Source organism: Coptis chinensis, chromosome 3, assembly GCF_015680905.1.
Source record: "Coptis chinensis isolate HL-2020 chromosome 3, ASM1568090v1, whole genome shotgun sequence".
Lineage (NCBI taxonomy): Eukaryota > Viridiplantae > Streptophyta > Magnoliopsida > Ranunculales > Ranunculaceae > Coptis > Coptis chinensis.
Genome location: NC_141458.1, coordinates 123,364,923 through 123,427,423, shown reverse-complemented (window position 1 = coordinate 123,427,423; position 62,501 = coordinate 123,364,923). Strand labels below are relative to the sequence as shown.

The 62,501-nt window shown below is 38.5% G+C and overlaps 2 protein-coding genes, 1 long non-coding RNA gene and 1 pseudogene across 3 annotated transcripts; 2 read left to right on the top strand and 2 right to left on the bottom strand.

Annotated features, from left to right (window-relative positions):
• Positions 1–5,755: 5,755 nt before the first annotated feature.
• Positions 5,756–9,119, bottom strand: LOC147514072 (pentatricopeptide repeat-containing protein At4g22760 pseudogene; annotated as a pseudogene).
• A 278-nt stretch (positions 9,120–9,397) lies between these two features.
• On the bottom strand, positions 9,398–12,175 carry LOC147514071 (uncharacterized). The gene is made up of 2 exons (XM_086597478.1): positions 9,833–12,175; positions 9,398–9,801 (listed from the first exon to the last, which is right to left on the bottom strand). The coding sequence occupies exons 1-2, from the start codon at positions 10,482–10,484 to the stop codon at positions 9,551–9,553; spliced, it is 903 nt and encodes a 300-aa protein (XP_086453604.1). The 5' UTR covers positions 10,485–12,175; the 3' UTR covers positions 9,398–9,550.
• Positions 12,176–15,183: 3,008 nt separating this feature from the next.
• LOC147514070 (uncharacterized) lies at positions 15,184–18,483 on the top strand. The gene is made up of 3 exons (XR_015215891.1): positions 15,184–15,368; positions 15,551–15,647; positions 18,181–18,483. It is a non-coding gene; the product is annotated as an uncharacterized LOC147514070 (long non-coding RNA).
• A 6,198-nt stretch (positions 18,484–24,681) lies between these two features.
• On the top strand, positions 24,682–25,609 carry LOC147514069 (uncharacterized). The gene has a single exon (XM_086597474.1). It carries the CDS (start codon positions 24,758–24,760, stop codon positions 25,439–25,441), a length of 684 nt encoding a protein of 227 aa, XP_086453600.1. The 5' UTR covers positions 24,682–24,757; the 3' UTR covers positions 25,442–25,609.
• Positions 25,610–62,501: the final 36,892 nt, after the last annotated feature.

The window sequence follows — 62,501 nt, the reverse complement described above, 5'->3', positions numbered from 1 at the left end:
TCAACTCAGTATGCCATTAATGTAGGCAATGTCATGTCTCACAAATATAATCCATCAAGTACAATAGGCTACCAATGATATTAACATATTTAGTATGAGAAAACACAAGTAGATTATTTTTCATAAGATGGATATCTGCCACAAGAAGTGTTGACACAGTCTTACTAACGTAATACCCATACTTTTCAATGAAAATATTTCTACTAAGTGTGAAAACAACATAATGAGACCAACATGAGTTATAATTTCTATATTCACCAATCATTCAATTATGTAGTGCCCGAAATTCCCCTATACTATCCGGCCGGTCTGGTTTAAGGTATTGTGGCTTTCAACCATATTCAAACGTCAACATCTTGACAATTGAATATAGCAATTACAGAAATGAGTTTAACAACATAATGAACTATCTTTTCCAATGACGGTATATTATGTGTTTCAAATAGGAATTTCTCTAATTCATATACATTCTCAATGCTAGCACTCATGATATGAAATCATCTAAACAAAGAGAGATTAACACATATGTCTTGCTTTACTCTAAAGAAAGGACATATCTTTATCAACAACGATAGTTTGACATCCATACGACACCAATATGTTGTTGAATTGCTCATGCCATTTATAGGCACTTGAATCAACTCATACAAATATTTAATTAAATTGTATACCTTTAGCTCATCACCTGATACTACTTGGTATTGTAGTTCCGCACAACTACTCAATTAGAGTCTTTAGAATTCTATAGAAGAAATTCTAGTTACATGAGCAAGATTTCAAAGTAGTATAAATCTTGTCTCTGATTAAAACCCCTTGACTATTATTATTAGCCTTGTATTTTGCAATACAACTATCACGTTTTAGTTTTCTCTTGAAGATCCAATTCAACCTATAGATCCCCTAATAAAACAAGAGTCCAATTTAGAAGAGTTGTATCCTTAAAAAAAGGACACTTCTCATAGACAGACAACTTCCTTATAGGTTAATGAATCTTCCTCATGAAACATATAAACATCATCACCTTGAATGGTGGATATACTCACTGATAGTCTTCCAAATTTCTTGTTCAGAAATTATGGGATCCTCTTATGTAGTTCATTATGAACATCCAACCACTCTATGACAATTTTATAGAAAGCGCATCCTCAAAATAAAATTAGCATATAAGACATTCAATAATAGTGTGGTATCTACAAGATTGTTATCATGCATGACAACTAAAACAAACACCACTATTATGAGTTTCACCAATGAACATCTAATAGATAGTTCTAGGTCTCAAAAATATTTCTTTTAGATTCATTCACAATAGCCTTGTCAAGACACCCCCCACATTTTGAAATATTTTTGGATAGGCCCAAGACCTTTCCATACTTTGTAGTTCAGTGTCTTTCTAATTATCTTGTGAGATGAACTATGGTAAAATAGTGTTATGCATATGGGTAAGGGGTGCAGATGGATAGTTTCGGATTCGGATATGCCTGCATCCAAATCCAAAATTTGTCACTCACATCCGAATCCGTATCCGAATCCGACGGCTGTATGAAATAGTATTCGGAATCCGAATCCGATATCCGATTCGGATATCGGATAAATATCCGATCGATCACTAAATTGTAAAAACATATTTGTTTTCTCTGTTGCATGTTGCTTCAACTGAAGAAATTGATTCAATTGCAGTTGTTGTTGAGCAAATGCTTGATTTGAGTGATTTGGGTATAAAACCCAACATTAGTCGTAGAGTTCTTTGGAGTTGGGTTTGAGGAACAACAAGAATTCCTCTCCCAAACTTGGACCCTTCTTCATTCAACCTCATCCTTACAACTTCAGCAGCAACAACAACATATCAAGAACATATTCATCAATAGAAGAAGAAAATGAGCCAATCTCAATCTCATCACAAGATTACAATTTCAGTTTCCCAAACTCATCACAAGATTCATATGATGATTTATCAATGTTTGATCCTTCTTCTTCACAACCATCTTCACATTCTTCATTACATCTTCTTCCTCCTTTGCCCTAATTCAAAGAATGGGGTTTCCAAGTTGAAGAAAATGAGGAATTTGAAATAGGTTTGAAGGAAATTAGGTATAGGAAAGCTCAGGGTTCTTTGATTTCTACGTCGACTTTGATGGAAGAGGAGTTGTGGTGGTGGCGTTGGTCTCTGGCTCTGGAGAAAGGAGAAAAGAAAAAAGCCCTTCCACGTTTTTCTTTTTATAGTTCATTAATGATGTTTTTTTATATTTAATTGATTATTTAATAATATCCTTATAATAATTAAATCGGATTCGGATATTATCCGACGGATAGTACCAGCATCCGTATCCGTATCCGAAACCTGTTCGGATGTGAAAATTTATCCGAATCCGATATCCGAAATTTTCGGATAATATCCGATTTTTCGAATACAAATTCGAATCGGATTCGAATATTTGGATATCCACTTGCACCCCTACATATGGGTCACCCACAGTTCAATGGTTACTCAACCTAATCAAAATTACATGCAAAACACATTATACCGCTACAAACACTAAAAGAAACACCAACAATAATATGCACTTTTATGACAAGAATATACTTTACTCAAGTATATGATTATGGATCATATTAAACATAGTTATATCATGTTCATGCTATCTATATAAAAGGAAATCCACAAGTGATTCAAATAAATTTTAAAGAATAGAAGAATTAGATGAAAAGAGTTTTGCCCAAAATAATATCATTATCATTCTTCTTTTCATCATTCAACATTCCAACTTACATAGTAAGATAATCCACGTACTTGTACATCACCTTGACTATTTATTCATAGTCATAGGAGAATAATGCATAATAAGACAATCTACAAGCGTTATATCTCCTTGTCTAAAATAGTCACTAGAGGATATTGTCTAAGAAGACAATCCATAATCTTACATCTCTTTGACTAAATTAAGTTTAGGAGGATATTGATTGTTTACTATATTGTTTCCTCTCGTAGACAACGATGCTCATTATTTAATAATATATGACATGGTTAAACTTCATGCCAATGTTAAATAATGCATTCATGCCAAACATGGTTAATATCATATCATAGGTTTAGGAAAAGTAAATTTTAACTGTACCCCTCACAACAAAAAATATACAATATTTAAGCAAATCTAGCCACTGAATATGCAAAACAACTGAGGACTCCACCTTCTCTTTTTCCATGAGCTCAACTAAGATAGAATACCCAATCAACAAGACCTCAAGTACTACCACAACATCTAATGGCTCAACCCATTAATGTCTTCAACTAGAAAAATTTATCAATAAACTATCATCAAGTTCAAAGTAAATCCACGATGATTAATATCCAAAACTAGTTACTTCATCTACACAACTTTAACATATGCTATATTGGATATAAGCTACAAGTTACTTCATCTAACATGTATTTTCACAACAGTACAGTTATAACCATTGTCTAACAACACGTACACTCAATAGAGGTAAACAATTATGCATTGAATACATTATAATTACTATCCAAGATTTGAGTGTGGTTGATATTAACTATCTTAAGGTCTCTCTTAGACCATCTACATACATCTACATATGTACAAAAAAAATTAATATCAAACTACTTCTAGTCCAACCAATTAATATCTTAGTGATAAACACATATAATTTGTTGACTAGGTTATTAAAGAAGTTTAAGCTTAGGGATTTCCCTCATAAGAAAAACTAGCATGCAACTCAAGGCAAGAATATCACCATATAATCAAACCAAAAGAATTGCAAAGAGTGAAAGAATACGATACCTAACCGATTGAAAACCCGGATTACTATATTTTCTTCCTTCTAGAAAAATAGTTCAAAAGAACTGTAATTCTGAACCATCTTAGGACGAATTGGGTATCAAGCCTTGTACCACTGGAAAGCTCTTTGAATCAGATATCCAACACAAAAAATGGATTGCAAAACCGAGCTTTGAGATTAAAGTTACAACAGTTTCGTAACGAGCGATGCAGCTGTCAAAAAGACGAACTTTGACGTTTTTCTTGATAGAAATCTCATAACTCCCACAAACGTAGGAGAAAGGTCTACAACCATATAGGGTTAACCACAAAAGATCAATAAATATTCAATCTTTAATTGGTTTCCCTAACAAAAACGAACTTATCAGAAAATTTCTAAAGTCATAACCCAATAACACAAACAATAACTCAAAGTAAAAGACTTATCTTTTGATTGCCGTATTAAATCACTCTCCTTTGTTCTACTAGAATTCTTTCCTTAAGATTGTTAGAATAGTTGTATGTAAACAACAACTAGAATAGAACAGAAGGAACAGTAGACAAGGACATCAATAACAGGGAACAACCAAGACGCGTATTAGGTTGTCCTTAAGGAAAGATTTCTCCCCTTCTAGTGGTGCAGAAAGGCAGCAGTGGCGTTTTCCTCACAGGATTCAATGGTTTACAGTAGCTTGACTTTGCACTAGAACAAACTACTATTTAAAACAGCAATATAACTCTCTCTGGCGGCTACAGGAAGAAGAGAAGAAGAATAGGGCAAGTCCAAGTTTCTGTTTCTTTGAGATTGGTTTTGTTGAAGTCCATTCCCTCTATGGACTCACAGTCCTATTTATAGAGGTTAGGTCGGTCTCCTAAACAGATAAGGAAGAGAGACCAACTCCTAATAGAACACCGAAACTTGCTGCTCAAGAAAAAAACAAAACAAGTTTAGGCAATTGGTCAAACCACTACCCACAACAGTAAGTCCAAGCCCAAGCCCGAACCCTACCCGATGTGGTGGATAACCAATGTGGGACTATCTACTATACACTAAAGTGGAGAGAACACCTTTTGTTCATCTCTTCCACTTTGCATACACACACTAGTATTTAGAAATATACAAGAGATTCCAACACTTAGTACATACACACTAATATCAATTGTTAATACACACTAATATCAATTGTTAAAGCTTGGGAGTTCATCGGCACGCGTGATGCATCTGTTTCTTTCACACCTTTTTGTTGCTCATTGGAAGTTTCCAATACTAATTTATCACGTTTCACTTATCAAATTAACACAATTCAACTACACATTGATATAGAATGTTAAAGGTTTGGAGCACTACCCGTCCAAGCTTTGTCATCCAGTATTCTGTATTATTTTGGTGGAGTGAAGCCATTTGCACTTTGTGTTGTCTTGGTTGTTAAAAAACACAAAAGAGGCTGTTGATATTTCATGTATGTAAAAACAATTAGCTTTGCTTACACAAAAAGGCTGTTGATATTTCTGTAAAAAAACAACCTAGTTGATAAGACACTCAGCTTCCACAGTGCCTTACAGGTTTTAAATATATATGATTTCTAACCTAGTTGGATAAGAGCATTTACACTGATTTCTTGAAGACATTTCACATCTGAAGTTCTGAACTCCTTTTTGCCCAACAAATATTTATTCCTAATAGCTCAAAAAAAAAAAAAACTAATCTAATTGCTAAAGACAATTCACATCTGAGCTCCTTCTCCCGACAAAATATTTTTCATAGCGCAAAACACTCTTTTTATGTTAATGGGAACTGGGACCAGTGGAATTGCAACAAATATTTATTCCTAATAGCTCAAAAAAAACAACTAATCTAATTGCTAAAGGCAATTCACATCTGAGCTCCTTCTCCCCACAAAATATTTTTCATAGCGCAAAACACTCTTTTTATGTTATTGGGAACTGGGACCAGTGGAATTGTGAATTGGGATGGCAGCACGTGAATAAACTGTATATTTATTTCGAGAACCACAGATTATTGGCACATCGAGATAAATTGATATCAGGTGGAATCATCAGAGTACGGACTACAGACTCCATCTACAGTACAACTAGAAGGAAGAGGGAAAACAATAAAATCCTTGCATTGTTAAAACCTGTTCAGCATGGGAATAACACTCTGGATACAAATAAGTTGTACAAAGTAGCTTTACAAATGCTATTTTCAAAGGGGAATCACGGACTCCAGCTGACTAGGATTTCCGCCACTTCTTTTCAAACTCCGAATAAGGAAGTTCAGTAACAAACTGGGTATCATTGGATAATCCAATGATGCTCGGACCATCACTTGATGGGGCCAACTTATTTCAGATCAAACAAATGAGTTCCAGGTTATAGCTTCTGCATCAGTTTGAATGTTTGATTTAGACGTTCTGATCGTATGCAAATAATAATCAGAAATCCCCCACTCGTCCAGCTTTTAATCATAGCTGCCCTCCCGTTTGGGAAAGGCTAAGAGACTTCCCGAATGAAGGTTGGGTTACGGAAGTATATCTTCAAACAGATAGAAGTAATCTGAAACTCTGTATCCACATGTTCAAGTTGATTCCATCCAGCTACAACCAGGTGTCTTGGTCAACTTCGTTTCCTCCATCATTTTTCTCAATCTTTTTGCATCGTCCCATCTTTCAGCAGAAGCATAGATATTAGCTAGAAGAGAGCAGTACCCACTTGAGTCTGGCTCCATCTCAATGCAATGTTGAGCAGCAATTTCACCCAGCTCAACATTACTGTGTAACTGACAAGTAAGAAGCAAGGCTCCCCAAACACCTACATTAGGTCGCATTGGCATACTCTTTATCAATCCATGTGCCTTGTCCAACCGTCCAGCCCGACCAAGAAGATAAACCATGATGCCATAGTGATCCGCTGAGGGCATGAGTCCATGCTCAGTCATCAAAGAAAAGCATTTCTACCCTTCTTCAACCAGTCCAGCATGGTTGTAAGCAGTTAAAATTCCGGAATAAGTAATTGAATTTGGCCTAATTTGAGCAGTTGTCATCTCTCTGAAAAGCCTAATTGCTTCAAAAGCTTTACCATTTATGCCACATCCGAATATCAATGCACTATATGCAACCACATCTTTCTTTTTCAAGCCATGAAATAGCTCATATGCCTTCTCAATGTTACCACATTTAGCATACAAGTCGACTAGAGCAGTAGCCAGGTGATCATCCAATTCAACCCCAATTTTACTCCTATAAGTCTCTATCCATAACCCGAATTCCAAGTCTCCCAACTGAGAACACGCAGATATAGCACAGGCAAATGTCATTTCATCAGGCTGCACATTTACATTGTGTTTCCTCATTTCATTAAAAAGCTGAAGAGCTTCCTTCAGTCTACTATTCTGAGCATATCATGCAATCATAGCATTCCACGACAACAAATCCTTTTCACTCATCTGATCAAAGAACTCAGAAGCCGAATCAACGTCACCACTCCTTGAATACCCAGATATCATTGCAATCTAAGAAACATTGCTTCTCTCCGGCATCTCATTAAACAAACAACTTCCTTGCCTCTTCCATGTTTCCACAATCAGCATACCCACTAATCATTGAATTCCAAGAAGCAGAATTCCTGTCTGGCATCTGCGCAAACAAATGATTCGCCCTTTCAAAATCCCCCGCTTTTGCATACCCCAAAATCATCGAATTCCAAGAAACGACGTCCTTAATCGGAATCTTATCAAAAATTCCACGAGCCTTACATAACTCCCCAGCTTTCAAAAACCCAAAAAGAATCGAGTTCCATGAAATTACATTCTTCTCTGGCATATCATTAAACACTTTTTCAGCAGTTTCCATATCATCCAACTTTGAGTAAAAATCAAGAAGAGACGTTTGAACATAAACATCTGAACAATACCCATACTTAACAACCTGACAATGTATTGATACACCAAATACCTTGTCATACATTCAAGCACACGCCTTAAGAACACCCGATACAACGAATGTACTCAGACGGGGTTCTCCCACACGATGCATTCAAACGTAAAGCGCAATGGCATCTTTGAACCGACCATGTTGCGAGAAGTAACGAATGGATGCTTGTACGTTCTCACAGTTTGTTTGGCAGTTACTTCTTGTGCATGCTGGCTACAGAATACCGAGAGGAACAACATGGCAGTCAGAAATCGAATGGGTGATTCAAACAACAAGGGGAAAGGGGTACAAGCAAGATGCATTGAAACTCATATTCAATGGGTTCATTTACATTGTATGGTAGGAGAGAAACAGAAGATTTTTCCAAAGCACAAAAGCCACAGGCCAACAGATCATTCAAGACGTTCGATGCAAGTTACAATCGCTTCAAGTTAAAATGGAGGAAGGGCCCGAGAGAAACAGATTCATCCAACTGTGGAATATAAGTGTGGATGCAAAACAGAAACAGGTGAAACACTGCCAATGGGTGAGAGCGGGAGCAGACAACCACAACCTAAACACTGATGGAACACTTCAAGGCAACCAAGGACTCAGGTTAGCAGTGCGGAAAGGAATCAGAAGAATCAATGCACAAACAGATTCGACTACTGTGGTCACGTAACTAAAGAGAAGAGAATAGCAACCATGAAGGGCATATCATATAATGGACGAAATACAATGACTGATAGGGCAATTAGATGGGTTTTAAATCAGCCATGCTTATAGAGAGTCAAATAGACTAGCTGATGCACTAGCAGCTACTATTCCAAAGTTAGTTATTTAGATCTTTTTCTGAGGATGTAAAAAAGATTATTTATGAAGATGCCACGGACAAACAGTATGTAAGAATGTAACCAAGACTCATTTATTTCTAATAAAATAGGGTAAGGGACCTCTCAAAAAAAAAAAAAAGTACCGAATGGCAGTAGCCCATGTGAATTCATCTGGTGTTGGCAATTGATCAAACACTTGGTGGGTGTACTGAAAGCTAGCTGAAGAAGATTGGAGAAGATCGTGTAGAAAAATGGGATGCAGCTCGTTCAAACCGTTGGTGAGGATTTGAGCGTGGATTTGTTTAATTTGGTTGAAAGTTTTGGATTTATTGAACAGTGTTTTCAGTTCTGAGACCAGCATTTTAAGTTTGGAGGGAAAAAATATGTCCGTTATAATCGTTTTTTAAAGGAGTTTTGGGCCTTATGTTTGTCTATTGGGCCTCGGCCCATGGTTTTTTAAAACAAACAAGTGGCCCATTAGACCCAATAACCGTGTCGGGGACAGTGAGGATTTGGAAAATATCTTGGCGACAACTGATGTCCGTGTCCGGAATCTTCAGTTCACGACGTTCTTTCTTTGTAATCATGCATGTCGATACCATTTTGAGTATCTGGCTGTTAATAAGCAGATATGATTCGAATTTTTATTTGAAGGCAATTTTGTTTTTTAACAAAATAGAAAGAAAAAAAAGGAAAGCTGAAAAAGGAAAAGTCAGTTGAATCTTTCAAATGTAGGAGCATCACCTATTTCCCAGCTCAATCCATGGGCAATTGACACTAGCACAACGATTCTACTTACAATAATTAAATCTTCCACCAAATTCAATGAAATTACACTCCTTGCATGCCTATAAATACTCACCATTCACAAGTACATTTCATCACCCACAGCCTCTAATCACTAGAACCACTAAAAGAGTACTACAAACAGTTAATAAGAAATGGGCTCCAAGAGCTATTCATCAGTAGCTCTTTTCCTTGCACTCAACCTCCTCTTCTTTTCCCTTGTCACTGCAACAAGCTGCTCTTATTGTCATCCTAAACCAAAGCCAACTTCATTTCCTCCCAAGTCAAAGCCTACTCCAGCACCTAACCCAACATCAGCGCCTCTAATTCGCCCAATGGCTCTAACTCTAACTCTAACTCTACCACTACCAACGCCTCCGATTCGTCCAACAATTCCAACTCCACCAACGCCTCCGATTCGTCCAACAATTCCAACTCCACCAACGCCTCCAACTCCACCAACTCCTCCAACTCCACCAACGCCTCTAACTCCACCAACTCCTCCATTCTCCAACAATTCCAACTCCACCAACGCCTCCGATTCGTCCAACAATTCCAACTCCACCAACGCCTCCAACTCCACCAACTCCTCCAACTCCACCAACGCCTCCAATTCGCCCAATGACTCTAACTCTACCAACGCCTCCGATTCGTCCAACAATTCCAACTCCACCAACGCCTCCAACTCCACCAACTCCTCCAACTCCACCAACGCCTCCAATTCGTCGAATGACTCTAACTACACCAACAGTACCTCCAACTCCACCAACGCCTCCAACTCCACCAACGCCTCCAACTTGTCCAACGACTCCAACTCCACTAGCACCTAAGCTAACATCAGCGTTTCCAACTCCACCAACGCCTCCAACTCCACCAACTCCACCAACGCCTCCACCTTGTCTAAGGCCTCGAACTCCACCAACTGCACCAACGCCTCCAGCTACAACAACAACGCCTGCAACTACACCAACTCCACCAACACCAGTGCCAATGCCAAAGCCTCCTACTCCCACACGTACCATGGGTAGGTGCCCAAGAGATACTCTAAAGCTAGGTGTTTGTGCCAACTTGCTTGGTGTTGTAAAAGGTACTCCTGCTAACAACCCTTGCTGCACTCTCATCCACGGGTTTGCTGACCATGACTGGGCTCTCTGCTTGTGCACTGCTATCAAAGCCAACATATTGGGTAGCAACCTTAATGTCCCAATATCTCTTAGGTTGATTCTCACCGCCTGTGGAAAGAAGGTCCCATCTGGCTTCCAATGTGCCTAAGCAATCGTACCTTTTATTTCTATTAAGCCTTGTTAGCAATTCTCCGAATAATTAATGAATAATACAGGAATTGAATTTTTGAAGGCCTAAACGTTTAATACTTCCGCACATACTTTTCAATAATTCAGAATAATTCACGTTTTTTTCACTATAAAACGTATAAAACAGGAATTCTTGAATAATTCACGTTTTTTTCACTGCAACAAGCTGCTCTTACTGTCAGCCTGAACCAAAGCCAAAGCCAACTCCAAGTCCTCCCAAGTCAAAGCCTACCCCAGCACCTAAGCCAACATTTACGCCACCAACGCCTAAGGCAACATCAACGGCTCCAACTCCACCAATGCCTCCAACTCCTCCTACTCCACCAACACCTCCAACTACACCAACGCCTCCAGCTACTCCAACTCCACCAACACCTCCAATTCCAACAATGCCTCCAACTCCAACTCCACCAACGCCTCCAACTCCACCAACACCAGTGCCAAAGCCAACACCTCCTACTCCCACACCTAGCCCACCAGTGCCAAAGCCAACACCTCCTACTCCCACACCTTGCCCACCAGTGCCAAAGCCTAGGGCAATAGACAAAAAGATGTAGTTGCAATTCCCTGGCATCGCAAAAGGTACAAGTATCCTGCACTTGAAGCTTGAAGCTCATGAGAATATCAGTGGTTGGAATAACTTGGTTCAGTCCCTGCCAAATGAAGAACTTGATTTTTTGAGGTAGTTGGAGTTTCCACAATTTTTTGTAAATAGGTATGTTGTTGGCACCACCTCAACATACATGTGTATGCTGATTTAACTGTGTAAATGCCGAATTTATTTGCTCCCCACTTCAGTTCATCGCTTCCAGGCTCTAAAGGCAGAGTGGCATAGAAAGAATTTTAGTAGCATAATCTGGTGGCCACCAAGTACTGACTAACTCCACATTCCAAGATCTGGATACGTACATGATCAATGAAATCTGCAACTCTATCAAGATTACAATGTTGAGGTTGATTCAAGAGCGGTAAGATTTCTGGAGCATCGGTGATCCATGCATCCCTCCAAGCTCTAGTTGTCAACCCATTACCAATCTGCCATCTCATGCCAAGAATCAACAAAGACTTAAGATAGTGCATAGTTCTCCAAACTCTAGAAGCAGTAGTAGGGGACCTTGAATTCATGAATGTTATATTCGGAAAATATTTGGCTTTAGTCACACTCGCCCACAGTGAACTGGGTTTGATCAAATTCCAAGCCTGTTTTCCAAGAAGCGCCAGGTTTTGTATTTGTAAATCATTGATACCAAGTCCACCAGCTTGAGTTGGGGAACAAACCTCATCCCAAGAAAAATAATGGAGTTTCCGACTTTCATCTCGATGCCCCCAGAAGAAATTCCTTCTCAAAAGAGGCTATTGAAATTTCATGTTATGTAAAAACAATTAGTTGTGCTTACACAAAACATAGCTAGCCTAGTTGGATGAGGGACTTAGCTCTCACAAGAGAGACCTGGGCTAGAGTGGGAGCTGTGATGAAGCTGAAATAGGTAGAACTGGGTTTGTCTACCAATGTCTGATTTCTTGAATACAATAATTCACATCTGAGCTTTTTTGCCTAACAAAACATTTTCTCCTAATAGCTCAAAAAGCAACTAATCTCTATTAGTTTTGGATTCTCATAAAGGCACCACCTATTTTACCAATGCGCTGCCAACACAAAAACAAAACCAAACATACTTAAAATTCCAAACAGGCACTACTTGAAAATTAAATAGGCACCACTTGAGATTTATAACTTTACATAAAAGAAATTGTTGATAGGTTTTGATTTTTATGTTACGTTGAATTAAATATATGAGCCTTTCCAAACGTTAATAAGTTTATAATTTTAACCATAGGATTTGGACTAAACCGGACAAGTGTTCCTGATTTGCTAACTTGGGTTATCTATTATTCTATTTTAATCCACCGACTAATTTGTCTTGATACTGTATTATTTTGGTCAAGCGAAGCCATTTATACTTTATGCTCTCTTGGTCCGTAAAAAAACACACAAGAGGACAGTTGATATTTCAACGTTACGTTGTTTGTTTTTTTTTTTTTTTTTTTTTTTTTTTCCTATTAAATTAAAACATGCCTAATGTGTTCTGCTTGATACAAACAAAAGCTACTGGGCCATGAAGAACCGCCCAGGAGTTGGCAGATACATGGCATAACATAAACTTTGGGAAATTAAAAGATTCAAATGCAACAATGAAGCTATTAACTATTGGTCTCCAACTCTAGTTATAGCTCAAATCAAAACAATTAGCTTTGGTTACACAAACAAATAGCTAGCCTAGTTGGATAAGGGGTTTAGCTTTCACAAGAGAGGCCTGGGTTCGAGTTAGAGCTGTGATGAAACTGAAATTGTTAGAATTGGGTTTGTCAACCCAAAGTCTGATTTCTTGAAGACAATTCACATCTGAGCTCCTTTTTGCCCAACAAAACATTTTTCCTAATACCTAAAAAAAAAAAACTAATCTCTTTTAACTTTCACTAGTATTTTGGTTTCATATATTTTTGTTGCTCATTGGAAGTCAAATTTTCCGAGATTGGTTTATCAGTTACACTTACCAAATTTACACAATTCGACTACATACACACTAATATAGAAGGTTAAAGCTTGGGAGTTCATCGGCAAGCGTGATGTGCCTATTTCTTTCACACCATTTTGTTGCTTATTGGAAGTTTCCAAGAGTATGTACTAGTTAGTTTATCATGTTTCACTTATCAAATTAACACAATTCAACTACGCGCTAATATAGAATGTTAAAGGTATGGAGTATTTGATCACTACCCTACCCTGTCCAAGTTTCGCCATCCAATATTTTATATTATTTTGGTGTAGTGAAGCCATTTGCATTTTATGCTTTCTTGGTCGTTAAAAAACACAAAAGAGGCCATTGATATTATTTCATGTTATGTAAAAACAAATAGTTTTGCTTACACAAAAAATAGCTAGTTTAGTTGGATAAGGGACTTAGCTTTTCACAAGAGAGACTTGGCAGAATTGAGTTTGTCTATTGTAGTCTGATTTCTTGAAGACATTTCACATTTGAGCTCATTTTTGCCCAACAAAACACTTTTCCTAATATCTCAAAAAACAACTAGTCTCTTTTAATTTTCAATAGTATTTTGGTTTCATACATTTTTGTTGCTCATTGGAAGTCAATTTTTCCGAAATTGGTTTATCCGAAACTTATCAAATTTACACAATTCAACTACTTATATACACACTAATATAGAATGTTAAAGCTTGGGAGCTCATCGGCACGCGTGATGCACCTGTTTCTTTCACACCTTTTTGTTGCTCATTGGAAGTTTCCAATACTAGTTTATCACGTTTCACTTATCAAATTAACACAATTCAACTACACATTAATATAGAATGTTAAAGTTTTGGAGCACTACCCTGTCCAAGCTTTGCCATCCAATATTATGTATTATTTTGGTGGAGTGAAGCCATTTGCACTTTGTGCTGTCTTGGTTACGGTGTTAAAAAACACAAAAGCGGCTGTTGATATTGCATGTTATGTAAAAACAATTAGCTTTGCTTACACAAAAAATAACTAGCCTAGTTGTATAAGGCACTTAGGGCATCTCCAATGGAGGGTGTAAAACGTATAATGTGTGAAATTTACACCCCCACTTTGAAAAAACCCCTTCCAATAGAGGTGCAAATTAAAGCGTATAATGTGTGAAATTTACACCCCCACTTTGAAAAAACCTCTTCCAATAGAGGTGCAAATTAAAGAGTACAATGTGTGAAGTTTACACCCCCACTTTGAAAAAACCCCTTCCAATGGATGGTGTAAACCGTATACAATAGGTAGTAGTTGTTAACACTTGGTGGAAATTCCCCTCTTATGTTAATAGTTAATAAGAAACAAGGACATAGCTTTAAATGTCGTTGGTGGGTTTTTAAAGTTCGGACGTCACTTCAACAAACGTGGTAGTTAAAATATTTCATTTGCGACGGCCAATGACCGTTGCTACGTTTGTTTCCAGATTTTTAAAATACAGACGAGAGTTAAAATATTTCATTTGCGACGGCCCAACAATTTTTTTTTCCTACCAGCTTGAAAAACAACTAATCTAATTGCTAAAGACAATTCACATTTGAGTTCCTTCTCTCGACAAAATATTTTTCATAGCGCAAAACACTCTTTTTATGTTATTGGGAACTGGGACTAGTGGAATTGTGAATTGGGATGGCAAAGACATGCACGTGAATAAACTGTAAATTTATTTCGAGAACCAAAGATTATTGGCACATCGAGATAAATTGATATCAGGTGGAATCACCCTCGTAGAATCTATCTAATAAGATAGGGATTTTTTTTAGTACTACAGGACAAAATAACACACAAAGGAAGGTCCATATCATTTTGAGCAAGATCTAACGGTCAAGATGTGCGATTTAAATTTTGAAATGTGACATCGTCGGAAATGGCTCCCGCTTGGTTATTTTGGCTTTTTTTCCATCGGGTCGCAGGTTCGACTCACTGAATCACGAACTTTTTTTTTGGGCTGGATCTCTTCCGATTTCATAAACAAGTGAAATTACAGAAGTGAAACTGAATTTCCTCTCTCATCATTTCACCTCTCACAACCTCACACAACACTCAAGCAAAGCGCTTAGGTAATTTCAATTACAAATTAAGCTCAAATTGATTTGAATACAAGTGAAATTACGGAAGGGAAACTGAATTTCCTCTCTCATCATTTCACCTCTCACAACCTCATGCAGCACTCAAGCAAAGCGCCTAGGTAATTTCAATTACAAATTAAGCTCAAATTGATTCGAATTTCATTCAAATGGATATGGTGAAGTAAAATATTTGAAATTTGGGTTCAATTTGATCTTTTTGAATCAAACTTTTTATTGGTTATGTTTGGTATAGGAAGGACAAACTTTCATTACTGAATTTTTGAAAAATTAATAATTGCAGGAACTTAAATTGTTTAATCGACGACGAAAATTGACTGGGGGAGGATCTTTCAGGAAGAACTTAACTCTGATCAAAGAAGGATGATCACTTAAGCAAGGTATGAACCTTTCTGGATTTGTCAGGTATCAATATTGTATGCGGATTGCAAATTCTATCAACCAATTCTACGCGGATTGCAATGACATGGTTTCTGCTCATGTTTTATTTGATAAAATGTATGAACCAAATGTGTTTGCATGGATAGCGGTTATCGAGTATTATTCTAGGATTGGGATGTATAAAGAGTGTTTAAGAATCAACGATGATCAATATGCAAACAAAGTGTGTTGAACCAGATAGGTATATTTTTCCTAAGGTGTTAAGAGCTTGCACGCAAGCCTTATCATTAAAGGATGGTATTCATGTTCATAATGATGTAGTACAATTTGGTGGTGGGAATATTCCACAAGTGTGTAATTCATTAACTGACACGTATTTGAAATGTGAAGATATTAAAATGGCTAGAAGGGTATTTAATGGAATGAGACAAGGATTTGTTGTCGTGGAATTCGATGATTTATGGTATGGTTTCGAATGGGTATCTTGATTTGGTTATTGAGTTTATTAATGCTAACATCGTCGAACGCTCGAGGTATCTACTTAATTCCTTAATTTTTCATTTTTTCTCCATTTTGGTTTAAAGAGGTAGCATTATTTTAATTTTGGTTTTAATGTTGGTTAGATTCTTCAATTGGTCTGAGTTTTGATTCTATAAAATTTCCTTCCTGTTGATTCGTACAAAAATTATGTAAAAATAGAGGTGAGTTTCACTAAGTTTACGTCGGTGCTTATATAATTAGTAATGCAACCTTCTTGTTAGACAAAACTTGAGTAGCCATGACAAATAGTACTTTACAATTGTTTCAGGTTCCCAATGCCCCCATCTATGTACAAATAATTGGTCAATACGACTATTTCCTCTTTTTCTCCATTTCTTCAATTGGATTCAATAAGTTTTCTTTGGTCGACTATTTATTTTGAGTATGTTTTCCTTAAATTCGACTGAGTGGAAAATTTTATTTCATTCCATTTACAGTGAATGTAAAAAATATATTCTATTCTATTTAGTATTTACAATGATTAGCAGAAAATTCTCGACTGTATCAATTCGATTTTTTTTTTCTATTTCTGTTTAAATTCCAATTGTTGTATATGTTGGTTTGATTTTGATTTAGATACAATTTTCTTTGCTTAGATTCTTTAAGTGGGCTGAATTTTGGTTCAATTCCTTTAGTTTTTTATTTGCTTTAGCGTATTGATTTCAGTTATAACTATTTCGTCTCATCTTTCTTCATACAGATAGTTATTCCAGTCTATTGAGTTTGAATTTAAGCTCCCAATCTAATGTGCATCTAAACTTCCAATCTAATGTGCATCTAATTATTTAATTATATCATGGCGCTTTCCAATTAGACTTTCTAATGTGTTTTACCATTTTCTGCTTTGAGTCTCCATTGTGCTATTTAATTGGGAACTCCCTTCAAACCAAAACCAATATTTAAGGTGTAACATTTCACTCGCTTTTGTTCTTAGAGCTCTCTTTATTAAACCATCATTTCAGTTATGACATTATTTATGTTCTAAGGTTTAGACATTACACTTTCTATTACACAACTTTGACACATTTAACACCGTGCAATGACAAAGTCCTGTACTCATCCCAAGAATAGCTTTGACTCCCTCAATTTTGGAGTTGCCTTTCAAATTATCAAAGCGACAATTCCCTATTCGACTAACTTATGCCATTACAATTAATAAGTCGCAGGGTTAGTTAGTGAAGTATGTTGACATTGATTTGAGAACATCACTTCTTAGTCATGGACAATTCTATATGGCCATCTTCAGATGTATTTCTTCAAAAAGAATATTTGTATTTCTTTCGCCAAATGCAAGAAATTGTACCACAAGTTCTACTCTAAGGACATCGATACCAATGAGAAAAGGTGAGTGGGAAATTAAAGAACCTTAACCTACTTTTATTCTTAAATATAATAGCTATAGCATGATACCTATTATGTTGTATCTATGTAAGTTTTTATGATAGTTTTTTTTTTGGGGACTAAACAGTTCCATATGCTCAGGCTATTTTTATTGCAGTCCACTGGTAAATGATATCCCTATAAACTTATTATTATTATTATCTTTTTGTCCCTAGAACATGCTACTTGGAAGATTCTGGTACTTGGTTGAATTCACATTTGTAGGTTGATATATTACCATAAGAAGGAAGAAAAAAATGGAAGGTAGTTCCAAGTGGCGCATCACAAGTAAAGGTCTTCAGCTCCCTTATTTTAATCAAGTTTCACCCATGCTTACATAAATGTACTTATATTGGCGAATGAACATTACTTATGAGTATTTTTATTAGGATAAACTTTTGTTTTTCAATTTATTTCATGTAGGCACTAATGGTTGCCATGATAAAAAGTTTGCTACATCCAATTATCTCCTTGATCTGATAAAATATATTGCTGTCAAATATCAAAAGTAAGAATATGGATGTTTTCCTTTTTGAGAACCATCCCCTTTGTAAACAAAATGTTAAAGGTACCAAGTTTAGGAGAAATCATATTTATGTGGTTTGCTTGCAGGTACCAAGTTAAATTATTAAGTTTTTAGCAACACATTAGGAAGTTTGTACAGTCATTGGTCCATGGCGGATTAATCTATAGGGGAGGACAATAGTCTGCAACCATCTGAAGTTGATACAGGACCTCCAAATCAATTTCAAGTTAGTACCAACTACCAAGTAAGATACATACGGGAGGAGGAGATAAATGATGAGCTCAGTGAACCAAGAGTATATATATATTTTTTCCTTTCGTTACAAGAATTAATCCAAGGTGAAATGTTACGTGAAGTCCTCTTTAATGTTTAATGAGTTGTCTTTTAGTTTTAGAATTAATTTGTGTTATGTATAAATGTAAAATTATTAATCTTGGCAGGGTTGACCTATGAGAATTGTATTGTTTTAATTTTCAAGTTATGACAGAATTTAGGTGTTTAAAATGTTGAAAATACAAAAGAGATTTTTCCAAATTATATATATATATATATATATATATATATATATATATATATATATATATATATATATATATATATATATTTAAAATGATGATGATTTTAATTCAAGCCTCTTTCCCCTTATTTGTTCCTCATTATGATATGTGTTGAATTATCAAAGTGTAAGGGGTATGTGTAATGAGTTGGTTTGTGAGAAATGAAATGCATAGGATTGCCATAACCTCATTTTAGTGTATGCATGAAATGATTATGAAATATAAAACTGCTAGAAATAGTTATAACATCGATCCAGTGCTACCATGGAGATGGTCTTTTGGGGATTTATTTAAACGCAATGTGTTTTGAGTGCCGACTAGCACGAGCATTAACTAGTCAATCAATAGGGTACGGACTACAGATTCCATCTACAATACAACTAGAAGGAAGAGAGAAAACACTAAAATCCTTCCATTGTTAGAACCTGTTTATTGAACAGTGTTTTCAGTTCTAAGACCAGCATTTTAACTTTGGCGTTGAAAAAAATATGTCATTCTAAACGTTTTTTAGAGCATTCCCAATGCATGTCAATGTTATTCACCTCCACGTAGACAGTATTTCCCCTCTTTTCCACCGTTTTGATGAAAAACAAGGTGAGGCTAGTGAATATTAATCTCGGGCGGGATGTTGGATTCCGTCTGAATGTGAAAATCGAAAAAACGCGCAGGAAGAATGAAACATCCCGTCTGAAGTTAAAAAAAACCGAAAAAACACGCGAGACGTAATGAAACATTCCGTTCGAAAAAAAAACTGATTTTTTTTAAAAAAAACACACGAGATGGAATCCAACATCCCGTCCGAAGTTCACAACTCAGCCACTATCTCGGTTGAATGCTATGTTTGTTTTTGAAAATATTGCTAAAACAGGGCTACATAAAGGCAGCAACAATCTTCTGGCATTAATTTTTTAAATGAATGATTTTTTTGTATCTAAGTGTAACCATAAAATACATCTTTTTCCTGTTAGCAATATTCTAGGGTTTAAAATCTTGATGAAGCCTTCGAGTATCACAATCTTAGATGGAAGCAGGAGTAGAAGTTATGGTTGATATCTATATAAATATTCATATGTTCCAAATTTATCTTGGAATAGATGTAATTCTCCTAATCTAACATTATTTACTTTTCATTTTAAGAGGTAAGTTTCAAATATACAATGGACTCACTAAATGAAACCTGTAAGGCTCTCACCAACTCCAACTTACTCTTGAATATAAGCTGCTACTTCACTTCAGTCGGACTTCATCATAGTAAACCCATGCTCGCCTCAATTGTATACTTACTGTATGGACTGATGTTGTCCTTTCCTTGCACTACTCAAGCTCCAGTAACTTCTTAGTGTAGGGGTATGGTAATCCTAGACACAAAAACATATAAGAGTATTCAAATATAGCTCCTTCAATTAATGAATATATATGGAACGTCATATTGGCTGACCTTTTCCTTTTGGTGGGTCTTTGACTTGCATCCAACCAAAAATCTATACAAAATGTTCTCATACAATACATATGTACATAGCAATATGAAACAAAGATAAATATATATAAGGTTTCGACACACCTAATTCGAAGAGATTACGCGAAAGAGGTTTAATAGGTCTTTCTTTCTTCCTTTCTTTCTGCACACAGGGCAATTAAAACATGATCATTGAAATCAAATACATAGTATGCAAAGTGAAATCAACATGCCCATTAAAAGTTATTTAGCAACAACGTTGAAACTGTGTTCCACCAAATCACATCATGTTACCCCATTCCCACTACTTGAAGAGCATGCACAAAGAGTACTACAAATCGAAAATGAGGTACAACTAATATTGAATTAAATTTAAAGGAAGACCAAACTAAAAGAATTCATCAGTAGACCAAACATGCCACTAATAATGGAAGAAGAGGACCAATCTGAAATGAAGAAAGAGGGATTTCATAAAGAGGTATTTAGCCATTAGAGACTAATTAAATGACTCATAATCCAAAAAATGATGTCTTACTTGCTCTATTCTAGGGTGTAAGCACTTGAGCTAAAAGTCCTAAAGTGGGAGATCAGAACAAACTTACTAAAGAGCATGACTCACGATTTGTCTACTTTTCCCAGGGTTTAGCAATACTTTACGATCCATATACTCTCGCGCCGATGCCGAATATTGAAAGGATGATGCTGTTGAATCTGGAATTTGACTCCACCCAACTGTATGCAAGTGAGCGGAGGTTTGCTGGACACCTGCAGCTTTTGATGTCAATGCTCTTTAATTTGCTCATTGTTAATACCTGAAAAATGATTAGAGACGATGAGAGATACCACAACGACAACGAAGCAAGTCCAAAACCATTGTTCCTATTTCTTGAAAAAACAAAAGAAAAATGTAAAAGATTCATACCTGATTTGAATAGGCTGGGTTTGAAGAAGGAAAAAGAAGGAAAACCAAAGAGGGAGATGGAGAACAAAGAGTTTTGTTGTTTAAATTGGTGGGAAGTTTGTGGGGGTTTTAACGTTGGGACGGTTGGGCTTTTTTTTCAAAGCATCTAATTAACTGGCCTCTATTTTTTTAATCTAAAGGGGGGAGACGTAAAGTGGAGAATTGAGAGGGAGACGGAAGTTCGGAGAAACGAAGGGATTTTTTTGTTTAATTTCACAATTAATAATCTAATTAATTTCCAATCCAACTAACATGATGTCATCGTGGCAGTCGTCCCGACCCTCAATTTATACCCCTGAAACTGAATCACGTTAGAAGAGATGAAAACTATGAAGCAATAGCCCATCCAATGAAAACCGTGCAACCGCAAGTTGAGCTATAAAAAACAAATGAATCAGTGGTTGCACAATTTCAAGTAAACAGTTTCATAGTTATGTGAGACCCAAAACAAAAACTATTTAAAATTTGGGAATAAAGAACGACCAAAGCAAAAGAAGAAAATAGGATAGAAACTTTACCTTGTAAATGCATCAATTGGCTTTGGTGAAGAAGACAACGACATTGGTAATAGCCGGGAGAGAGATCTGTAGAAGTTTGGTGAATTGGAGAAGAGAGAATGACTATTCGGTCAAACTGCTAATTATGTTGAGAATTGAGCGAATGTAAAGAGTTTTGTCAAAGAAGGTAAACACGTAATTCTTTTCTAATTTTAAGAACCAGAAGGGTTGATTGGAATCAAGAAAGGGCAGGTTTACTCATCAATTCTTTTCTAATTTTACACGTGTCTTCGGTTTTGACCCTTGATTCATAATTAACTAAAGACCAATGCCCTCAAAACATTATTTAAGCAAGGCACTCCAACAATGTAAGCAGAGCAATAAAAGAAATGTAGATAGAGAAACATACATGACAAATTACCTGGTCAAAGGGATCTGACTTTTCAATTGTGGCAAGCTGGAAGCAAGGAGACATGTGCAATGACCTACTTAAGGAAAAATGAACAAATGACCCAATCAAGTTGCAACTCAAGATAGAAATCATAAACTTGGTTTATAAAATGTGGCTAATGACTTCAAGAACTATGCATGTCTTACTAAATAACAAAATTTTAAAATGAAAATCAAAAGTCTCATATGGAATCCATCGGTTCTCTTTTATAGATAGTCGATAAACCCCTTTGCAAAAAAAAAAAGGATGCCGAAAAGGCGAAAAGAGTCAAAGAATTATCAAAGTATTAGTTATATTTAAAGAGAGTAAACTGGTAGGGAATATATATAGGAAGCTCTGAACTTGGACAGAGTTTATCGAATTGCAACCTCTTTGGAACCTTTTTTTTTAAAGAACAAATAGTATACGATTGTTCATTTTACCTTATGGATTTTATGTTATCAAATCAACTAAGTAGTCATATATGAAAAATATATTAAAACTTGGAACTGCAATTTCAGAGTAAGTGCAAATGGAAAAAATCAAATAGATAAACCTTGAAAGATATGAAAGCAAAAAATGATCAAAATGAAAACCATTATATATAGTAACAATTACTGATTATCACATCAAGAAACAAATCAACTCAAATAAAAATAGCAAATTTAAGTCAGTATAAAATACAAAATAGATCTGACTTATTTACAGTTGATATCTTTGAAAGACTAATCTCCGTGCACGAAAATAATCCTGCAAAACATAATTAATAAAAATGAAGAATTAGAGAAACCATATAATGAGAACATTCTCAAATAAATAAATAAATTAACACGGAAATATTAAAGAAAACATTCTTCAATTCCAAGAGAGAGAGAGAGAGAGAGAGAGAAGAAAGAGAACTTTCATGAAATTCAAAAAGAGAAAAAGAGTGCCGAAAGAATTTTTTGTGATAGCCTAGATGGAGGGAGAAAGATTACTAACACCTAGATTTTTTAGAGGAGAATGGGAATTGGCAGTTGGCGTGATAAAGATTAGAAGTGGAATGGAGCAGAAGTGGAATTTTTCTAGGCTTGTGTGAGTGAAGAGAGGAAGAAAATGAAAATAGAGGGGAGTGGTTTGAAAATTGATAAATCATGAATTACAGTTATCATATATCATTACAAAAACTCGAATAAAGCCTATCAATAATAAAAAAAATTGAACAAATTCTTCCTATGAATAGATGGAATTTGTTCTAATGAGAGAACTCAATTTGGAGAGAGAGAGAGAACGATGGCTGATTTTTTTTTAGGAGGAGACTTAAAGTGGAGAATTGAAAGGGCGAAGGAAGTTTGGAAAACCGAAAAGAGTTTTTTTGTTTAATTTCATAATTAATACTCTAATTAATTTCTAATCCACCTCACGCTGTCATTGTGTAACTCGTTCCGAATTTCGATTTATACCCCTTGAAATCGAATCCCAGCCGCGAGTCAGAAAACAGCCTTGTTTTGTTAAGTTAATTATTTCAGAAATAAGAGTATAAAATCCTAGTGGTGCCTACAGGAGCCTGTGGAGGTGTAGATTTACAGACCCTATTGGTTCGAGTTGGAGCTGTGATGAAGTTGAAATAGGTAGAACCGGGTTTGTCCACCGAAGTCTGATTTCATGAAGACATTTCACATCTAAGCTCCTTTTTGCCCAACAAATTTTTTTTTCCTAATACCTCAAAAAACAACTAATCTAATTGCTAAAGAAAATTCACATCTGAGCTCCTCCTCCCGACAAAATATTTTTCATAGGGCAAAACACTCTTTTTATGTTTTTGGGAACTGGGACCAGAGGAATTGTGAATTGGGATGGCAGCACGTGAATAAACTGTATATTTATTTCGAGAACCAAAGATTATTGGCACATGGAGATAAATTGATATCAGGTGGAATCACCCTCGTAGAATCAATCAATAGGGTACGGACTACAGACTCCATCTACAGTACAACTAGAAGGAAGAGGGAAAACACTAAAATCCTTGCATTGTTAGAACCTGTTTATTGAACAGCGTTTCCAGTTCTGAGACCAGCATTTTAAGTTTGGCGTGGAAAAAAAATGTCGTTCTAAACGTTTTTTAAAGGAGTTTTGGGCCATATTTTTGTCTATTGGGCCTCGGGCCATGCATTTATAAAACAAACAAGAGGCCCACTAGACCCAATAATCTTGCCTTCATTCTTCCGAAAACCGTGATGGGGATGTGCGGACTTGGAAAATATCAGTTCACCAACGCCTTTGTAATCATGCATGTCGGTACCATTTTGAGTTTCTGGGCTGTCAATAAGCAGAGATATTCATGAACTTGACTGATATATTCATGAACTTGACGCGTCCAAGTGTACTTGATATGCAAATTAAAGTCTAACAAGTGATTCGATGAGACAACAAATTTTGGAACTATCATTAAGATGACCAAGAATTTAACTAAAAATTTATTAAACCATAATAGTCTCACATATCTAAATCCTGAGACGAGAAAATTTGCAGCTAGCTTGTCGATGATCCCCGTATACATCCAAATGTATCACCTACTTCCCAGCTCAATCCATGGGCAATTCACACTAGCAAAACGATTCTATTTACATTAATTAAATCTTTCATCAAATTCAGTGAAATCACACTCCGATCCTAATTGCATCCCTATAAATACTCACCATTCACTAATACATTTCATCACCCACACACCCTCCTCTAATCACTAGTACCACTAAAAGAGTACTACAAACAGTTAATAAGAAATGGGTTCCAAGAGCCATGCATCAGTAGCTCTTTTCCTTGCACTCAACCTCCTCTTCTTTTCCCTTGTCACTGCAACAAGCTGCTCTTACTGTCATCCTAACCCAAAGCCAAAGCCAACTCCAAGTCCTCCCGAGTCAAAGCCTATCCCAGCACCTAAGCCCACGTTTACGCCACCAACGCCTAAGCCAACATTGCCGGCTCCAACTCCACCAACGCCTCCTACTCCCCCAACGCCTCCAACTCCACCAACACCTCCAACTCCACCAACGCCTCCAACTACTCCAACTCCACCAACACCAGTGCCAAAGCCAACACCTCCTACTCCCACACCTAGCCCACCAGTGCCAAAGCCAACACCTCCTACTCCCACACCTAGCCCACCAGTGCCAAAGCCAACACCTCCTACTCCCACACCTACCATGGGTAGGTGCCCAAGAGATACTCTAAAGCTAGGTGTTTGTGCCAACTTGCTTGGTGGATTGGTTAGTGTTGTAATAGGTACTCCTGCTAAGAGCCCTTGCTGCACTCTCATCCACGGGTTTGCTGACCTTGACGCGGCTCTCTGTTTGTGCACTGCTATCAAAGCCAACATATTGGGTACCAACCTTAATGTCCCAATATCCCTCAGCTTGATTCTCACCGCCTGTGGAAAGGATGTCCCATCTGGTTTCAAATGTGCCTAAGCAATCGTACTTTTAGTTGTATTAAGCCTCTACAATATCGTAGTATTAGTAGAATTTCTGATTTCAAGTTTTGGCATTGATCATCCTGCTTTTCTTCTCAATAAGTTCTCCTTTGTAACATTGAGAAAGGATTGAATAAAAAAAAAATTATGTGCACAATTACCTAAATATATGCTCACACAGTGAACGACGCCAGTGAATGACATTAAAGCATGTTCCAATCAGTTCTTATATAAAGACCAGGCTGATATCTTTCAAAATTGTACACTTACCAATCCACAGACTCCCTTGGAGCATACATGTTCAAATTCAGAGGTTGAAAATCATAAAGAACCACTTTTGAGGGTTTGAAGGATGGCTACCGAGGAAAAGCGCTGCATTTTTTTTGGTGGATTCCCTAAATATATAGGATTATATTCACATTCTCTTTGGTGGACTAAATGTGTAGGAATCCCATTATTTTTATTGGATTAAATATGTAGGAATCACATTCTTTTGGGTGGATTAAATATGTAGGGGCGTACATTTTTGTGTATGTGAATCTTAACTGGCCTTCTTGTGTACTGAAGATGCAGTTCACTAGTTTATTTGATATGGCACTTTTTAAGTTACTATCAGATTTTTTTTCTTAAATGCATTAGACTCTAAACAGGTGTGCAGCACACAATTGGGTATGCAAACACCATTTATATGCAAAGAACTCTAAGCAGGTGTGTGGTTTCAAATTTATTTGTGAGTAAATACCAAGTCTACTACACAAGAGCTTCTAGCTCAATTGGTTGTGTATTAGGAGAGGTTGCAAGTTCGAATCTCACAAAGTGTTGGTTGGGATTTATTTCTTGTGTAATTATGTGATGGGCCTTTGGGCCAAGCGAATCTCACCAAGTGTTGGTTGAGATTTATTTCTTATGTAATTATGTGATGGGCCAAGCGAGCCTTCGGGCTAGAGGCAAAGTGCTGCTACGATGGGTGGACCAAGGAGCAAAAGCAAGTCTTCATAGACAAGGTGGAGGCGGTTGGGTCTACTCAAAATGGCGCATCGGTGAGACCCTTCGGAGTTGATGAGCCTTCTGGCTAGGGTCCTTCAATGTAACTGGTGTTGGTCTACCTTAACTCTCTAAAAGAGTTACTGATCTCATTTAAAACAGGCTTGCCAAAAAAAAAAAAAAAAAAATAAATACGGGTTATTAGGGGACCTGCTATTCCTCGGGTTTTCCTTGTCGTCGTATTTCTGGTCCTATCCTGAATCCATTATATATACTGCGTTCAAGTCTACTATCAATTGTATGCTTTTGTATTCTCATACTAGACAGTAGAAAATCTATACAATTCAGGCTAACTGCTTTCTTGTTATAATATACGGCGTGCAAGTCTACTATCAATTGTATGCTTTTGTATTCTCATACTAGACAGTGGAAAACCTATACAATTCAGGTTAACTGCTTTCTTGTTATAATTGTAGTTGCTATCTAATTTCAGGAATTTTGTTTCACTTCTTTGTATGGACAAGCAAAAATTGTACAAGACATCATAGAAAAAGCATTCAAAACTTTATTGTTTTAATCCAACATGATATTGTAACACAATATCAACTCAAAACAAATCAAAACTTAGTTTCCAGCAAAAACAAATCAACTCTCTCGTATTCTGTTTTGAGATGAGAATAGTGAAACCTAAAACCGGGTTCAATTCATTTGTTGAACTGATTTTAAAACAAAAAGAACAATCTAAAAACAACTTGTTCAATTCTTTCCCGGCCGTTAGATCTAAAGTGATCAAAAGGCTGACAACTTAAGTGACTTTGTATGTCAATTTTATATGTCCCTTGAACGCCTCCCTTTACAATAACTAGTAAACTAGCACGTGGCATTCACCACGTGTGCGGTCAGATTTTCTTTATTTCTTTTCTTTTTTTCGAGCAGCAAAATACAATTTTCAGTCAGCTTTTTGGTCCGGGCAGCACAAAAGTATAAAACTCGGGCAGTGGTAATTTTGCAAATATTTGCAAAACTAATGATAGGTCAGTTGTTTTGGGCAGTGACAAAACATTGTAATTTTTTGCAAAACGGATGGCAATGTGCTAAAATTGAGAAGACTCGTCTGAAATTGACTGGTCAACTGCCCATTTTACCCTTCACTCAAACATGTTATTACGAACCTAACCTCTAACACACAACCGTAATTATCGAAACTTTATAGGGACAGTATCGGGAAAAGCTACTATTCACCGAACCATTCTCTTTAAAGTAGTAAGATATTTAATACTTTTCTTAACAAATAACCGATACTTTAATACAATAATATTTAGTTGAACCAGTGGTTTTGAACCGGGACTGGCCTGTCCCAATCCGATTCTGAAAACCAGGATTAACACGGTTTTTAGAATATATCTATCTAATAAAAAGGGTTGGAATAGGGTTTGCAGGGCCCCATCCGACAGCTAACATTGCATTTCACAAATTATGACATGACACTTTCAAGTGAGCTCAAGTAGTGTAATGGTTAGCTAAAGGTTGCTGGGTGACACTAGACCAGACTTACAAATTAGGTTTAGGCCTATGGAGAAAAATTAGTTGGGTTGATTGTTCATCGTTGGGCTGTAGGCACGGGCAACCCCTAATATTATAACCAACTAGTAGAAGAAAAATGAGAGAGCTTTTCATCAATACTATTCTTGATTAGAAAATTGATTCCTCCATATGAAAATAGAGGACGTCTAGTATGCCTAGGGTGCACCTATACACAGACATGAGAGACATTGATTACAGTACTTTTTGGTGCAATACACTCTCACTCCTGCCTGATGAGTGGCCTAGATTCTCTACCACACTCTCTCTCCTGCGCACACTAGCTTTACTAATGAAAATACTATCAATGTTATACTAAAATAAGAGTGATACATTTGAAAGTTTATGTTATAATTAGGTGTTATGAAAACTTAAAGCCGAAATAAACAAACAAGAAGTCATCGAACTTACAAATACCAATCAATTTTTTCTTTTTTTCGTTTTGGACTAGGTTTCATTGACACTCCGTATCGGACACATATAAGAATTGTCGGGCGCGGCAAAATATCAAAATTCGAGATAAATTACATACAATATGTGTCAGACACAGCCACACGTGGATACGTATCCGACACGAATTTTTCTCAAAATATGGCGTGTCCATATAACCTAGGTTTTGGTGGAACATGGTGAATTAATAATTTCCTAGTTAACACGCCCTCAAGAAATTGATAACGTATGATTCTTATTGAGGCTTGCATATTCAAGTTAACAATCCATATTAATGAACGAGATACTCTTGATCAGAAAAATATATGAAAGAAATGAAAGAGACATCAAAGAATGTTCACAACAATACCTCCACTTTTAGGCCTTGTAAATGGAAGCATCTCAAAATCATCATCAACATCATCAATGAAGTCATCATCATTCGCATCATCCATGTCGTAATTAGTGGATTCTTCACTCTCACTCTCACTCTCACTAACACCTTCTCCGATCCATATGAATCACTACAGTGAAAACAAAACAAAAATAAGACTCTCCTACATATATATAATATAATACAAGAAGCCAAAAATAATTACAATCACACACTACAATTTCATACTACTCGCAACATATACCTTTCATCATCATCTTCATCAAATTGGCAGCTTTATCAAGATAATAACCCACAAGGTGAACGCTTCTTGGACCAATAACAGAGAAAGTCACAACATCCTTCGAGAATTCAAAATTCAACGGAGAAGTGTAAAAACGTTTGATTTTAAACTCTGACGTCACTTCAAGTGTCGTCTAAGTTTAAAATTTTCAAATTGTGACTTTAGAAATAGATGAGAACGTTTATTTTGTTCAGATGTGTGTTCAAGTGTTGCCCGGGCTATTTATCAACTGATAGCGAGATGGGGAATTCCCCACTGTAGGGGGTTTTCTGAGTATCCCATGATCCTCTTCTGTGATTTGTGATTCAGAACCTTTTTCTTGATCGAGAATGGATGAGATGATTTAGTATTCAGGGTTGAATCGCCGGGGCGGCTGCCTACGTATCTCCTTGTTTATTCAGAAGAATCAAACCCTATTTTGCGTAGTTCCTAAGAGCAAATTCCTATGGTTTATATAGGAAGAGCCTTGGGAGTCCTAGGGTTAGGGTTAACCTCACCGTTTGTGAGTTCTCTTCCATCTTTGGACTCTGCCTTCCTATTAGGAATCCTCTTCTTATGGAAGTTTGAATCTGAACCATATCTTATTAGAGGTAGGTTTTCTTGTTGGTCATAATATCCCATCGCATATGAGAAGATTAGATCTAAAAGGTAACTTTTAAAGATATGTTATTCTTATTCCTTCTTTATCATCAAAGATCGCCCTCTCCAGTTTCCTTCTATTCAGGAACTGCCTCTATCAGTTCTTAACGACTTGGAGAACTGGTATATTCAGAGGTGAATCGTCACGTGACTAGCACATGCTTACGACACACTCGTGATAAACACGAGATGACTTATTTCCATAACTAATCCGATGGTTCTCGTCTTATTCCAGATATCCATAGTCCTAGGTCATTTCCCATACACGTGTTATCTAATCAATGACGGGAAATCCCCCTTACAGATGCCCCCTCTCATGCCATCTAGCATGTGGGGGCTTGAAGCAACACTTTTTTTGGGCTCGAGAATCTTTTTCATAAACAGTTGTTGGAATTGCTTACGGACTCACCTAATTAAGCCTATGAAAAGACGGCTCAAGCAGACACGCCGTTTCCCGAAAAAGGTAATGATGGTAGTTCCATCCCGAAAAGGTGCAAGGCTTAGGTTAATCGTAACCGTCCATCCCATCTGTATATAAGGGGCTTGGAGAGAGAATCTTCCTTATCTTTTCTGCTATCTTTCTCTGTATACAAACTTTTTGCTCTCCCGCTAGGGTTTAACTAAAAATTCAAGCTTTCTACTCTTTCTGACTATGACGAACCCAAATTGGTCACTTATCAACTTCGGGGATCTCTTCTCCCTGGAACTGATTAGAGAGAAATTTTGCATCCCTGCCAACATTGGGCTTGAGTGGGGGAGATTATCTGACGAGTTGGCCTACAAGGAGGTTGCGCTTGTCACAATTGGTCAACTCAGGGTTGGTCTCACTCTTCCTCTCCACCCATTGTTGAGGGAGTGTCTGATCCACTTCAATCTTGCCTTGGTCAAGCGGCGCCCATGTTCTACAGAAAGTTCATGTACTCTGCCATACTGGCCGGCAAAGAGACATGGATTTGTCTTGAACAGATGGGTGTTTGGGTATTTTTATGAGGTCCGTCGCATTTGGGACCAGTCTTACTACTATCTCATGACTAGGGACAAGAATGCTCCGATCGTCTTCTTTGAGGGAAAGCATAGTGATGAGGGTTGGGTTGATCACCACATCCGGGTGTTGGGCGATGAGTGGGACCTTCGTCCTTAAGATGCTCATGGTGAACTAGTGGGGATTCCTATTCCCAGAAAACATACTCATGCACCGACCAGTAAGCATACTTTCTCATGAATTTACAAATCCTCCATAAGTGCTTTCAACTGATTTCTCTTGTTATTATCCTTTAGATGACTCTTCCCCATGGAACCAACTTACCGCAACTGATGCGGCTACTGTGGATTTCATCAACAAGATCTCCAAAGATCAGAGGATGCCCTGGGTGGTAGTTCCTGATCCCATCAGCTTCCTTGAGTATTTTAACATGTCTGCTGAAGAACTGCTGGCACTTGCCCCCGAATTTTCTTTGTTTGGGGTTAACACTGTGAACACTAGGCCCACAGTACTCCCTCCTCCTGTAGATCAAGATGCTGGTCTTCTTCCTCCTCCAAGTCAGTCAGGATGAATCTTCTCTTAACAATAGAAGAAAGGGGAATCTTAAAGAGAAGAGTTCTATTGTGACTTCCAGTGATGCTGCCACATCGGGTACAATTTAGGAGGCTGATGTCAGTGATGATTGTATAATCACTAGTGGGAGGGGCCCTGAACTGCCGCACGAATTTTTGGAAGCTAGCAATTTTAAGAGGGAAGTATGCGCGTCCAACCGCTCAAAGTCCAAGAGAACTGATTCTTCTCTTACTCTTGGTGCTGCACCCTCAAGTAAGAGAACCAAATTTCGTCTTTTATCTATGGATGAAGAAACTCTTTTCAAAGCTCCTGTGAATGTTCCAAGTTCTGGTAAGTTTTATGAGGAAGTTACCGCACCACTTCCAGTTCCAGACCCTCTCTTAGGTTCTGAACAGCCTGGTGGCCATGTACCATTGACTATTAATCCTTCCCTCCCTGTTGACCGAAGAGGAAAAGGCGTCATTGAGATGGCCGCCGCAACTGTTGCTCTCCTTCCTCCTCGAGCTGATAGGAGGAGGAGGGCAGATGATATGCCCTTCTCGCCAGAATCCCCAGACTCTCTTGAAAGGGAGATGATCGTGGAGATAAGGCGTTGGGGCCGACCTGATGAGCTTCCCGTTACCAATAAACACTCAGTTAATGATGTAGACATTGCGTTTAGAGTTCTGGAAGCTGCGCGACTTCCTGTTGATAGAGCTGAAGCCAGTATGGCTGGTAGTCTGGATCTGTCATATCACAGATCTGCCATTTATCTTGCCAAGGTAAAACTTCCTTCTCTGTACAATGTTATGTTTTTTTCATTGTGTTGCTTACACACCCTATATTCTTTTTCAGTTAGTGAATAACTTCTTGGCCATGAAAGAACCAATCTTTGCAACCTCAGCCAGTATAGCTGCCGATGACATGGCCACTGGCGAGCTGAACTGGGCAAGAGAGGCTGCTGAGAAAAGGGCTGAGGAACTGCAAACCCATGCAGACCAACTTTTGGCCAGAGAGAAGAAATCAGATGCTGGTTTTAGGAACATGAGAGAGACGATTGCCAATCTCTAAAACTATCTAGACAAGGCCCAAAAGGGAGCTGCCGAGGTTGCTTCTTGTAAAGTGAAATTCTTGGAACTGCGTTCCCAATTCACCATACTGCAAGCAAAGCATGACCAAGTCCAGGGGAGTTTCACTGTAGGAATACCGAGATGAGAACCCTTGGCCAAGCCATTACTCATGCAAATGAAGTCATGACAGGCTATGAGAGGGCTCTCAAAGAGAAGCGTTTGCATTCTGAAAAGAAGGCTGGTGATCTCTTGGTGGAGACCTCTGAGTTATATTCCAAGGTGGTGCAGGAGGTAAAGAAGAGGTTAGCTAAAAATGCTATTTGTTTTGCTCTAAGAGTACTTGATGTTTCTGAAGACTTCTTCAATGCAGCCAAACAAGTTAAGTTTGAGGAGGCTATTGAGGTTACTGGGTATGTTTCTCAGGTGGATGATCAGGGGCGAGTGACCAACCCTTTCATCTTATTTCCTGACCTGAATACCAGTATCTTAGTGATTTAGAATGAACTTATGCCTGATGCTTCCTTATCTTCTGAAGAAGACACCGATGATGACATGTCTTCCTTTTTTTGGTCGTGCCCATTTTGTGTGAATGTTCTCGTTTCAGCCTTCACCGCCCCACCAATTCAATCAAGACGCTTAGTTCCCCGAGAGTGGCCCAGGAACTCTTAATGCTGGTGCAGTAGCAAGTACTGATGCTGAACCGAAATTCGATTCTGCCCCTGCTCAACAGGCTAAGTAAAGACTTAGCTATTCAATTCATTATTTAGAAACCATTTATTTTGAAACAATATTTCTATGGGTCTGTAATATTGAGCTATGTTGCTTACATACTATTTACTTACTGAGCTCTGCAACTCTTCTAGTTTATGCATGCATTTAAAACATTAAATGTTATTTAGCATATTATGACATTAACTACTATGCATATTCCACCCCTGATGCCCCCAAAGTTCATTTGGAACAACAATAGGTGACCCTAATAGGCTAAACAGGTTAAATTGATGTGTAACCAGAATCTGATCAGGATATCATGGGAGCCATCCAAGTTTAACCATAAATGAAAGTTCGATCGTAATAGAGAAAGAAGCGTCACAGAGGAGCCATATGTCTATGCGAAGGTAACTTGGTGCCTTGAGCACATCACTGTGTTTAATAACGATAGGCCCAATTTATTTAAAAAATAAATAGGTTATCGCTAGAATAATAGTGGGGGAGTCTTCCTTAGCGCAATCATGCCGATATAATTCTAGGCTAATGATTGTGTGCTAGGATCTGGATCCAACCCAAATCTTCCCAGCAACCCCCCATTAGTGATGTTATGAGAATGCAAGGAACTGACATACAATTTGGGATCTCAAGAACACTATCTCTGGTTTCAAGTCAAGCTGGCATACATTTTACTGAACAGTTAGTGTGGTTAGATTCCCTAAAGGCTTAACCCATCGAGGATAATCTCAGTTTTAAAGAATTGGCGTACAGTTCATGCTGCATGGGGACGAGAAAGGAACTGCCATACAGTTTGGCATCCCTGAACTCAGTATCTCTGGTTCCAAAGCAAATTGGCATACAACATTCTTGAACAGATAGTGAGAAGCTAATTCCCTAAAGGCTTAGTCCATTGTGGATAATAAATAAAGAGCTGACGCAAGGAAGATATTTAATTGCAAGGTTATGAACTTTATTGATAACTGGAGAGAATAAATAATGCATAAAGAACCATGAAATAACAATTTACTGATAGTAGTTGCGGAGGTGCTCTGCGTTCCATGGTTTGACCAGAACGTCCCCTTCAACAGTACATAAGTAGTAAAAACCAATTTGGCCGACCTTGTCGATGATGTAGGGTCCTTCCCAGTTGGGCCCAAGCTTGCCGTTATGCTCTGGGATCTCACGCATAACCAGGTCGCCAGATTTGAAAGCTTGAATTAGGACTCTCTTGTCGTATGATCTTTTCAGAATCTGCTAGTTAGCAGCTAGGCGCAATGCAGCTCTCTCTCATTTTTCATCTAGGAGATCCATTTCTCTGCATAACAATTCCTCATTATCTAGTGTGTGCACAACATCCGACTTCTGAGTGGGGGCTACCAGTTCGGGAGGTATGACAACTTCAGTTTCGTAGATCAGTGAAAATAGAGACTCACCAATCGATCGTCTAGGTGTAGTTCGGTACGCCCATAGGACTTTAGGTAGTTCCTCGACCCACAAACCCTTTACATCATCTAGTTTGCACTTTATGTTATCCAAAATAACCCTATTGGAGGCCTCAGCCTGGCCATTGCCTTGTGGATACCTTGGGCTTGAGAAAAGATGGGTGATGAGCAACTTTTCACAGAGTTCGGCCACCGATCCGCCAGCGAACTGTTGTCCATTATCTGAGATGATGACCTTGGGTATGCCAAACAAACAGACAATGTTGTTCCAAATGAACTTTCTGACGTCCAGTTCTTGAATGAAGACAAGGGGAACTACCTCTATCCACTTGGTGAAGTAATCCGTCACGGCAAATAAGAATTTGACATTGTCAGGGGCGGGTGGCAAGGGGTCCTACAATGTTAGTTCCTCACTGCGTAAATGGCCAAGGGCTGGCCAATGGATGCAGCTCTATCGCGGGAGCATGGATAAATGGAGCATGTCGCTGGCACTTTTCACATTTACGGACAAAAACTTGTGTATCCTTTTGTATGTAGGGGCAAAAGTACCCTTGGCTTAGGATCTTGAGAGCGAGTGTTCTACCCCCAGTGTGGTTACCACAAATTCCTTTGTGAACCTATCGCATCACCTGTTCAGTGAGGTCTGGGGAGAGACATCATAGGTGAGGTCCCAAGAATGACTTATTGTAAAGATCATCCCTAATGAGGGTGAATCTTAGTACCTTTGCAAGCAGGTGTCTAGCCATGTTCCTATCCTCTGGAAGTGTCTCGTCCTTGAGGTAAGACTTGTATGGATCCATCTAGCTTGGTGTGGTGACTGGAATAACACAAACTGTTGTAACAGTGGGTGCATGGATGCATGCTAGGTTTGTCTTGGAACTCTATAGGGATGGAGCGAGACTCGTTGTTGCCCAACATTGAGGCAATATATGCCAGTGCATCTGCGTGTCGATTTTCTGATCGAGGCAACTGATAAAATTGAATATTCTCAAACTTACTCTGGAGACCCCTTACTAGTTCCAGGTATTTAGCCATTCGTTCATCTCTGGCCTCGTAACCTCCATCAACTTGAAACACAATCAGCTGTGAGTCACTAAAAACTGTGAGGTGTGTTAAACCCAGGTCTAGAGCCATTGTGAGGCCAGCAAGAGTCGCCTCATACTCTGCTTCATTGTTAGAGGCATTCCAACCTAACCGAATGGATTTCTCCAGTCGCATGTTGTCATGAGTAACTAACACAGCTCCAACTCCTGCACCTCTGTCATTTAAAGATCCATCCACAAATAGTCGCCACCCGGAGCGTGGCTCCCAAAATTCTGGATGCATACTTGGGGATTCTGGTAGGATACCATCATCTGAACTGAGGATTGTTGAGTCGTACCCAGTGTAGGTCATTGGGAAATCTCCCAAGAATTCTGCTAGTGCCTGGCCCTTCTCTGAGATTCGTGGGACGTAGGTTATATCATACTCTGATAGTTGCATGGACCACTCAGCTAACCTTCCTGATTTGTTCGGTCGTTCCAGAACTGATCGTAACTGGTATTTTGAGATTACTCTGATTGTGTGGGATTGGAAATATGGTCGTAATTTCTCTGCCGCAAAAACGGGGCTAAAGCGACTCGTTCGAGTTTAGGGTACCTTGTTTCTGCTGGTAGGAGCGTTCAACTCAAGAAATATACAAGCTTTTCAACCTTCTTTTTGTCCACACGTATTAGTATAGAACTGATACCATAGTCAGATGAAGAGAGATAAAGGCCTAAAACTTCTCCCTCAACTGGTTTGGAAAGTATCGGTGGTGACCCCAGGTACGTTTTGAGCTAATCGAATGCTTTTTGGCAGTCTTCTGTCCATGCAAATGAGGTATTTTTTTGTAGTAATTGGAACAAAGGTATGCATTTATTTGAACTCTTGGAAATGAACTTGTTCAGAGTTGCTAACCTGCCTGTGACTTTTTGAACCTTTTTCATGTTTTTAGGTGAAGGCATTTCTATAAGCCCCCAGATCTGATCTGGGTTTGCCTCGATTCCTCGCTTAGTTACCAGATACCCTAAAAACTTCCCTGATGAGACAACAAAAGCGTATTTTGCTGGGTTGAGTTTCATGTGATACTTTCGCAGAATATCAAAAACACGTTTTAAGTGGGAGAGGTGATCTCCACGTCTCAGGATTTTGATCAAGAGATCATCTACATACACTTCCACAATATCGCCTATCAATCCCTCGAACATCTTGTTTACCAAACGTTGGTACATGGCACCCGCATTTCTCAGTTCAAACGACATGACCTGATAATAGTACAAGCCATCCTCGGTTGTGAAACTAGCATGCTTGTGGTCTTCCTTATGCAATGGGATCTGGTTGTAGCCAGATGAACCATCTGTGAAGGATAACAATTCATGTTCAGCCGTTGCATCCACCAACATGTCAATTCGTGGCAGAGGGTAACTGTCTTTTGGACACACGCGGTTCAAATCCGTAAAGTCGATACATATTCTCCATGACCCATTTTTCTTACATACTAGGACAATGTTAGAAATCTAGGTGGGGAAATCTCCCTAACAAAATTAATTGCTTTACACTTTTCAACTTCGGCTTTCACTGCTTTGGATCTGTCAGCACCTATTTTTCTTGGTTTCTGTTTGACTACTACTGTGTCACTACAGACATTTAGCTGGTGGCATGCCACATGGGGGTAAATTCCTAGTATTTCTTTGAATGACCAAGAAAATACGTCCTTGTGTTCTCGAAGAAAATGTATTAGAGCCTGGTGCTCTTCAGAACTCAACAAGGTGCCAATGAAAGTGGTTTTGGGTGAGCTTCCTCCCATAATTTCCACTTCTTCTAACGACTTCAATGAGGGGGATCCCCCTCTTGGGACCAGGTCCGGGAGAGGGGGATCCATCTATAATTGCTATTTGGCGGGTTGCCCCACCTCCATTGGTTCGAAAGGGAGTAGGGACTGCTTTGTCGTCAGAGCGTAGCAAGTTTTGGTAGCCACCTGATCTCTTTGGATTGTCTCAATTTTCCCATTATGAGGGAATTTTAGACATTGGTGATAGGTGATAGGAACAGCGTGGAGTCTATACAGCCAGGTCCTGCCCAGGATCATATGATAAGGTGTGTTAGCTTTTACCACAACAAAATTTATGATGAGGGATACCGGACCGGTAGCTACGGGTAGCTAGACCTCCCTAACTATTAGGGCTTTGTCTCCGCTGAATCCATATAGGTTGGAGTTGGTGGCGACCATCTCTGAGTTAGGAATCTGTAGGTTTTTGAATGCGTCATAGTGTAACACATCTGCTGAACTTCCTGGATCAACCAATATGAGATGCAAATCTCAGTCTCCAAAAGGAAGTGTAAGAACCAGAGCGTCCTCATAAGGACTCTAGATACTGAGACAGTCTGCTTTAGTGAACAAAATGAGTGGATCTTTGTGGGGTAACGCATTGACTTGAGCGCAATGTGTAGTTAATTCACTGTTCATGATCCTCATTTGCTTGGCAACTCGCATTTGGTATTGTGCGCTTTGTTCTGTAACCTGTCCACTTCGCTTGCTTGCTTTTCCTGAAATCATGTTTATCTGGACACGACCATTGAGTGGTCCAGTATTTGGGGGATCCTGAATTGACGTCTTCGATCTCCTCGAGGGTTATCTTTGCGCATTCGGCCTTTCGTGTGCTACAAATTGCTTCAAGTACCCCCTCTCAATCAGATAATGTAGTTCATTTTTCAGGGTTCTACGCATGACGGGGCCCCCGCATCGCGGACCTTTACTCTTGTGGAACTTGTAGTAAGTCCGCTGGTCTCTAGTACCCAAGGAGCCTAGCTTGAGAGGAGCTGGCTATTTGAGGTAGCTCTGGTTTTTGATCGAGTCCAGGACCTCGTTTGGCTTTTTGTTCATAGGAGCGAAGTTTCTGTCCATCGAGGGAAGATGTCACACCCCGATTTTCGACAAAATCGGAAAAACAATATTTGCTCCCGACTTTTCGACTTTTGAGGTGTGAAACCATTCCTAACTTTTTCTCATAACACACACCACCGTTTTAAATTCAAAACATTGTAAACCAATAATAATTTTTTATTAAAATAAAAATTCTTATTACAATAATTCACATCTATGAGTAAATTACAAACTTCATTCAATAATTCTTCACTGAACGCAAACCACCATCCACACAGCAAGTAACTTTCCTCAACATCAATCCCATAGAGACTTATCGACTACGTTAATATATAGGAACGCATCCGATAAGCAAACATGCAAATTGGATCAGCATTATAAAAATGCTGGTGTAAGTAGTCTAAAAACATATACCCGCATATATATAGTCCATACGACATTTAGTTCCTCAACTGAGGGGCTTTAACTCCCACTAATAAAAATCATATCGATATGTACATACAACATGTAAGGCAGTTAGTTCCTCCACTGAGGCGCCTTAACTTCCCACTAACCACACAACAAACCATACACATAATAAATAAGGCATGTAGTTCCTCCATTGAGGCGCCTTAGCTTCCCAACAATAATACAAAGGCATTTAGTTCCTCCACCGAGACGCCTTAGGTTCTAACTAAACTAATAACCAGCAAAGCATATTCTATACTTACCGCATTGCATGCTCAATTACAGAGTGGGTCGTCTCTACACAAGTAATTAGTTTGACCCACCCTTCTACAAAACCATATACAATCATATATTTAAAGATATATCATTAACCAACATATTACCATAATTATATTATTTGAGGCTTTCTTTGCGTGCATGTCCCTAGAATCACGTCGTATCTATGTCTTACCTAGTTTCCCTGGCTACCACAATCGCTATCCAACGCCGAACATGTACATCCACATGCCTCCCCTCACATAGTGGACCACTCCGTGCGCAATTACCCTGAGTGGGATGCCGCACACCAGGTAACCCTCACACGGACTCCATTACGTGAGTAATGCAACTATTCGGCATAAAATATCGCTGCGTCTCGTTCTGAATTTGTGAACAAGATAATCAAGCCACTATTCGGCTATGCCAGAAGGGCCAATCAAATTACTTACGCCAGAAGGGCCATTCAGATTTACTGAAACGCCAGAAGAGCCATTCAGATTTACCGAAACGCTAGAAGGGCCAATCAAATTACTTACGCCAAAAGGGCCATTCACATGAGTTGTGGTAGCTAGGTTCTAGGATTTTCGTTACGTAATTTATTTGAGTATCATACGTTCATGTCTCAAAATAATTCATGTTCTATCTCATGCCAATATACTTAATTGTACTGAAGCTCAATGTTTCTCGTTATAATAAAGGGTAATCCACATTATCACGTGCCAATACTATTCATTGCACGATATCCAAGCATCTTTATATCAAATCTCAAAACTTATTATTTCATGTGCCAATCATATATTGCACTACACCATATGGAATATCTCAAGCCTTCATAAATGCTACAACTCATTTAAGTAGCAACTCATAATAGTTATCAATCATATAATGTATTCGTTCAATATATTTATGTGAACTCAATTACCTATCAAAGACACACATTATTTCCGTTTGTGCACAATATAAATAGTAAATAAATAATCAAAATATATGTCCATTCTACCAATGTCAAAATGAAACGACTTTAAAAAGAAAGAACAACTCAAGTCCAAATATCATGCATAATTATTCGAGTTCAAATCACAAGTCAAGTCAAACTGATCAACCGTCAAAAGCCTAATACTAAAGTCCATGAATCTAAGTCCGTATGTAGTTTAATTCTCATAAAAATGTATATATCTAAGTCTTATAAGAATTTCCCTCTTGTTACGTGCCAATATTTATATGTTTTACACACTACTCACGTCAAATCTTAATTAGATAATGACAAACAAGGTTATACAATTTTTGACAACATTTTATTATTACATTTGTCCATAAAATTAAATATGTGAAAATCTAGAAAAAGTCAACATTCCACAGTCAACGGTCAATGTCAAAGTCAACATGTCATTTCCATGTTCAATAGGTTCATGGTCATAGCCATGGTTCATGGCTAAGGTAAAGGTGCATGGCTCATGGGCTCATGGCTAAGATCATGGTTAAGGTCATGGTTCGGACCCAACTAGCCAAGCCCATGACTCAAACAAAAGATTCAAATAATGTTAGCTGGATCTACATAACTAAGCATAAAAGCCAAACCAGAAACCAGCCTAAAAACAGATTTAGCCTAACTAGAAATATCTAATAGAAATAGATCCACTTAAAACAATAATGACCCAGCCCACAAAAATAAAAGGAAACCGGCCCATGTAAACAAAATTAGAACTGACCCCAACAAACAAAAAAATAGAACCGGCCCAAACTCAAAAGAAAAAAGAACTGGTGCAACAACAAACTAATGTTTAGGCCCCAAAACAAAAGAATAGATTTTTGGCCCAAAGCCCAACTAAGGGAACAGAGTCGCTGTCTTCCTCACCAGCGCTCTCCTCCTCCACCAACTCGAGTTCCGGCCACCAACTCTCCTCTTCCTCCCTTCTCTTCCCAGCGGTTTTGATCCTGATGAAAAACCCCGCCACTTTAATACACACAAAACTCTAATACATAAACTTCAAAAATCACTCCCCAACCAATATCCGACCGCCATTAACGCCTCCTTCCAGCTTTCAATCAGCACTCAAACCTCCACCACCACTAATCATCCATCAACCAACCCATAACATAATACAACAATTCAAATATACTATACACATACAACAACAATATCACAGTTCAAAATAGTATACAGGGACAGGACGATGTTTGGGGCTCGCGCCTCCATTGACACTCCTTCAAGCTTCAACAGCCCCATCCAATCGATTAACAACCAATATCAAACGTTTAACCCCCGACATTAACCAACAAATTCAAAACCATAACCAATAAGAGTTCAAACAAAACATGCAGGGGACGATTTCTTTATTTTGGGCTCGCGACGCCATTAACACACATATCCGAGTTTCAGCAGTTCAAAGTTCAGAGTTTCAACAGTTTCGTTCAGCAAATCAATATAGCAACAATGAGCCATTTTTAACTATTCGATAGTACCGCACAATAACTACAGAAAAAATAAACAGAGAAAAATACAAAGCAAAAACCTTTGACAGTAAAGCTATTTATGGACACACGTGAAATAGAAAAACAAAATAACTACTCACATTAATTAAAAGCTCCACGAATCCCTCATAGTTCGAATCGTTGTGCTCCAACTCTCTAGCAATCGATCTTTTATCTCTGCCTCCATTTTATTTTATTTTTATCCAAAAAACCTTATTCTCTGGAAAAATATGAATATATATACCTGGGTCTAAAACCTAAGCCCAACACAGACTTGGGCCTTGAAATCAGGCCCACATATCCCAAATCCAATCCAACAAATTTTAAATAAAAAATAAATAAATACATATTAAAAATACGGGCGTTACAGAAGAGCTTCTTTAGCTCCTTCCGTCCGTGGCTTCTTTTGTGGTTTTCCATCCCCATTGTTGGCTAAATTTTGGTACTGCCCTCTTGGCGTTCATCCCTTTGATGGGGATTCAACCCTTTGGCGACCACGATGGCGGTCTCTCTTTGGCTTTTGAGGTGAAGAGTTCCCGGTTCCCTTTTGTGGGACCAGAGGGGTTGCCTGATTAGCCTTCTTTGCTTCCTGACATCTGTTCAGGACATTCTCCTACCACCCTGCATGAGTTTCAACCCTGTCTAGGAGTTCTTCCAAATCACGGGGTGGTTTCTGGAGAGAGACCCGAATAAGGCGTTGTTTTGTCCAACCCTTGTTTAAAAGCTATTATAGTAGTCTGTTCGTCACAAGACTCTATCTGGATTGAAATTTCCATAAACCACTGCATGTAGGATCTCAATGCCTCTCCGTCCTTTTTCTTAATGTTAAACAATGCATCAATCCAATTCAGTTGGTGCTTATTGCACGAGTATCTGTCGATAAAGGTTCTAAACAGCTCTTCTGAAGACTTGACCTGCCGCTCAGGTAACCTGTGGTACCATTGGAGCGTGGATCCAGACAGGGAAGCTTTGAACTCTTGACACATGACATGGTCATACCTTTCATACTTTCCCATGGTGGCACGATAGCTGAATATGTGGTCTATCGGATCTGACTTGCCACTAAAGATACTGAACTTCGGTTGTCTGTAACCGTGGGGATAGGGCTTTCTCATTACTTATGATGAGAAAGGAAATCTGCCTGCCCCCATTATAGCGGATTGAACAAGGGAGTCTTGCATTTTTCTTCCTTTACCTGTCATCCTATGCATCTGATGGATCAGGTCATTTTTCTTAGTCTCCCATGCACTTTTTTTTGGAAGAAAGTCTCTTGTTCTGGATTCTTTTTCGGTGTCAGGGGATGACATCACGATCCTGGTAAGTTGACTCTGACTCTGATGCCGTATCCGAGTTCTCATCCAAATTATTGTACTCTGATTCTGATGGTTCGTGTTGAACTAGATCCCCACGCCTTGGGCTCCTAGCTCGACTGCCCTCTGAAAGGCCGTCTTCATCAAGATCGATGAGTGGCTCCTTCTCTGTATCAGATTGATACAAATGCCTCAGCACCTGTACCTCGTGCACAAGGTTGCTTCTTTGCTGTTCCAGAGCCTGTATCGCCTGACTTGCCTGAACAGACTATGGATTGGTAAGAATAGCATTCTCACCATTTTGGTGTTCTCCTTGAGCGTTGATAAGTGCTCAAAAAGTGCTATTTAACCCTCAATTATGCCTCTTGTTTAGCCATCTTAGTGGACTAATAGTGTTTATAAGTTGTGTTTTAAGATTCTACAGGTGAAAAAGAGAGTTTTGTAGAATATTAGAGAAAATGGGGTAAAACGAAGCAATTCGGAGCATTAAGGATCACATGGGAGGCCCGTGGACAATCATGGAGAAGGCCAAGGAATTGGAGCTGTTAAAGATGCGACTTGGACCTATTTTAAAGTCTATTTGGAAGCCCAAGGCCAAAGGATTCGTTGTTTGGACCAAAGCCCGCAAAAGAGGATAGAAGGATAGAGCAGAAGAGAGAAAATTGGCTTATGCGTCTGGGATGCATGTATCGAGCGTCCAGACGCATTGAGTGCGTCTGGGATGCATAAATTGAGCGTCCAGACGCATTGATTAAGTCTGGGATGCATAACAAATGCGTCCAGACGCATGAATCGACACTGTAGCCAATTCCTTCTCAGTTTTGAAGACGAAGTCGGACTCTGGAAGAAGTCTATTTGTATTAGGAAACAAATGACGGTTTGGAATGCTTTTAGAGCTCATTGTAACCCCTATAAATAGAGGACCTAAGTGCCTCATGTAATTGGCCAATTCACTTATATTCTTGTCTCCTTAACTTGGAGCGCAGAGAGATTAATAATAAAAGATCGGTTTTAACTAGTCGAGTCTTAATAAATTAGTCTTTCTAGTCTTATGTTCTTCGACTCTTCTTCTTCTTCTCGTTCTTCGTGTTCTTCCTTCTATATGGAAGGCTAATCTTCTCCTTCAAGGGAGGAGATGAAGCCAGTGCTTAAGATTTAATGATTCTTCTGGTTCATGGTGTTCTTCAATCAGGTTAGTTCTTTATGTTTTTAGTTATTAGTTCCATTGCCCACACCAGGGGATGGAAGTATAGATTAAGGTTTTTATTTATTGCAATCGAATATCATGCTAGTTTAGGGTTTTATTTATTGCAATTGAATATTTGCTAGTGACATGCTTTTATTTATTGCAATTGAATATAATGCTAGAATATGATTTTATTTATTGTAATTGAATATTATACTATTATTCTCTACTTTTCTTCTAGTTGTTTAGTGTTTTAGAGTAAGGGAAGTATTCCTTGTGTTTGCCTTAGATGGTGATTCATTGAATAGGTGCCCAAGCTCAAATAAAAGGAAAGAAGATACTAGTAACATGAACATAGGAATAACCTTAAGTAGAGTTATTTGTTAACGATGTTTTGTCCAAGAGGGCATCGGCACTCGCTCGATTGCCTGATTGTAGTATACTAGGATAACAACATGAAGCAAAAGGTCATTGAATCAAAAGCATTGGTGGATTTGAATCTCTTGAATCTATCTCTCTTATATTCTCTCCTTATTTCCAATTCTTAGCTTTAGTATAAGTTTAGTTAGTTTAGTTTAGTTTAATATTAGAATCTACAATATCTATAATCATAGTTTTTAATCCCTCAAACCCCCTTTCCAATCCTGTCCTTCATATAAACATACACTTCTACGCACACGAAAAGAGGTAGTGTCAAATGGCGCCGCTGCCGTTTTAAGTTGTTTATGTTTAACGTTTTCTTTCAAGATTAGAATTTTGGATCTTGAGGTAATTTTAGCTGCATCATCCATCCTTTTAAGAAAGAAAAAAGCTTGAAGGACATCTCGAAGACAAGATCTACCATCCAGGTTAGTCGAGTCTTCATTCTTTTTATTGCTTTCTTAGTATAGTTGCATCATAGTTTAGTTTTATTACTTTCTAGTATAATTGCATTTAGGACTTTTCAACAATTGAAGTTGTAAGCCAACACAGCAAAATATCAAACTCTAGTGTTTCTTGTCTGAATCTTGACAAACGGACTATCGTCTGTGGGTCGTGGTACTTAAGCAATCCAAGTGATTCACCATAATCCTAAAAAAACAGCTTTTGACAACGGGCGAGATACTAGCTGCAAAGCCGAACCCAGTTGAAGGAAAGTAGTTTTGCATATTAATATAATTTAGAATAGTTGCATATTAGTTTAATTGCATTCAAGCATAGTAGGATAGTTTTCATCATCTTCGCATAGCAAGAATACTAGATAGGATTGATACAATGGCCGCACGCAATGATGGAGGTGTTGTAGACACCAATAATCCTGAAGCTATCCCACCCATGCAAGCACAACAGAGGAAGAAGTTGAGCGATTTCTATTCACCAATCATTGGAGACCCTTGTGATGATTGTTTTTCCGAGCGAAGCTAATCGGTTTGAACTTAGAGCATCGCGAGTAATCTCTATGCTTCCAAAGTTCAATGGTTCGATTAATGTTGATTTTATGTTCACATGAACAAATTTCTATCATCCTCTAACTTTCAAGAACCGAGAATATCGGGGATGAGAGTATCAAGTTAATTCTTTTTCCACTCTCACCGAAGGTAAAGCATCCGAATGGTTAAGCTGCCGCACCGATCAATTCAATCAACAACTGGGAAAAGTTAAGAACAAAGTTTATGAACAAGTTTTACCCACCCCAGAAGACAAATGCCATGCAGCAAGCCATCAGCAATTTCAAAGGGAAGGTGACTGAAGAATATCATCAAAGCTGGGAGAAATTCAATAATCTGCTAGTCTCATGTCCACATCATAGTTATGATAAAGCACACGCTCATTTCATTTTTTTTTCGAGGACTTTCTACTATGAACAAGCATGATGATACCAATGCATCAAGGTAAGTTTACATCATTGGATGGAGAGGAAGCTTACAACTTTCTCGAGAATTTAGTCAAGACACTCAACAATGGAGTACTAGCAACGAGGACGAGCTAGAGTGGAGGGTCTTAGAAGAAATTTGGCAACCAAATTCAAGAAGACCCAAATCAAGCAATGCTATCAATTATGGCAAGCCTATCAACAGGACTTGAAAATTTGAACAAGAAGTTTGATCAGTTCTCCATGAATCCTCCAAAACCAAACAATTTCCAAGCTAAACCTCAGCTATCCAAGCCTTGTTATACCATTTGTGAGCTATGTTCTGATGAAGGCCATACTACTGAAGAGTGTTTGTACTATCTGGATACTAATGCAGATGCATGTAGTATCAACTCTTTAGGAAGAAATAACCAGTTCAATCAGGGACAAAATTATTGGAAGCCACAAAATACAAATCAGATGAATTTTCCCCGTGATTTCGTGAATCCGTCAAATCGGTTCGAATAACCCGATGATCGGTTCAAAACCGCCAAAGAACCATACAGAAATCAACAGTCATACCAGAACCAACAATACCAAGCCAACACAAACAGAGAGTTAGTACGGATCTTATGAGTGGATATATTGCCCCCTACTCAATCGAAAGCAAAGCGGTTATCCCACATCCGGAAGAAGCTATCACCACCATTGTCAATGAATGAAACGACAAATCAAAGAACCCGAAGTTGGAGAATAACTTTGTCATTATTCAAGGCCGATAGGGCAAATCCGCCTTGACAGAGAGATCAAAAGGAGCATTACCAAGCCAGCCGGAGCCAAATCCGAAAAGAAGAGGTGTCTTGTAGGTGGATAACCTGGAAATTACTCAGTCGAATGCCCAAGTTAATTCTATCACCACTCTGAGGTCAGGCAAGAAAGTTGATAACAAGATTGTGTATGAACCAGGAAAAGATTCTGCGGAGCCTAAGGTAACTTATGTCCCCACCATCCCACCCAGTTCTAACATTCCAGATATATCTAGTGTTGTGCCACCCATCAAGAAACCGTTGCAAAAGAAGTTGAAGGAACCATCGCGGAAAGTAAGTAAGAAGAAGCCATCACGAGTGACTCAATTTGTCACTCCACTATTTGTCACCAAGCCAACCGCTCTAAAGAAGAGAACCAATATTAAAGAATCCGCAAAGACCGTTTCCTTGAAACTAGTGAATACCGAGAAAAGATGACCCGATAAGGAGATTTGCGATGTATTTCAGAATTTGATTAATACCCCATTTCGACCGCCATCAAGCAAGTTCCCCATATGCCAAGTTCCCGAAAGATCTAGTAAAGAAGAAGACCAACATTCCGAAAAGAACCTTTTATCGCTTCAAAGATGTTCATCGTACCTCTACGAATCTATCGGTTGTAAACCGAAAGATCCGGAAGTCCGGTATTACATGCAGAATTGGAGATTCTTTGGAGGAACAAGCTTTATTAGATTTAGGTGCCAGTGTGAATCTTCTACCATATTTCGTCTACGAGAAGTTAGGCTTGAAGGATCTAAAACCGACTAATGTTACTTTACAGTTGGCAGATAGATCAGTGAAGATACCTAGAGGAATCATTGAAGATGTCATAGTCAAGATCGAAGATTTCTATTATCCAGTTGATTTCATAGTACTCGACACAGAACCTACATCTGGTAGGCAAATACCAATCATTCTAGGCAGACCATTCTTGGCAACTGCAAATGCACTCATCATTTTTAAACGGTAATATGACATTATCCTTTGGTAATATGAAAGTCGAGACCAATGTTTTCCATATGTTACAAAGCAACCACGGAGAGGTGTAATCGTGAACGAGGTATGCATGATTGAAGCGTTAGCGCAGGATTATCGACTCATTCATATCCTGGCGACGAAGTTATTGAAAGCTCGGCGGATTTTCAGTTGTGAGGAACTTAGTGTTGAGTTAATCAATGCAATTTTGGATTCATCACCTGTCATGGATGACATCAAGTTCAAAGAAAAGCTTGAATCGCCTATGCTTGATGGACCACCTAAAGAGCTTAAGAAGGAGCCACCTAATTTAGAATTGAAGCCTTTACCATCTACACTCAAGTATGTTTTCTTGGGGGATTTGGGAACCTACCCAGTAGTCATTGCATCAGATTTGACTGCGGAGCAAGAATCCAGGTTAGTAGCACTTTTAAAGGAACACAAGTCAGCTATAGGTTGGACAATTGATGATATCAAGGGGATCAGCCCTATGATAGTTCAACATAGGATTCATCTGGAAGAGGATTCCAAGACTTCTAAGCAACCACAGAGGAGGCTTAATCCGAAAATGAATTCCAAGACTTCTAAGCAAACAGAGAAGGCTTAATCCAAAAATGAAGGAAGTAGTTAGAGAAGAGGTCGTCAAACTCCTTGACGCCGGCATTATCTACCCTATTTCTGATAGTCAATGGGTTAGTCCAGTTCAAGTTGTGCCAAAGAAGTCCGGAACCACAGTGATCGAGAACGAGAACAATGAGTTGATTCCAACCAGGATTCAGACTGGATGGAGAGTTTGCATTGATTACAGGAAGCTGAATAGCGCATCAAGGAAAGACCATTTTCCATTGCCATTCATCGATCAGATGTTAGAAAGATTATTTGGACAAGCTTACTCATCGCTTTTCTTGATGGTTACTCGGGGATATTTTCAAATCCATATTCACCACGAGGACCAAGAGAAGACCACATTCACATGTCCGTCGAACATTCACCTACCGTCGTATGCCTTTTGGTCATATGCAATGCACCGACCACTTTTCAGCGATGCATGATGAGTATTTTTGGCGACATGGTGGAGAAATACATGGAAGTTTTATGGGACGATTTTTCAGTGTTTGGATCATCTTTTGAGGATTGCCTACACCATCTCTCCTTAGTCCTTAAACATTGTTGCGATACCAACTTAGTTACAACTGGGAAAAGTGTCACTTCATGGTAAAGGAAGGGATAGTGCTAGGTCACCAAGTTTCAAAGGAAGGAATTCTAGTAGATCGAGCGAAGATTGATATTATAAAGGATCTACCCAAACCGAGAACTATCAAAGATATTCGTGCCTTCCTAGGTCACGCGGGATTCTACCGTCGATTTATCAAGGATTTCGCCAGAATTGCAAGACCCATACATCACATCTGTTAGGGAAAGATATTGTCTTTGATTTTGATACAACATGTGTTGAAGCTTTTATGAAGTTAAAGGAAGCACTCACTTCAGCACCAATCATTCGTGCGCCCGATTGGAGCCAGCCATTTGAGATCATGTGTGATGCATCTGATTATGCTATAGGAGCCGTTCTAGGACAAAGAGACAAGAAAGTGCCGTACGCAATCTATTATGCTAGCAAGACTCTAAATGGAGCACGATTTTAATTATTCTACCACTGAGAAGGAACTCTTAGCCGTCGTCTATTCTCTTGACAAATTTCGACAATATTTAATAGGTTCAAAGGTGATTGTCTATACTGACCATGCTGCTTTGCGTCATTTACTCGCTAAGCAGGATGCCAAGCCAAGATTGATCCGATGGATACTACTTTTACAAGAATTTGATTTGGAGATACGTGATAAGAAAGGAACAGAGAATGTCGTTGTTGATCACCTTTCTAGATTGCTAGTGGAGAATACGGAAGAAAATTTATAAATCTGTGAGACTTTTCCTGATGAACAGTTGTTCAGTATATCAGAAGTACCATGGTACAGCCACATTGCAAATTATCTTGTGACCGACAAGGTACCATCACATTGGAGCAAGCAAGAAAAAGATTTATTCTACTCAAAGGTCAGATATTATTTTTGGGATGATCCATACTTATTCAAGAAGTGTTCGGATCAAATTATTCAAAGATGCATCCCAGAATTGGAACAGGAATCCATTCTATCATTCTGTCATGATCAGCCTTGCGGAGGACACTTTGGCCATAGCGTCATCGCAGACAAAAGGTATTACAAGCTGGATTCTATTGGCCTACTCTTTTTAAAGATGCAAATATTTATTGCAAAGCATGTCCGAGATGCCAATTTTTGGGTAAGACCTCGAAAAGGTTCGAGTGGCCTCAACAACCGATCCTTATCTCAAAAATCTTTGATGTATGGGGTATAGATTTCATGGGACCATTTCCTCCTTTTTTTGGTTACACCTACATTCTACTTGCTGTGGACTATGTTTCAAAATGGATTGAAGCAGTTCCTACGAAGACCGCCGATCATAAAGTCATCGTGGACTTTCTGAAGAAGAACATTCTACCAAGATTTGGAACACCGAGAGGCATCATCAGTGATAACGGTTCTCACTTCTGTAACCGTGTATTTGGGAATCTTATGGCAAAGTATGGAGTAATTCACAAGCTAGCTTTACCATATCATCCTCGGACTAATGGTCAGCGAAGTTTGAATAGGAAATCAAGAGTATTCGAGAAGACGATAAATCCATCTAGGAAAGACTGGTCTCTTAGACTCCAAGATACACTATGGGCATACTGAACGACATTCAAAACACCCATAGGGATGTCGCCCCTATCGCTTGGTATATGGAAAAGCGTGTCATCTACATTGAGTTAGAACATAAAGCCTATTAGGCAAGTTGAAAGAGATGAATTTCAACCTAGATCAAGCGGGGAGAAAGGAGGAAGCTTCGGATCGGTGAATTAGAGGAATTGAGAAATGATGCTTATGATAAGTCGAGGATTTACAAGGATAAGACTAAAGCATTACATGACGTGAGGAAGAATTCGAAGAGAGAATTTGAACACAGACGAGGAAGGTTCCGGTCTACAACTCTCGCCTAGAAATTTTCCCTGGAAATTTGAGATCTAGATGGGCCGGGACCGTTTATAGTAAGACATGTCACACCTTTTGGAGCTATTGAAGTAGAAGACATAAAGAGAAGAACTCGTTTCAAAGTCAATGCTCATCGACTAAAGCCTTTTTTGGAGTTACCCATTGGAGGCGTGGAGGCCATTTTTCTCAAGGATCCGGTTTATCGGTAATTAATTTGTTGAAGCGGAAAATTGGGGTAAGTTACCTACACACCTTAAAGATTACATTTTATGTCTTGTTGAACCTGTTACTCTGTCTAGTTTAAGTTTTTGCATGAAGAAGCCTTGGCGTCGTAAAAGCTTGACTCCTTAGGATCTCATTAGTATAAGTGCCATCGATAGCCGCCCCTCAGATTTTCATAACTTTATCCTTTACTGAGAGGAGTTGCAAGCGCCGGAGTCAAAGTCTCATAACTCTAGTAGACCAAGTATAAAATGTCTATAGGAAGTAAGCATGTTGTTGAGAGATCAGTTTTGGAGTAGGAATTCTAGTGTTGAGGATCTGACTATAAAAGACTCACATTACGTCTTAGGGATCTGACGTAAAAAGACCTACCTCCTGATCATTCTTTGGAAAAACTTTCGTTTTAATTATTCTGATCACTTCATTTCGTACACGAAATTTTGATTAGGAACCCATGCTTTAAGGTCCAGTAGTTTTCAAACTAATGTTAAGATTTCCTTTTTCGTTATATGTTATTTTTAGTCTTTCTAAAAAAAAAAAAAAAAAAAAAAAAAAAAGTTGAACAGAATGGATGGAAAAGCTAAGACAAAGGAAGAATTTTCTCTGTAATACAGAATTTGAAGAAGTCTTCCAAAGAAAGAAGCAAAACCCTTAGTGTTTTCAGAAACAACCTTAGAATCCTTTTTACCTTTCTTTCATAAACCAATACCCAAGCCAAGTTACAACCCATGACTTATCATTATAGTATGGTACGAAGTCTAGAATAGGTGAGAGGATGCTAAAGTGAAGGACCCGACACTTCATATGTGATTGACATTCTTTCCATGAGACTACTTTTATTCAGAAGTCTGTTTTTCAAGGTAGTATGTGGGATGTTCGTATGCATTATTCTTTTCCCCACATACATGAGGTAAAATAATAGACCATCTTCTGAGAGATTCTTTTCTGAGAGTATGACTGGTGAGGATTGAAAGTCGAGACTATCTGTCTAAAGGTAAACTAGGGATTCCGTTTCTTGGATAGGAGGGTATAGAAAATTGACTAAGTACACACATAAGCCTTGATTGAGAATTTTGTCAATTTTTACTCTCTCATCATAATCTATGAGTATTTGCAGCAATGTAGTTAGCAATGGAGATTGTCTATTGGAGTAAGCAATAAGTGGATAAGGAATTTCTCTCTCTGAAAAATACTATCATTCTTGAACATGCTATTGATTGATTTTGTGGGTATATCACCTGAAAACCCTCACGAGACTAACTCGTCCTTTTTGGGGAACTTAAAGGTTTAAAGCCTTGTTGCATATGGTAAATGCAATCGCGATGCCTGCGAAAATGAGTTAGGATTTTATTTTTGTTATTAGGATGTGATTTTGATCACTTATCTATTTTTTTATCTTATTTGCTAAGAGACTAGCAAAAGGCTAGTTGGGAGTTGTGATAAGTGCTCAAAAAGTGCTATTTAACCCTCGATTATGCCTCTTGTTTAGCCATCTTAGTGGACTAATAGTGTTTATGAGTTGTGTTTTAAGATTCTATAGGTGAAAAAGAGAGTTTTGTAGAATATTAGAGAAAATGGGGTAAAACGAAGCAATTCGGAGCATTAAGGATCACATGGGAGGCCCGTGAACAATCATGGAGAAGGCCAAGGAATTGGAGCTGTTAAAGATGCGACTTGGACCTATTTTAAAGTCTATTTGGAAGCCCAAGGACAAAGGATTCGTTGCTTGGACCAAAGCCCGCAAAAGAGGATAGAAGGATAGAGCAAAAGAGAGAAAATCGGCTTATCGTCGTGGGGGCGTATGTATCGGCCAGACAAGCATTGATTGCGTCACGGGACGATAGATCGAGTGTCGGCGCGATTGATTAAAGTGGGGGCGCATGAATAATGCGCCCGACGCATGAATCAACATCTTGTAGCCAATTCCTTCTCCGGTTTGAAGGCGAAGTCGGACTCTGGAAGAATTCTATTTGTATTAGGAAACAAATGACGGTTTGGAATGCTTCTAGAGCTCATTGTAACCCTATAAATAGAGGACCTAAGTGCCTCATGTAATTTGCCAATTCACTTATATTCTTGTCTCTTAACTTGAGGAAGAGAGAGATTAATAATAAAAGATCGGTTTTAACTAGTCGAGTCTTAATAAATTAGTCTTTCTAGTCTTATGTTCTTCGACTCTTCTTCTTCTCGTTCTTCGTGTTCTTCCTTCTATATGGAAGGCTAATCTTCTCCTTAAAGGGAGGAGATGAAGCCGATCTTAAGGTTTAATGATTCTTACGGTTCATGGTGTTCTTCAATCAGGTTAGTTCTTTATGTTTGTAGTTATTAGTTCCATTGCCCACACCAGGGGATGGAAGTATAGAATAGGGTTTATGTTTTGCAATATTAATATCATGCTAGTGTTCTTTACTTTTCTTCTAGTAGTGTAATTCTTTAGAGTTAGGGAAGTATTCTTTGTGTTGCCTTAGAAGGGGTAGCTCAGGAAGTGGCTGCCTAGGGCAAGTATTCTTTGTGTTTGCCTTAAGTGGTGATTCATTGAATGGCTGCCCTATTAGGAAGTACTCCTAATAGGGCGTATAGGACGGCTTTCAAAACTCCTATAGGTATGTCTCCCTTTAGACTTGTATTTGGGAAACCATGTCATTTGCCCATTGAATTAGAGCACCGTGCTCTGTGGGCTATAAAAAACCTTAACTTCAATATTGATGAGGCGGGTGTCAAACGCAAGTTGCAATTGAATGAGCTTGAAGAAATCCGTAGCGATTCTTACGATCTCGCGAAGGATTATAAAGCTAACATGAAACGTATTCATGATAAGCAAATCTTGCGCAAAGAGTTTGTGGTCGGTCAAAAGGTCTTGCTTTACAACTCCCGCCTACATATTTTCCTGTGGAAACTAAAACCCGTTGGTGCGGTCCTTTTAAGTTATTGAAGTCACCCCTTACGGGGCAATCACCTTGGTAAATCCAAAGGACAACAAGTACCTTTCAAGTTAATGGTCAACGGTTAAAACATTTTCGCGAACCACGTCCCTCGATGTAGAGGAAGTCCTTTACGGGACCCCGTCTATGAGGATTGACCTTTGTCATTTGGTGTACTTCCTTTCACTTCCATATAGTGGTAAGTGCACCATTCAGGTAACCGGCCCCTCCTATGGAGTGTGTGGTCGTAAGTACCGGATTCTAAGTCCACGTTTCACATAATTCACGTTTTCCACTTTTGCATGTTTTCTCAGTTTTTGAGTCATGTTCCTCTATGGGGTGAATTATGTATTTATTGTTTTTCGTTTTTCTTATAATAAACTAATAAAAAAAAATAATAAAAAAATAAAAAATAAATATAAAAATAAAAATTCTAAAATCATAGAAATAGCAATCTAACAAGTCTTGGGAATCTGACTTTAAACGACCCACGTTTAAAACAAATTTTGTGTTTAAAAATTTGTTTGGGGGTGGGCAGTCGGTCTTTCCATCCGGATTGCTTGAACTTTCCATTTGTGTTGCTTAGGCCATTAGTTATAGTTCATTTGGGTTGACGTTATCTAAAACTTAGATTTCCTTTGTTCGCATAACTTACGTCACACACGCACTTTGAGGCGTTTTTCCACATTCTTATACGTCACACATGGTTGGAATTGAGTGTTTTATGGATCATTGGATTGGAAATTCTTTACTGATCATTTCCATAACTCATTCGCCAAAATCGGACCAGTAACGAAGCAGCAAATTGAATTTGAAATTGCGCGAAATATCAGAAAAGTTCGGAATTCGAATTGGGCTTGGGCCCAAACCGCATGCACGTCTGTGCGTCTCCTTCCTTCCCAAAAACACATAGTTGTTTCCTTTTCCAATCCCGCTGGTTACCAAAGTTTAAAACAAACCTTAAACACCAAAAAAAAAAAAAAAAAAAAAAAAAAAAAAGAAAACCTAACTACACCTACGCCAAGCATTTATATCAAACTGAAATCTTCTCCAAACCATTACACCACCAACCCCAACAATTTTAAAACTCCGAAAACAGCCACCAATTCAAGCTTCAACCTGCCACCGTACCCACCATCCCCACCATCGTTGTTTTTAGTTGTTTTACATCAAACTCGCCTCCTCCACCGTCTACAAAACCATTGGTTGTTTCAAAAACTTCAATAGTGCTACGACGAAGAATTGTGCCCGAGCATGCATTTGCAGCCGACCGCTTCGCGCCATTTTCTGACGTGGAGATGATTAGGAGAAATTGGAATGGACTGTGGTACTTTCGAATCGAGGAATTCTATCACTACGATTTGGTAGAACGGTTTTATAAGAAGCGAGAATTGGAGGGGATAGGATTTTCATTAAGGTAGCGAGGAACGAGGAGGAAGTAACGCGGTTGTTGGCCGAAATTGTTAGGAATTACGCTGAAAAGCAACCTAGAAATGACCATTCGGGAATCGATTATCTTTGGAGTTCCCGCTTTGATGAAAGATACTTGTCGTGGAGGGTGAATACAATACGACGAGTTCTCATTCGTTCGCCATGACCGAGAACCAATCAACCGGGTCAGAGAGCTCGGTGGATTGGTAGGAACGCGATCCCGGGGGAAAGACAAAGTCGGCCGACATCGATCGCAATGTCGCGCGACGTTCTCTAGATTTTGCAAGCGAATAAGTATAATTTCTGCATCCTCGATTTAATTTTTAATGTGATTAGAGGGTGGGAAAGAGCATGGCCTCTTCCGTATTGATCACTAAGATCATGCTCTCATTTAGAGTTGTCACAAAATCTGCTCCTATTAAGATCAAATTGCATTCTAATGCAAGTATTTATCTGGATTGCATCCAAGAGACTTGGCCGTTATGCGAAGGAAATGTGGTTGAGTCGGAGGATGAAAGGGAGGATATGACATGTCCGGATGACGATGCATTAGATAGTTGTAGTTCTAATTTAGAACGATGCAAGTGTTGCAAACCGGCTGGCGTTGCGTTTATGGCATTTGTGAAGATATCCGAGATAGACAGATTGTAGTTGAAATAAACAAAGCGAACCTTCGGGCGAGAGAGTTGAAATGCTCGAAAGGGGTCGGGGAAGATATCTTGTCTAACATGGAGACTATCCACCAAAGATCACCAAGCCCAAGATCGCGACTTTCGGATCGAGATGGAAGCACAACGCTTGTTCCGAATAGAGATGCTACGATGCATGCCACCCGTGGAGGATTCTGTTTCAGCCGAGTCTGAGAGGCATGAGCGTCGTCGCCGAAGGAGAGATGGCTCAAGCCATTCTTCATCCCAGGACCAATCTCCATCTCAGGGTCCATCTTCATCACATGGCTAGGTCTTCACCATCAGTTTGTGTTCGCTGTTATTTCATTGTTTTTATTGTTTTATTAGTTGGATTTTAATTCAGTTGTTAAATTTAAATATTAATGTGTTTGTTTTATGTTGTTTGGATTTAAAATTTTAATATAATTGGTTATTTTGAATTGTCGTGTTTTATCATTAATCCCACCTTCCGAATTGTTTGGGGTGGTAATATTTATACCGAGCATAATTCGTTATATGATCATCTTCGTAAGGTTGTCTTGGAGTAAAGGTTGAGAATTTGGCGATATCGGCATATCTATGATTATGTGTGGTGGTAGCATGAAATCTAGGAGAGTTTAGAAGTTACTATTCTAAATCCAAAGATATAAAAGATACCGGGGTTGTTATAAAATCAAAAATATGGTTTGTTTCCATTTTCGGGTTTGGAAATTTTCTATTTCGAAATTGCTTTTAAACAATTTGGCAACTTGCCGATTCGTTTTGGAAGCTCGAACCTATTTAAACTTCCTTCATTCTACACTCACAACCCACATTACACCCCACCATCATCTCTCACCTCTCACTCCAAGCTTTTCCTTCTTTTTCCTTGTAAAAACTGTTTTTGAAGACTTACGAAGCGCTGCGCCCTAGAATTTGTCGAAATTTTACTCGTAGCGACCGCCCAAGTTGAAGAGCGACTCACTTCAAACACTTGTAACTCCTAAAACACTTGAGTGCGACCCAAGTTGAGCGCGATTCGCGCTCAAACACTGTAACTCCTAAAACACTTGAGCGACCAGCTAAGTTGAGCGACTTCGTGCCCAAACACTTTGTAACTCAAAAACACCCAAGTGCACTGCGCCAAGTGGGCGCTGCGCGCCTTCCCTCAGTAAAACGAAAATTTCCAATTTTTTCGGGGTTGTTCCAGGATTTTGGAGGTGTTCAAAAGAGTAGTTGAGATGACATCTCCTATAGTCATACACGAACGGTCTTTTCGAAGGCGTGTTGGGAACCGAGACCTATGGACATTGGTTCAAACAGGATCCTGCAGTTAGGATGGCGCCATCTACTGGTAAGTGATGACGATTCATATTCAGCACAACTTACTGCTTATTTCTATGACCACATTAGTTTCTATTGTAATCAGGATGGAGATCAAGAATTCTCCGTCGTAGTCAATGACACGACACTAGAATTCAATAAACATGTGGTCGCTTTAGTTTCAGGATTACCAATACCTGATCCTGTTCACACATGGGGATATATGACCGATAATGCATACCTTTATGATTATACATATTTCCATGAGTATTATGGGGGAGGGGTATTTCGAGTAATAGACCAGGGGCGATATAGCATTACCCTTGGTAGCCTGTCCCTAAACGTAGGCACCACCATGTTATTCATCCTGATGAATATTTTGGGGGAATGACAGTTCACTTATGCAAACAGTACTGCTGGTGACATTTTCCTCGCTTTAGCTGAGGGACGTCGCCGATATGACATTCCCCGAGTTTTAGTCGCTAGTCTTAAGAGAGCCCAAAGCATGAGGCGTAAGTATCTTCTTATGCCTGTTTTGGTAAGCCGCATCATGCGTAGTTGTTTACGTGATACGTGCACAATTCACAGATTGGAAAAGGGTTGAAGTCATGAGACCCACCAATTGGGTGGTTCGCTCATTTGCGAATTATGACTTTGGGGATGGCGGTGCGACCTCATTTGGTCGCCCCGTACATCCCATCAGACATAATAACACTTAACAGGTTAGCATTAGTAGATGATAAATGGCGGCAAGCTTGGCAAGTTATAATGGCCTGGCAGGATGCGAAGGAACCTCATCTCTTTATAGAAGAGGAGGATGACGAGTAAACGTTGGAGTGGAGGTAAGTTTTTAGTTTCAGTTAGTGTCTCTTATGTCCCAAGCAATTTAATTCTGTTAACCCCATAATGGGTGGAACTCTTATAGAGTTGAGTCAGTTTTTTTTTTATTATTTCCTATATTAGTATGTTCTAACCTTGTTTTGCAGATGTTCCAGAATTTCACGCGTTTCCATGGTATTTTTCTACCTTCTTTATTTAAATGCTTTGAGGACAAAGCATGCTTCTTGTTTGGGGGGGGGGGGCATAGAAACACGTGTAATTAAGGCATCTGTTAGGATATAGATAGGTATAATGTGCACTTGTTTTCTAGTTAAAATTTCAAAAATTCAAAAATATAAATAAATAAGTTATGTTATACACTTAGGAATATTGGTATTGTTTTCTTTCTCTATGCTCTTAACAATCTAGAAGTCTCTCCGTAGCTTTTGCATCAGAATAATTGTTAGAAACTTAGGTTAATATGTAGGTAATAATCTTTGCATCTATCTATAAATATATTACATGAGTATCTATGATTGTTAACAATAAGTTTTCAAATCTAGGCTAGAGTACTTATTCTACAAATCTGTGAGAATATAGCCTAAAGCCTTATATGAGCTAAAACATTTGAGAAATGACACAAGGAGAAGTAAAATCCGGATAGAAATCACACGCGTCCACTTGCTTGATCACTATGCCATATCCTAAGCGAGAATTTAGGCCATCTTTGGATCGATATAGCCAGAAATTCAAACCTATGAATTATTTTCCGCTAAGTAAGCCCCTCCGAGCCTTTCGTTAGCCTTCCATAAACCACAATTCCTTTACCACATTACTACAAAACAAAACAAAATAAAAAGTCAACTTACCCAATCTAGAATAAGTTTGAGAATAGAATGAGTGAAGAAAAGAAGAAGAGAAAACCTCAGTGTAAAACGAAAATTAGTTAGTTGCTTTAGAAAAGAAAAGAAGTTTCCATCCAAGGAAAAAAAAAAAATAGAAATAAATAAAAACTCCAAAAAAATAGAATAAAAGGAGTCAAAAGCCAAAGAAAAAAGAAAAAGAAAAATATGGCTAAGGATGGAAACAAAGTATAGAAGCAAAAAGAAAATAACAAAGTTTTTCTAAGTTACATAATATGAAGACTCTATTATCTCGGACTTGTCCTTTTGAATATCCATTTCCTTCCTTCTTAAACCATCTCCTAATCCCCATGACACCTAATAAAGACCTCTAGCTCAATTAGGAATATATTAGTGTGATAGTAAGTGGCAGATGTGTTTGATCGACTCCGGCTTCCTTGTTTGTCATTGAGATTGTAAGGTAAAAGTGTGTGCCATCGCGACACCTGGAGTATAAACTTGAGCGGAAAAATCGAGTGGTTTTGTCTTGACATTTATGTGAGGACCTACTTAAGGACGCTTATTCCGAGTTTTGACTTAAACTAACCTCGCTAGGCATTTTATAGTATTACTCATAGTATATATATATTGGTATCATAGATGATTGATTATTATGCATATATTAGCTTAAGTTTTTGACTTGGTTATTCTTATTCATTTGCTAGTGAGATGTATAGATAGTTGAGACATGAATGAGGAAACAATAGTTTTATTTCTTAGTCGTTGTAGTATAGATGAAGTTTGTGAGTACCTTCATTGGAAAACTCTCACGAGGTTATAACTTCGTCCACTAGGGAATTCCTAGTGGTTTAAAAGGCCTTGTTGCATATGGTCAATGCAATCGCACTCAGCTAAACGAGAGTAGTTAGAACTCCATTTTTGGTCACTTATTCTAATTTCTCATATTTGCTTGAGGACAAGCAAAATGCTGTTTGGGGTGGTTTGATAAGAGCCCAAAATTGTAGTTTTAACCCTTAACAATTGTACTTTTAGACCGATTATGTGAATAATAAGTAAGAGTTAATACTTAATATCGATTCGTGTTTTATGCATTTCGGGCTTCAAAGTCAATTATGTGCGAAATGTGCCACTTCGATGAGATAAAGGAGCAATGGTTGGTTGCTAAGGAGTTCTGTGATTAAAGGCCAAGATTCAAGAAGACAAAGCCTTTTAAAGCCCGGGCCAAAGCTGAAAAGTCAAAGTCAACGCGGGCGAGGAACAAAGACACAAAGTCGTGAGAACTTCCGGCGTATCTTTGGACTCAGACCTCGGAATTGGGCCTACCTTATGTCAAAACGACCGGCTCGGAAAGAGCTTTCCAATGGTTTAAACGTTGAACCAATCAGAGGAGCAGAAGTAGACGAAAAGTCTGTCGAAGTTAACTGCAGCTGAAGAAGCCTTTTTGGACTGAAAGTATTGGGTTTTGGGCCTGATTCTCTGGCCCAAAACATGGCTCCAACCCCATGCACGATTTTTGGATCTGAACATATAAAAACAAAAGCTTAGCTCTTTGTTAATGGTAGCTAGTTAGACCTAAAACTATAGATAATTCTAGATCTAGTTTTCATTAAATAAAATTAAGTTTAGTTTAAATTCAATTCTTGTTTTAGATTAAACTCTTAGAATCATTGTTCTTCATTAGTTTGATAAATAAAATAGTTAGTTTGTCAATTTCAATTTTTGTCATTTACAATTGTTTAGATCTAAATTCCTTCATTATTTGTTATTCATTTCCTAGTTATTACCTGAGATTTCAATCATTGTTTAGATAAATCGCATAAAGATAGGATTTTTATATGATGTCTAGTTTTAAATCAATGGGAAATGATAGTACTATGAATCAAGGCTAAACCTCCATTAGAGGGGTTGAAGAAGCCTTGATGACGCTTGATCTTTGTTAAACTTAGAAATCATCGTGATAATTATTCCACTCTAGAAACGATTAATTCACCATGAGAATGGGTTTAATCGCTCACATGCTAGTTATGAATTGGCAGAAATGCCATGTATAATTAGGGATTATAATTACTATTTTGATATGCGAAACATTCAATTTGGATCACGACGAGTCTTTGTTAGTAGGATTAAGTCGAGTTAAGGTAGATTCAATTCCCTTTAATTCTTTATCTAGATTCAAACCCTTAGCATTCTCTCATTTCGTTATTCGTAACTTGTTAATTGAATTCACCTCGTAATATAGAATTCCTCTCGTAAACCTCTCATTAGACTTAAGACCGATTAGTTGACTAGAAAACATTCAATGCTAAAGAACTAGGAGTGGAACGAATTTGTTACTCCACTCTATTTCGATAGAATTGAGAGTAGAAAACTTGATAAACCTAGGCTCGTAATAAGTTTTAGTTTACTTACGTTTTGAGTTTTATCGTTCATTTCGTAGGTAAACTATCATTTTTATGTTTTATCAGGTACATCTGTTATGACCTTGATGTTGTGAGATTGGAAGTAAGGTCGAAACTTGCGAGTAGAGTATAACAAAGATAGCATTATTTTCTCAATTAGAGAGTAATGTTTTTCTGAATCTGCCAATGTCTTGCTGGTGAAATAGACTGGTTTTTAGATTCCCTCGCTTTCGTGAAAGAGGACTGAGTTGATAGCAAAGTCGGTAATTGCAAGGTAAAACCCTAGTGTTTCTCCTTCATTTGGTTTGTACAGGACAGGCGGAGTTGATAGGTAAGCCTTCAGGTCATTGAAAGCTTTGTGGCATTCGTCTGTCCATGTGAATGTTGCGCCCTTCTTGAGTATTTGCAGGAACGGTCTGCATTTGTCAGATGCACGTGAGATGAATTTGTTGAGGGCTGAAACCATGCCAGATAACTTGTGAGTTTGTGGCTTGGAAGTTGGTTCTGGCATTTCAAGGAGAGCTCGTATTTGCTATGGGTTTGCTTAAATGCGTCTTTGCGAGACGAGATATCCTAGGAATTTCCTTGAGACTACCCCAAATACACACTTTGCTGGGTCGAGCTTCATCTTGTTTTGGCTTAATCTTTCAAAGGCTTCTTGTAGGTGAGAAATGTGATCGCTAGCCTTTTCGCTTTTGACTACCATGTGGTCTATGTAGACTTCCATGGTGTCGCCCAACAAGTATTTGAACATCTTTGTGACAAGTCTTTGGTAGGTCGCACCGGCGTTCTTCGAGCCGGATGGTAGGACGTTGTAGCAGAACGTTCCTTGTTCGGTTATGAAGGACGAGTGGCATTTGATTGTACCCACTATATGCGTCCATAAATGATAGAAGTTCATGTCCGTAGGTTTGATCTACCAGTATGTCAATCCTTGGTATGGGGAAGCTGTCCTTTGGGCAATCCTTGTTGACGTTGGTGAAGTCTATACAGAGTCATACCTAGCCATTTTTCTTAGGAACGACTACTATATTAGCTAGCCAAGTCGGGTACTCGACTTCTCTGATGAATCCAACATTTTTGAGCTTTTCTATCTCTTCGTTGATGGCTTTTTAAAATTTGAGTGC

Coding starts and splice junctions, on each gene's coding strand:
- LOC147514069 (XM_086597474.1), top strand. CDS start 24,758: ATGGGTTCCAAGAGCCATGCATCAGTAGCTCTTTTCCTTGCACTCAAC.
- LOC147514071 (XM_086597478.1), bottom strand. CDS start 10,484: ATGTTGGCTTTGATAGCAGTGCACAAGCAGAGAGCCCAGTCATGGTCA. Junction 9,802..9,832: donor TGGACGAATCGGAGGCGTTG/GTGGAGTTGGAA, acceptor AGAATGGAGGAG/TTGGTGGAGTTAGAGGCGTT.